Source organism: Muscardinus avellanarius (assembly GCF_963383645.1).
Source record: "Muscardinus avellanarius genome assembly, chromosome: 6".
In the NCBI taxonomy this organism is placed as follows: Eukaryota; Metazoa; Chordata; class Mammalia; order Rodentia; family Gliridae; genus Muscardinus; species Muscardinus avellanarius.
The window spans coordinates 30,071,587-30,143,675 of record NC_137791.1 but is presented as its reverse complement, the minus strand read 5'-3'; the positions used below and the strand labels follow the sequence as shown (position 1 = coordinate 30,143,675).

Sequence of the window (72,089 nt, the reverse complement as noted above, 5' to 3'; positions counted from 1 at the left end):
CTATTAATTTTGTTCACAGATTAATACATAGACACCTGGCCATGTAAAATGCCATTTTAATCATATCACATTATGAAATAATTTAAAAAATCATTTTGGAAAGTGTGTGGAGAATCTAATAGGCGTAAAATGTCGTTACAACCTTATAAAGTATTATGGTAAAAGAAAATAATTTAATGTTTATCTTACCTCATGATACAATTATACTTCTAGGAATATGCATCATAAACATATTCACATAAGTGCATAAAATAAATATGCAAAAGTATATTATCTTTTGTATTAATAACAATACATTGCTAACAATCTCTAAGACTGTGTGTATAAGAAATGGAAAGGTTGAGAGAGAGTAAGAGCACTTTAATTTTTTTAGTTTATACTTTTGTTTTTGTTTTTAAGACAACCTTATTTCCTTGATAAACAGACAACAAGGAAATCTAATTTAAAAAAATCACTCTTCAGAGAATTTAGATGCATACCACAAGAAACATTAAAAAATCAGAATCTTGAGTGATAAATTTTCTTTTACTATAGTTTTAAACTCTAACCAATATAACTAGCATTTTCTTTTTTGTTGTTGATGTGTTTCTCTTCCCCATGGGCATGTAAACTGCCTAAAAGTGGGACATTTTGGCTCTGAAAGATTTTTTATAGGCTTTTCTGAAAAGTTTGCCCAAATGAATATTAAGTCAAACAGTTGGGTCTTGTAGAAACCTGGGAAAATCATACAAAAGCTGAAAAAGATTACATTTTCTTCTTTTGATTTGTGACCTTGAGACATCTTTACAAAATGGAGGAATTAGTCTCTTAAAGTAGAGATGCTAAACAATGATTAGGTATTTCCAATTTCTGCTGCAGCCACTGAGAGGAGATACACATTTACATGACAGAGTGCTGTATGTGTGTCTAGAACCTACAGAAGATCCCCTTGTGTGAGTGTCCAATACCAAATTGCTGCCTATCCCCCCCCCCATCCAATACACACAAACCCACTGGAACATATTGTGAGGTTTAGTTTTCCTATTTCATATTTAAGGAATGTGTCACATGCCCATATTAAAGTTGATGATTGTATTGACATACACTGTATGTGTAATATGATTTTGCATTCCTGATATGAGATCTTCAATAAGAAGCCCCAAGACCAAGGTGACAGAAATGAGGGGAAAGGATTCAAAATGATTTTTCCTATATAAATGGAAAAGATTCTGGAAAACATTCCCAGCTCATGACTCGAGCGTTTTATACACATCCAACTTTCCTGTTTCAGTGGAATTTCTATCATGGTGATTTTCCACTAGGCATTTAGAGCTGAAATAAGCACTGGGCTCATTTTCTATCCCATTTATGTCAAACATTTGCTTTTGTCAACGTTTATCACTCTGTACTAAAAAAAAAAAATTGCAGACATGCTGTTTTCAACCCAGTTTGCTAGTGATGGTATAACCCGTAAGAATCCACACCCATTGAACATCCAATTAAAGAGAATGATTGACTTAATAAGACTCTTGGGAAAACATTTCCGCGTCTTGATTGCAAAAAGGTCTTCAACAATAACAGGGCAAAGAGTCCCAGGTCTCTGTGACCTGAAACGTCTAATTAAGCCAAAGAATTATTAGTGTCTCAGAGAAACCTGAGGCCGTTGGGCCTAGAGATTTAGGGTGATGGCTTTGTCACTGGGTCAGAGAATGTGGCTTCTGGGTTAACGCTTATTTGGAAATGCCACTAACATTGGTGGCACTAGAGTGAGAATTCTATGTCCTGAATATTCTAGGGCAAGGACACACTCTCCTGTTCGAGTAACTAAAAAATAGACACACTTTGTGATGTCTTCAACTGCTCAGAAGTTAAATGACAAAGTCTAAATAAAATAAAAGGGTAACAAAATCTCAAGGATTGAAAAGCAGTGTGATCACATTGAGAATTTGATTGATAGTAAATAAAATGTAGGAAAAATGATTTTCTTTTCTAAGTTATATTTTACAAATCCGTAAGTAGTATGGTCATTTAGAGGAGAGATTTAGAAAAGATAAAGAGGAAAGAAGGAAGGGGGAGAGAATTTTGCTTTTAAAAAACAGACTTTTATAACACTATCACAATTAAACTCACACTTCCCTCTGGTGGCCAAATTTGAAAATGTATGTATACAGATGATTCAACCAATGGATTACTTAATAAGCATTTTTTTTTAAATTTTATTTTATTGGTTCACTGTATTCATACATCATAGTGGGATACAAACTTTTGTAGACATACATGCACACATCGCCCAGTCAGCCCCCACCCGATCCCCATCCCATTCTCTCCCCATCCCTCCCTCCCATGCTTGGTTTAGTGGTTGACATCTAGTATTATAGCAATTTATCCAAAATTAAAAATGATAATCTCACATAACAGTTTCATTTGTCTGATACCAAGCTTTTGATGACTTAAAGATAACATTTCAATATTTCTTTTTGCTTTCTTTCTTACCAGAGAATATTTTTTTCTTTTTTTTAGGTGAAACTATCATATATTTATTTTTCAGAAAAAAATCTATCCTGATATGGAATATGGACTCTAGATACCCAAAACAATCTCGAAGCAAAAACAAAGCTAGAAGATGTATATTTTCTGATTTCAAACCATATAAAGCTACAATAATTGAAACAGTGTAGTACTGTTCTAAAGGCAGATATATAGACCATTGGAGTTAAATACAAGCCTAGAGCTAACTTCTTCCCTATATTGTCAAGTTATTTTTGACAAGGTTTCCACGAAGATTTGGTGGTGGAAATAATAATCTTTTAACTAAATATTGTTGAAAAATAATAATTACATGGAAAAGAATAAAATTGGACCCTTACCTAATCCCACATACAAGTATTAACTCAAACTAGATAAAAGACCTAAATATAAATCTTAAGACTATAAACTTTTAGGAGAAAATCTGGGTCATAAAACCTCACAACATTGAAATTTGCAGTGATTTCTTGGATATGATTTCAATGGCACAGGCAACAGAAGAATATACAAACTCCCTAAAAAATAAAAGAAAATATTGTATATCCAAAGACAATGTAAACAGAGTTAAAAGTTACTAATAGAATTGGATAAAATATTTCCAAATGCTATATCTGAAGGTATATTAATATTCCAACTAGAAATCCTAAAAATTAACAACAATAAAGGCAAACAATACAATTTAGAGATAGGTAAAAGACTAACATAAATAATGAATCTCCACAGATAACCAATCTTAGTTGTCTGTTGGATGGAAACTCTTGTTTCTCTGGTTCTGGTGAGTGTTACCTATTTCTTCTTTGTAGTTAATCTCTTTGAGTATTTTCTCTAGCGCTGGTTTTGAAGACATAAATTCCTTCAGTTTCTGTTTGTCATGGAAGCTTCTTATTTCTCCATCTAATTTGATAGAAAGTTTTGCTGGATAGGAAATTTTTGGCTGGAAGTTGTTTTCTTTCAGAGTTTGGAATATGTTAGTCCAAGCCCTTCTGGCTCTCATGACTTGGTTTGGGAAGTCTGGAGTGATTCTAATTGGTTTGCCTCTGAATGTCACTTGGCCCTTTGTTTTTGTTGCCTTTAAGATTCTCTGCTTGGCTTCCACATTGGTCATTTTGACAATTATATGGCGTGGGGATCCTCTTCTCGGATCCTGTCTAACGGGAGTTCTATAAGTTTCCTGGATCTGTGTATCAACCTCTTGCTCTATATTTGGAAAATTTTCTGCTATTACTTCCTTGAAGAGATTGTTGATCCCTTTGGTATCACTTTCTTTTCCCTCCTCTATTCCAATTATTCTTAGGTTAGCTCTCTTAAGATGGGCCCATATTTCTTCAATGACAGATTCCTGCTGTTGGATATCTTTTTCTAGATTAGAAACTATGCATTCATTTTTGGATTGCTCATCTTCTAAGAGCGAGATTCTGTTCTCCATGTGGTCTAATCGGTTGTTTGTGCTTTGAATTGAGGCCTTTACTTCATTAATTGCATCCTTTATCTCTTTTTGGCTCTCTCTGAGTTCTTTTCGAAGCACCTCTATTATTTCTACAGTTATTTTCCTGATTTGATCTTCTAGAAATCTCTGATTTTCTGTTTTATCAGGTTCTGATGTTGTGGGGTTGTGCACATTCATTACTTCAGTGTTATTCCTCTTTCCCATGATTTCGGAGGTTTGTGCCTTTTCTGGGTTCTTCCCTTGGGTCACTATGGCTTCACTTAAGGTGCTCTGGATCTCGAGTCTGTATTATCTCAGACCCTACTACTCCTTTACTGGGTTGTATCACAGAGTCTCCGACCCAGGGAGTCGATAGAGGCTGCTTTAAACTATGGGGGGTGCCAGGTTGCACGCTCTCCTATGGTGTGATATCTCTGCCACCACCACTCCCTCACTGGGTCAAGTCCCAGGAGGCACAATACTGGGATTTCTCCTCTGTGGCCCGCAATTTGACTCACTGTTCTTGAGTACGCAGATGTAGCTGTACTGGACTCGGTGAATTCACTGCTGCTGCCGCCGCCGGTGGCAATATGGCGCCTCTGCCACGCCCTCGGCCATGAGGCTGGCGTATTTTTTCTTCTCTGGTTTTGATTTCCACGCTGAATCCCTGCAGCGTGTGCTGAGCTCAGCCACTGGGAGCTTTAAATGCTGTCTGCGCCGAAAGATCCCGTCTGGCTGTTCCGCATCGGCTCACCTCGGCTTGCTGTAGCCGTCCGCTGAGTTCGCCGCTGCCGCCGGCAGTATGGCGCTGCTGCCGCGTCCTCGGGCTCGTGTGTCTCCTCTGTGGCCCTGAGCTCTGTTCTCAGTTCACTTTCTCTCTGGAGCCTGGTGGTTTTTTTGTTTTTCTGGTGATGGTGTTTTCTGGCTATGAAAGGCGCTCTTTTTGTGGTAATGGAGATTGGTTGTTAGCGGGACTCTTAAGCCCCGCTTTTCTCGGTCGCCATCTTCCCGGAAGTCCTCCTTAATAAGCATTTATAACTGAATGTAACGCAACCAGATACTTCATTTTGTGTGAATATGTCACTATAACCAACTCATCTGACTATATATCCCCTAGTAATAAAATTAAACAATCTTTCTTGGAGAGGTTTCAATCTTATGAACTTTATGACCTATGGCAGGGACTATAAGCAACGAGTTGTATTAAAGGATACTATTTATGTAATTTGGACCTGGATATTCATCTATGTTACAGTTTGTAGAAAATTAATAAGAAAATATTTTCCTGGGTGTCTCAGACTATTTAAATTTTAAGTAGGCTATTAATTATTTAATTCCATATTTTTGTCATGCATATTAAAAAGGAAAGTTTTAGGAAAACAGAGACACACCTTATTACCAGAATGGTAAGATTTAGAAGCATAACCAAGAAACCAAGGTTAGTGTTTTTTTATGGTTACTGTGTACAATATTAGACACATCTTACAGTATTTATCCTTCATTCCCCCCTTATGTGTCTTACAGACTCAAGAGATTTTATATTTTATGGTAAGTTTCTTGGAATCTTAATATTTTTGTATCTGGAGAAAATTAAAACATGCATTTGAGCATGTTTTTCTTGGCTCCTAAGTTTTAACATCATCTTTGACAATTTTATATGAGAACCAGTAGAATTAATTTTTACAAATGTACTCCTTATGCCGCAAGGAGTAAACAAAGAAAAATGTCTAAATAACTTTATTTGGCTACTCTCTTTTTCTTTTTTTTTTTTTGTGTGTGAGGGTCTGGGGGTGGAACCCAGGGGCATTTGACCTCTGAGCTACATCCCCTGCCCTATTTTGTATTTTTATTTTGAAACAGGGTCTCACTAGGTTGCAGAGGGCCTCACTAAGTAGCTGAGGTTGTCCAAGAACCTCCATCCTCTGGTCTCAGCCTCCCTCCGGAATGCTGGGATTACAAGCGTGCACCACTATGCCCAGCTATACTTACTTTAATCATGAAATATTCATTTAACTAAGGAATATTTTTATTCTAATCATAAAACATTCTTTTAACTAAAGAAGATAGAATAGTAAATAATACATTTTTACTTTTGTTCTACGTGATAGCAAAACAGTTTATCATTATACTTCATATATGTTATACATGGTGCTTATTGGATGGGAGCTATTTTGGAAAGCACTACACGGTGAAATTGTAAATTGCCTTGAATTTTAATGTTTTAATTTTTTCCTCAAGTTATTTCTTCTGATGTAAAACTTAAGCATGGGATACAAGATTATTTTAGCATCAAATACATCAAATGAGGCCTGTGGGATTTAGGGGATTTTAATTCACTCATTAAATATTTACTGCACACCTGTTTTACTGAAGCATCATATTGGCTACAGTGAGGGGAAATTGAAAAGGTGAATCAGACATGTACTGTGAGAGGGAGATGCTTGTGGCTTTGAAGAGGGGTAAGAAGGGCTTAAAGATGCTGAAGGTGGGAAAGGGAGGGGAAAGAAATGCACCGTATTGTAGGAAAAACTTTAGAAGGGAAGTGGAGGAGCTTAATACAGAAAATGACACTGAAGTGGACTGAGATGTAAGCTGACCTTTTGAGGGCGAGGATGATGTGTTTCTAGGTCCCTCTTCTATGCATGAGCCATCACACATGGTTGGCATCTACTGAGAATTGAATGACTGGGTAGAAAACCTTGACTTGGCCAGGCCAGGTGTGGTGGCGAACGCTTGTAATCCCTGCGCTTGGGAGATGGAGACAGGAGGATCGCGCAGGTTTGAAGCCAGCTGCGCTGGCTTAAGAGTCCCTGTTTGCAAATAAAAAATATAAAAATAGGTCTGGGAGTGTAACCCGGAGGTAGAAGGGTTTCCAGGAACCCCAGTACCACAAGAAAAAAACCCCAAAAGTGTAACCCGGAGGTAGAAGGGTTTCCAGGAACCCCAGTACCACAAGAAAAAAACCCCAAAAAACCTTGACTTAAAGCCATAATATTCTCTTGTGCTCACAGCGTGGTCAAGGGAAAAGCACTCCTGTTTTCTGTGCCTCAGTTCCCTAATCCATTAAGATAGTGTAGACTGAAAGATGGACATTAGGTGCATTTATGTATGTGTGAAACAGGGAGCGAGTAGAATTGAGGGAGTGCACTGAGCACAGGGCCTGTGTGGAGCGTGGGTTCAGTCCTGTGTGGGGAATTCATCGTGAGCACAGGTACAAGCACAGCAAAGTGTGGGTCTATTTTCGGTGGTGCATGTGCTAAGATGAGATTTTTTTCTATTTTTTTTTTAATCAGTGTTGGGGTCTCAGAGAATTGTGAGTGTCCATACTTTAGAACTTAAGAAAAAGAGGACCAGAATAATTACAGATTATAAAAAAGTGACTCCATGAAACCCTAGCCCATCATTCATGTCAGGAGCATGTAAAAGCATGTAAAATGAAGACAGAAGCCATCTGGTATACCACGAAATTATCCAATCAGGATATGCTCATTGTCCATAGATCTAAGCTCTAAGATCTTTGTTTTGGGAATGGAACTCAGGGGCCTTATACCTTCTAACTCTGAGCTACATAACCAGCCAATTTAACAGTTTTTTTTTTTTTAAATGGGTCTTGGTAAGTTGTTGGGGTTCTTGCTAAGTTACAGCGAAGGCTGATCTCGAATCTGAGTTCTCCTATTTCAGCCTCCTAAGTCCTGGGATTACAGACATGTGCCACTATGTCTAGCAGATCTAAACTTTATTTTTGCATATGTTTAGAATTTCCTCAGGTAGAAAGTACCCTTTTAGAAATGAGGATGCTGAGAAATAGGTTGAAATTTCTTACGAAGTGATCTGCCACCTGAGGCAACACCAGAGTCACTGAATGGCTTTGGCTTATTACCCTAGCAGATGCTTCTCTATACATTTAAAACCATCCAAGATCTCAATAGGAATGATAAAGCAATTTAAGAAAACAGAAAAGGTTTTTCTTTCCATATGTCTGTAATGAAAGTTATATTCCTTCTAAAGAGCCTGATAGAAGAGGAGAAAGATAGCAATGGGTAAGTAAGTAATATGTAGGGCTTGAATCTTCCTAAGGTTCTGTAAGACTTCAAAGTGCTAAATTTGCATTTAAATTATTAGAAAAACAAAAGTCATGTAACCCTGTATTTTTATTGCTATTGTAATAAACAGTCACAAATTTAATGGCCTGTTACAACACAAATGTATTATCTTACAGTGTAGGCCAGAAGTCTGGTGCAGGCTGACATCAGGGTGTTGGCAGGGCTGTGTCCTTTCTGGCAGGGCTGTGTCTTTTTGGATGCTCTGGGCTTGGTTCTGTTTCCTTGTCTTTTCCAGCTTCTAGATACTGCTCCTACTCCTTGACTTGTGGCTCCCTCTCCATCTTGTGGGTTTACTCCTTGCCCTGCATTGCTCAGGCAGCTCTTCCATTCTCTATCTCCTCAGAATCTTGATCACTTCCACTTTTAAGGATGCTTGCAATTATGTCATGACCACCTGGATAATCCCGGCTACTCTACCCAGCTCAAAGTCCTCAATTATGTGCACCCGTCTTTTTTGTATGTAAAGCAAGACTTCTTTCTCTGTATAAACACTCATATGCGCATATAAACAAACATCCAGGTACCTACAAGATATTATATATGTGCACAACACACATATTTTCACACACACACACACACACACACACACACACACACACACACTTTGTTGCAGGAATGAGGTTACTATTTGTCTCATAGAGTTTCCCTTGTTCAATATTTTGCAGATTTTATTCCTGCGATATTCTTTATCATCTTCTTTTCTGTACTTTGTACATATTGGTAATTAGAGGCTGTTAACCATGCCATTTTAGGATTGGGGCTTGTTTCGGGAATTTTAGGGAGAGCTTGAGGAGCAGAGCTCTGGGGCTGACAGGAAGTGAGGTAAATTAATAGTGGTCAGTACTATGGGGACAGATGAATGATTGTTTTATGGCTCGTTTTTTTCTATGTTTCATGTTTTTTCTATGTTCACTTGTAACTATTGAGTGGCTGTGTTTTTGTCTCAATCCATCCTTGTTATAGAGTGGCCCTGGTTTTTTATATCCTCTGAAGTTATTTACCTTCAACAGAAGGACAACAAGGCTTAGTTTCTGTGTCTGGCTGGCTCCTTGATATCAGGGGCTGCTTTTCTCTTCTTCAATATTCACTCTGAACCCAGTAGTTAAGCTTCTTGGTGTGTGTCTAAGAGGAATGAATGAACATCACCACAAAGAAGTCCTATATGTGGATGCTCATAGTAGTTGAATATTCCATTGAAAATACAATGAAGTTGGGCGTGGTGGCGCATGCTTGTAATCGCAGAATTTGGGAGGCTGAGACCCGAGGTTTGCAGGTTTGCGGACAGCCTCAGCTACTTAGTGAAGCCTTCCACAACTTCCATCCTGTTTCAAAATAAAGAATAAAAAATAGGGCAGGGGGTGTAGCTTGGAGGTTGAATGTCCCTGGTTCCATCCCCAGACCCTCAAAAAAAAAGAAAGAAAATATAATGGAATCTTACTTTTTAATAACAAGGAACAAAGTACTGGTACATGCAACAAAATATCTGAACTTCAAAAACATTACACATGGAGAAAAAATCCAAACACCTACCAAACACATCTTATGAATCCTTCATGTGAACTACAGGAGAGGTGAACAATATTGATAACGGTAAGAACAGTGACTGCCAGGAGCGGTGTGTGTAATGGAAGGAGAAAGGGGACACAGAGATTGGTAGGAAGACTCCTGATCTGTGTTGGTAACAAACACATGATCTGTAAAAATATTCCAAAGAGTTACACTTATTGCATATAAATCGCATGTTCATAGAAAAAATGTGATAGTCAATCAAAACATTTCTGCTTGGTGGAAAATTGCTGTTGTCTCCCCAGTATCCAACCTTTGTTCCCTGTGCAACAGTTTTAAAATGGGAGGAGGCAAGAGGTACACACACCTCTAGCCACAGACCTGATCATTAGGCTTAGGGTTATAACCCTAACTGGAGGCTCATGTCTCCTCTTCTGATAGTTTGGGGTGGTCTAATCAAAGCTGCTTTTGGAAACAGTCTCCTCTTTCCCAGATGTGAATGTAGTGTCAACTCAATTGCATCTAGGGGAACAGGGCTCACTCTGGAACTCTGGCTGACAGCCTCTGTGAGAAAGGAGACAAGGACAGCCCCACACCAACCATGGACAATGGGCTCTCTGCAGGAAAGACAGGCTTTTCAACAAAAAAGGCTTAGCAAAAGAAGAAGGAAGAAATTAAGTGGCTACACTATGCCAGACTTGGGGTGAAGCGGTGGAAGTATGTCCACAAGATACACAGTACAATTCAGTTTTGCTGCCTAAGGATGTATGTATGTATGTATGTATCTGAGTAGAAAAATCCTGGAAGGATCTATGTCAATATATTACAGTTGATCTTAGAAAAGCATTTTTTGAACATTTAAAAATTTTCTAGCTTGAACTTCATTATTTGTTCAGTAATACATTTTTATTTTTTAAAGAAACACAAAGGGTGTGGTGGCACACTCCTTTACTCTTGTAATCCCAGTACTTGGGAAGCTGAGACAAGAGGATAGCAGATTGGAGGCCAGGCTCAGAAACTTAGTGAGACCCTTAGCAACTTAGCAAGGGAGACTCTGTTCAAAATAAAAAATAAAATAGGAAAGGGGGTGTATATCAGAGGCAGAATGCCCCTGTCTAAGATTTTACTGATGGTGGAATGTAGACGTCCTAACTCAGCCCAGTGATTTTTCCTATTGTTTGTTAGTGTGGCACATTAACCATTACCAACACAAACATATTTCCTTCAAAACAGTATGGTCTCAAAGTTGCTATGAAAGCAGTGTCCTTAACATGTCTGCATCTCATGAACACTGAACAGATGTGGTTATTACCACTATTCTCATTCAGCTCTCATAACCACCCTCTAAGTAGATGATATTATGCTTCCTGTTTATAGATAAGAAAGGTGAGGCTAAGAGAGGACTTCCTCATTATGTAGGGGGAAAAAACGGATTTTCCTGACTGCCTTTCCCCCAGCACATTACTGGAGTAATTATCAAAAGATTTCTGCCCCGTTGACCAGCTCCCATATGGAGAAGATGAAGAAACGTCTCTGTGGATAGATGTCTAAGTGCTGGAAAGGAACTAAAAACTAATGGAACTAAAAACGTGCTGGATTGGGCAAGAGGTCTCTGCCTGACTTCCTTCTCCACCTCGCAGAGATTTCTAGGAGTCCTTGCTTAAGAGGTAGAACTTCAATTTACCTACACCAGTGTTCTTTAGTTACCAGGAAAGGATCCTCAGGGTTCCGAGAAAGAAGGGATCTTGACTCAGGACAAGTGAGGTTCTTGTCGTATGTGATGGGAAAGAATTTCAGCATACACTAGAGACAGAGATATAAGGAAGTGTGTCCACAGCCAAGTTTCTTGTGATACACAAGAGATGCAATTTCAGGGAAGAATGGGGTCCATCATAAGAGCAAGAGATGCTTTTGGGATTCTCATGCCTGCTTTTAAAGGACACCTGGTGAGGGTGGGCATGGAGAGGAGCGTGAGGGTGACATCAGCCTGGTCCCTCTCCCAGTCCTTAGGCTGATGCAGTCTTTATTTTTTATCTGATTGGTAGATAACACTGGAAAATTTCATAAATTACAGGTTTCTGAAAAATGTCTTATCTCTCTTTACTTAATCTGTTTACTGGTGGGCTATTAACAGAGTGCAAAGTAATTTTCATACGTGGGTGAATTTATGGTAAATTTAAGATTTATAGAGTCACAGAAGCGTGGGAGTGACCAGCCAGGGAGAGACTGGCCTGGGGTCTGGCAGGCTTGGAGAGGTATGCGGAAACTGGGGTCAAAACTTACTTCCTTGTCCTTCCTTTATGATTCCTTTCTACCTGTTTTAAAATTTCTTCAATCTTATTTCACTATCTGCAAATTTCACAAGTTGCTTATGAGAGTAATCCTCAAAGTTTCTACCAGAGTCTTTTTCTTACTATAGAATTTTTGAACTACATAGGAATACTGTTTCTGAGTATAGTTTTAACATAATTTTCCCCTTAAAATATAAATTTTTATTTTATATCAAAATGAAATATTTTATTTAAAATGTATCAGAAATGAATCATCCACTAGTTTCATCACACTGTCTCCAGTAAAGGACACAAACCCTTTTACTTCTTAATGTTTCAGGAGCTATATGTTCTGTTGCAGTTGAAAAATACATTTTTTTTACACTTGGGGAGAATATAGTTAATTTCTTTTTTCAGAAGGCACACAAATTTCTTAAAAAGTCTAACCATGTTTGTTGTATTGGTGTGCACCCCGGGGGGTTGAACTCAGTTGAGGGCCATGGACAGGCTGAGCTCACAGGACAGTGCTCAATCACGCTCCCTGCATTTTGTCAGGATATTTCATTTTGCACTTCTCTATAGCTTAAATTGCCTTCAAGTAAAATTCGAGTTAATGGCAGGTTAGATATGATTCAGAGAAAAACTTCCCAAGAATTTCAGGTTCTTTCCTGTAGTACAAACATGTTGTTTGTACTACAGTCTCAGACAAAAAAAAAATTGTCCCCAATGAATTATTAGCAAACAGTGTATTCAAAGGATTAAGCTCAAATTATTTTTATGGTTTAAGAAGTAAAGGCCAAGGCTTTTCATGTGAATGTCCACAACCAGGATGATTCAACATTTGTAGTAGAACACAGGAGCGGATACGGGAGAGTCTTCGGAGGAGCTTGCTAACCAGGGGCAATTACAATGGAAATTTTTGGCATTATTTTTAGCAGCTCCCAAGAGGCTAAGTTTATCCCAGCAAAAATGTATATGGAAGAGAAGCAAGTCACAGCACAAGTATTATTGTAAGTATTGTTTTTAACTTTTCACTTGCCTGGGGATCCATAAAAGATAGGAATGTAAATGCTTTTCAAAGAGAGTTTGTCTTCAGTAAGAAAGAAAAAAAAAGGATATTGGCTCCCACATGCAGACTTTAGTGGCTAAAAATACAACTGAGTTCACTTTGAGGTCCTCTGCTAGAAAAATATGATTGTTAATGTTAAGAAAAAACAAACAAAAGTAAAACCCCCAAATCCACAATATTTTTCTTATTTAATTCCAGCTTTTTCTACCCAGAGACATTTGCTTAAAATGTCTTGCACATCGCAGGTCATCTTTTTCTTTCTTTCTTAAAAATAAAAAACAAGCAAACAATCTGCTGGTGTGGGGGCACACGCTTTAATCCCAGCATTTGGGAGGCTGAGACTGGAGGATCTGGGTTCCCAGCTGGCCTCAGCTACTTAGTGAGGCCCTTTGCAACACAGTGAGACCTTGTTTCAAAATAAAGAATAAAAAATAGAGCTGGGGTTTTAGCTAGAGGTAGAATACCCCTGGGTTCCATCCCCAGTAAGCAAAAAACAAAAACAAAAACCAAAAACCATTCGACATATCCCATTTCTTCTACAGAGGAAGAGAACTATGCCCACCCCGTCCTACCTAAAGATGAAATGTCCAATTCTACTGAGGCAGTAAAACCACTGAGACTTTCATGACATTTGGTTTTTCTACTTACTGTCTGTTTGCTCTGGGTATAGCCAACCTCTTTATCTTAGCAATAGTATGGCAGCGTTCAGGTATGGCTGAGCCCATGCACTTGATTCTGTGCAGTGTCTTATATGCTCACAGGATTCTACCTGCCTTTGATAGTGTCTTTAGGGGCACTACAACCAGTTATCACAAATTTGGCAGCTTAAAACAACAGTTATCTTCTCTTATAGTTCTAGAGTCTAGAAGGCAGAAATCAACGTTCTGGCCAGCCTGCCGTCCTATAGAGGCTCGAGGGAGTCTCCTCCCGCTCCACCCACCTGCAGCGCCAGCCTTGGCCTTCCGTGGCTTGTTGCCGCACCAGTCCACTCTCTGCCTCCATCTTGATGTGACTTCTCTGCCTCTCTGAGTATTTCAAATCTCCTTTCTCTGATAAGGACACTTGTCGTTGTTTGTAGGGAGGGTCTGCCCCAAATCCAGGATGAGCTCATTTTAAGATTCTTAATTACATTTGCAGAGACCCTAGTTCCAAATAAGATCACATTCACAGGCACCAGCAGTTAAGACTTGAGTAGACATGCGAAAGGGCATTATTCAACCTATTATAAGGCCTAATTTCTTTTGGTGTTTTTTATGAAAATGTGACAAAAAAAGAAGCAGAGCCTGGCATGGTGACATATGCCTGTAATCCCAATACTTGGGAGGCTGAGACAGGAATATCGCAGGTTCAAGGACAGCCTCAGCAATGTAGTGAGACCCTCAGCAATCTAGTGTGACCCTGTTCAAAACAAACACATAAAAAGGTCTAGGAGTATAGTTCAAAGGTAGAATGTCTCTAGGATCAATCCCCAGTACCACACAAAAAAAATAAAAAACAAACAAACAATAAACAAAACCAAAACAAAAACCCAGCATTTCCCCCTTACCCTTATGGTATACATACTAAGACCCCCAGTGAAAGCCTGAAACTGTGAACAGTACCAATGCATTATATAGTATGTTTCTTCCAGTACATATATACTCATGATAAATTATAATTTATAACAAGAGATTCATAGCAATAACTATGAATAAAAAAGAACAGTTATAATAATATATTATAGTAAGTCACTTGAGCATGGTTTTTCTCTTTTGAAAGCGTCAAGATAGCTGGGTGTGATGGCACATAGCTGTAATCCCAGTACTTGGGAGGCTGAGAGAGGAGCAGAATTTGGAGGCCAGCCTCAGCAACATAGCAAGAATCTCAGTAAATGAGTGAGATTCTTTGTCAAAACAAAGGATAAAATAGGGCAAGGAGTGTAGTTCAGAGGTAGAATGCACCTGGGTTCAGTTCCCAGTGCTACAAACAAACAACAAATGTTAATATTTCTGGACCACAGCTGACTGAGTAACTGAAGTCAAGGAAAGGGAAGGTGTGGATGAGAGGGGAGACTGCAACCCCAGCTCTTCAAAGTCACTGGGTTATCAGGGTTGAAGTCACAAATACAAAGGCAAAGGGCGCAGGTGGTCATTGTAAGGATGCCAGGTGTGGGTCCTGTTGACTCTGCCTGGGGTTTTGAACACACACGCCCGCTTCCCTTCACCCCACCCCAGCGTGACATTCTGTCTCATTCATGATCACAAGAAGCAATTGCTAGTGTTAATATATATATATATTTCCTAATTTTTACATAAATATGTATTTATAAGAAACAGACATTGCTTTGATCGCTAACCATTTACCTAAATGGCACCATGTGAGCTTGACTTCCTCAGTGTGTTTTTCAGCTGTGACAATATTGACATTCTAGATAGAAATATAAATCAATAAAACAGGAATAAAAGAAGGTTTGGTATCTCAAGGGAAATGTGGCCCTCTTAATCCTAGAACATAATAAGATTTTCTGTTCCTAGAGTAGGAAATTCTACTTAGTGTAGTGACATTTCTACACAAGATGGCAGGTGCTCTTTGGTATAAATAAGGATGCCATTTCAGTTAAGCTCAAACGAAAAGCTTGAAAAAGTTAAACATAAGAATCTGGCCATGCTAAAGAAGACAAAATAAAATGTCAAAACCTCAAGAGAGTTAGGCATTAACTTCCGCAGGTGGACAAACAAAGTGGGAATTTTGCAATCACGCATTTGGACTAACTGCTTAACAGTAAGTTGTTTTGGAACCATTTAAAAAAAGAGGTCCCTGATACCACAGGGATGTCTCAGAACAGAAATGTGTATAGCTATGATACTTTATGTTTCTCCTGTAACTGCTTTCGTTCATGTTTAAATTTTTGCATATAAATAGTCAATCTCAGCACAAGAATAATTAAAACTATCGAATATAAAATTCTAAAATATATTTAAAGAAGAAAAATAGGTTTGTAACATGTCAGTTTATTCAAAAGTTATCAACATAATTTAATGTCATTTTAGGTTAAAATTAAAATGGGTATAAGAAGTTACAGGTAAGCTGGGCATGGTAGTGCATGGCTATAGTAATCCTAGTACTTGGGAGACTAAGACAGGAGGATTGTAAATTTGAGGCCAGCTTCAGCAAATTAATAAGAACCTCAACAACTTAGTTAGACCTTGTTTAAAACTAAAATAGAGCTAGAGGTGTAGTTCAGAAGTATAAAACCCTTGGATTAAATCCCTAGTATCACAAAACAAAACAAAGAACCTACAATCAAATATTTATTTGTAATAACAATTTAATAATTAAACAGGTATATCAGTATTACTTTTTCATATGAAGGAACAAAATTACTTGGATGGGAGGATAGTATGGCTCTGACAAAGTATTTTCAATCGATAGGCATTTTCTTCTCCTTCATATAACATATAATAATAATAGCTAACAATTTTATAGCATTTGCCAAGTACCAAAAAACTCACCACCAAATTTAAATATTTTAACTAATTTGAACCTCACAACAGCCATGTGAGGTAGATACTATGATTAACCCCACTTCACAAATAAGAAATGTGATGACAACGGGGCCCAGGAACTTGTCCACAGTCACATAATTAATAAGATAAAGCAGAGATGGGGCTTAAATCCACACCGGTGGTCTTTAGAGTCAAAGCACTGCCTCGAATGGCACTCTGTTTTTCTTGCACAGCAATGCAATATCAGGTATGAATGGGTGAAATTTACATCTGAACAAACATCCTTTATGTTAAGGGTTTGGAAACCATGGTAATGAACATCATACTAGCAGTTCTAGTTTCATTTTCTTAAACAAATAAAATCAGCATGTCTGTCATTTTTTTTTGTGTGTCCTGGAAACTATCAGTTGGAATAGGGACAAAACAGGAAAACCTCCGGTTAAAATTATTTTAGATAAATATATTTCGGAAAAAAATAATATTATACGTTCATGTGAGTGCTGGTCCCTTTAATTGTCCTGGATAAACTGGAGCCTTAATTTAGCAACTCTAGAAACTTCCCCAGATTTGGAACAGTGCACATATATAAACGTGTATACTGACACATGCATGTGCATATGTGTATGTGCTTGTGTATGCACGTATTATATTATGCACATATTACCAATGGTGTAAAACCTTTGTTCTCTGAGGGGAGACTTATTTGGAGATAATCAAAAGCTAATTTTAAGCTGAGTGGGTTGAGCAATGGTAATTTGAAGTAAAAATAAGTTTTGGTTGTCGGGGTGTGGTGGCGCACGCTTGTAATCCCCGCCCTTGGGAGGCTGAGACAGGAGGATTACGCTGGCTTAAGAGACCCTGTTTACAAAAATAAAATAGGTCTAGGAGTGTAGCCCAGAGGTAGAAGGGCTTCCAGGAACCCCAGTACCACCAAAAAAAAAAAAAAAGTTTTGGTTAAAAATCATAAAACAGCCCTTTTAACACTTAATACCAACCGTAACTTTTATTTTCTCTAGTAAAGTGTCCAGATAACTTTGAAATTCAATTTCATCAGTCTTTCTCTCCCCTCACCCTTCCTAATCCCCAAAGATATTTATTTCTGTTCATCTTCATGAATACGTTAGACATTTGGAGGGTAACTTCTTTGTATACGAATTTTATACTGCTTTTTAGATTATTCAATACTAGGTACATATTGTGGCAAAACAGGTACATACTGTGGCAAAACACTCCCCACCCCACCGCAGACATACAAACTGCAATCTCAGATGTTCCAAGAGTTCCAAGAGTGGTAAGAGTTCAGTCATTCCTGAAGTCCTACCTTCATTAACAGTTCATCAGAAGAATTTTCCATTTTTATACTAGGCTGAAACCCAGTCTCTCTCCATTCTCACATGTGTGGGGAAAACATGAGTCACACACCCCAAGAGCGGTGGGGATCCTTTGCTGTGTGGATGGAAACTCTTCCTGGCGGACATAGCCCAGCAGGGCTCGGAGAGAAGTTCTCTTGACCACTGCTGCCACCTGCTGGTCCCGTGATGCTTAGATTTTAGAAAAAGCCGTGCATAATGCTCCAGTCAAGATGGTGCAAAACGCCAGCATCGTTAGCAGGTAGTTCTGTAGGCCCTGAGTAATAGAAAAGATTGCAATGAAAAAGACTCGAAGCAAATGCACAAAGAGAAGATGGGGTAGTGGTGTGTGCCAATAATCCCAGTACTTGGGAGGCTGAGACAGGAGTACTGGAGGTTGTGGCTGAGCCACAGAAACTTGGCGAGGCCCACAGCAACTTAGTGACATCCTGTTTCAAAATAAAAACTGAGCTGGGCATGGTGGTGCACACTTGTAATCCCAGTACTTGGGAGGTTGAGACAGGAGGATCACACAGGTTCAAAGCCAGCCTTAGTGAGGCTCTCAGCACCGTAGTGAGACCCTGTTTCCAAATAAAAATATAAAGTAGGTCTGGGAGTATATCCTGGAGGTAGAAGGCCCCTGGGTTCCATTTCCTGTGCCCCCACCCCCAAAATCAAAATCAAAAATAAAATTGGTCTAGGATGTAGAGGTAGAACACTCCGTGGTTCCATCTTCAGTACTGGGGAGAGGGGGAGCACAAAAAGCAGATTCTCTCATGATTGCTAGGAACCTTACAAGCCACCCACTCTGGGCACCTGCCATGCATATTTGCTGCCCTCTCCCAATAACCGTACATATTTTCTTGAAACTTGCAAGTGTCTCAGGGACCACCCATTTAGTAAATCCACATGGACATCCAGGACATATGCCCTGCTGCAGTTAGTAACTGACTGTGAGAGACAGGGATTAATCAGTAATGACCTAGAAGAACACTGCAAAGAGAGAGGGGTGTCGTGAGCAAACCGCCATGGCTCTGTAAGACTGCTATGGGACTCTTAGTAAAGCTGGACTGACTGGAGGTGGGGATCTGAGCTTCTAACCACAAGCAGGGAAATGGGGCAACAGGTAGAGATTCCAGGAAGAAGGAATTTTACATGCAAAGTCCTATCGTAAGAGAAAGCATGACACTTCCCAGGGAATAAGAGGAGGCCAGTATAACTAGAGCAAGATGATGTTGGGGCTGTGGGCCTGCCTGAGCACTCAGGGGTCTAGCCGGACCTATCATTCTTTGGAATTCTATTTTGCCAAGCAATGGGAAACCATTAAAGGGAAAGGGCAGTTGTGTGTGCTGAAAACATCAGATTTTTTTTTCTCCTTTGATACTGGGGATTGAACTCAGGGGCATTCTATATCTGATATAGAGCCCCTGCCCTTTTCTTTTTATTTTGAATCAGGGTCTCACTACTTTGCTAAGACCGGCCTCAAACCTGTGATCCTCCTGTCTCCGCCTCCCAAGTACTGGGGTTAAAGGTGAGCTTCAGTATGCGAGGCTCAGATTTGCAATTTTAAGGCCTGTGCCTTTTGTAGGATGAGCAACAGATTGCAGGGGCCTGAATGGATGCAAGGAGACTGACCGACAATAAGGAGGCCACTGCATTCAGAGGAAAGATGATAAAGAACAGATGGGAAGACGGATCCAGATTTAAAGGATGAGGAAAAAACACAGAGAAAGTGTGAAGATGTATGGGGGCACTGGTTTTAAAGGTAGGAAGCCAGGAGCACCATGTCCCGATGTGGTCCAGTCCATCTTTGGGTTAGCAAAGATATATCTTCTTGTGGTAAGCAGAAGTATTTCATTTCCTATAAGATCTATCTATAGAGGTATAGATAAATCAATATTAACACCCCTCTCACAAGGTAAGCCCTCAAACATTGAAAAATAACTATCTTATATTTCCAGAGGCATCTGTTTTCCTGCTCAATATTTTATCTCCTTTAACCATTTTTCACACAGAATAGTTTTCTGGCCATTCTCCTCTGAATGGCTACCAGTTGGCAATCTCACCTTGTAGAGAGAGATCCCGAGATTCTACAATGGTTTGAACATCGCAACAGGATTAATGGCTCTCTAGTTTTAGATATATGAGCTTAGATTTATATTCAGGTCTTCTAAGAGTCAAATAATATTATGCTATTACTACTCTATTTTTTTTAAAGGAAAACCAACACTGATTTCGTTATACATCATGTAGAAGACACACAGGTTTCTTGGAGGTGAATGGGGAAGTGTGTGCCCTGCTGCTAAGAAACTGCCTGCTTGAAATGTGCAGACCAAAGGGCTAGTGACTTTCCTCTTGCGATACCTGAGTCACTGGCTCTGCTGGGCTAACGCCTGAAGCTACCCAAATTTGAAGCAAAGCTTTGGGAAAGGCTGTGGGAAGGGTCCTGTGTCTCTGGAGAAAGAGCTGTCTGACTTGTTGTGGGGAGCGGGTTCATAGAAACAGTACCCTGGAGTGAGCAGAGTCACTGAGCCTCAGGGCTAAGCTGGTAAGTGACAGGCTCCAAAAGATGGGTTCCTGCTGCTGGGCCACACAATGTGGAGGTCTACGGAGACCATTTTCCCTTACAAAGATGCAAGGGGTAAGCAAGGTTTCCTGTCTTTACTGCCCTTCAGCCAGGTCTGCTTTGAAGCAAAGCCAGGAAGAGAAGCTCTAACTGGGCTCTCCCAGGCGACAGGGCCAGGGTGTGACAGCCCAGGTGAGCAGCATGGACACAGGGCTGGCTCTCCTGGCTGCACAGGGAACTCTCACCGAAAAGGGTGGCTTCTGTCTGATCTCATTCTGCCTCCTTTCCTCATGCCTCTTAGGGATCTTGGGACTCCAGTTTACTGAGAAAAATGCAGAGATCAGAGGTAAATTTGTCTGACTAACCCAAACAGAGCAGGTAAAAATGGTATCCAGGAAGGGGAGGGATGTAAAACTTCCAAGGAAGGTATTTTTTCATATTAGTAAGACATATGACCCAATTAATATATGACCCCAAACACCTAACATCATGCACACCTCTTCTTTCAACTTATTAAGTGATTGCATAGAGTGGGTTGTGTTCAGTGATCTTCGTTATACTGAGGCTGAGTCACTGTGAATCTCAGTACTATCAGAAGTCAGTCTGTTATGGTTAGATATACAAGACCTTCTGAAAGGCTCACATAATATTCAGAGTTGCTCTCAGTAAGTCACGAGGGCTGTAATCTCATCCCTTGGCTTGTTTTCCCTCTGCTTCCAGCCTCTACTGTTTGAACATGAAGCCTTGACTCTCCCTCTTTCTGCTTCCAGCCGCCATGCCCTGAGCTCTGCAGACGTGGCCTCCCAGGAATGAAACTTTGAAATCTCCAAAACTTGTAAGCAAATAAATATTCCATCCTCTAAATTGAGTGGTCAGTTGTTTTTGGATTATGGCAGTGAGAATGGTGACCAAGACACAGTGTAATCTCCAACTTCTACAAGTGAAAGCAGCATCCCCAAAGACTAGCCAAGTACAAAGCAGCTAACTGAAACACATGCACACACACATGTATATGCATGCGCATACATGCACACACATGCATCATGTGCTAAGGTGTAATTTACATTTCTTAGCCTCTTTTTCATCAGTTTAAAAACTTAAACCTTAATTTAGATATAGTGTTAGTGCACAATAGGCACTCAATAAATATTTGTTCAAAAACAAATTTACTCAGGTGCTTTGCAAATTAACTTTGTCAGAAATGGATGCAATTACTTAAAATTTAAAAAAATGGGGCTTTAATTTTAAGCATTCTACAACCTATGTGAATACTTTGCTAGCTCTACTTCTCATCTGCACAGATAGAAAAATAATGTTTTCAGACAGTCAAATATATTTTTTCATGGTTCTGAATCTATCCAAACTGCCTAGTCTCCTAGAAAAAAAGACTGATTATATTTGAGCAGTAACAATGATTTTTTTTTCTTCAAAATATTAACTCCTAGAAAGAACACACTAACACCTGAGCAAGAAGTTTTTACCTTGGATTTCTGAAGTAGTTACCAAATAATAGGTCATTTCATTCTTCATCTGGTAGTTGCCACTGACCTATAAATTATGGGGATGATTCCCTGCGTTGTTACCACTGCAGACATGCTGACTAAAAGCTTGTATATATCATACAAAAAAAAAAACAAACAAAAAGAAAAACCAAGCATCAGCAGTGCTGATGGCATTAAAATTAAGCCAAATCATTAAACTCTTATGTTGGGACTCTGATCCCAACATAAATTCTGGCAGCTGAAGGTATAGATTTAAATATGCATCTTTGCCAGGCGTGGTGGCGCAAGCTTGTAATCCCTGCGCTTGGGAGGCGGAGACAGGAGGATCGCGCTGGTTTGGAACCAGCCTCACTGGCTTAAGAGACCCTGTTTCCATATAAAGTTAAAAAAAATAGGTCTGGGAGTGTAGCCCATGGGGGTGTAGCCCGGAGGTAGAAGGGCTTCCAGGAACCCCAGTACCACCACAAAAAAAAATAAATAAAAATAAATAAATAAATAAATATGCATCTTTATGGACCACTCCAAGATACACAGATCACAGGATCTAAGCCACAAAGATAAAGGGTTTGCTTTGGTTTTATTTACAGCTTAAACATTTTGTCTTGTTTCTAACAAAAGCACCTTAAAATTACTATGGGAATTTGGCTTAAGTGTTTAGTTGATAAGTCTTTCTAAGCTATCTTGAATGTAAAGTATTTATAACTTTCCTGTAAATATCTGTGGAGAAGCTGTTAGGCATCTGCACTTAATGATAGGTTATCACTGGACATCATTTAATTCATGTATACAAACCTCTGAGGTTATTGTTGTCGTTGTTGTTTTTCACCCTAGAAAGGTCAATAAATTACTCGTTGCTTTTAACTTCACCCTTTTTCTTTTTAATACCCGCAATTTCATTTTAGTATATTTTTATCTAAAAAAGATCAATAAGTCATTTTTATCAGTTAAAAGTTCTTCTTGTATAAGAAAAGAGCCCTGGAAAATCTAAATTGTATAGGTTTAAGAAATCTGGAACATGTGCTATAATGCTTTACATTTTTTTAAATAAATGCAATGGACCAAGCTTTAAAACCTACTCTAGAAATTCAAGAGCGAGCTCTGCTGACCTTTTTTTTTTTTTTTTGGTGGTACTGGGGGTGGAACCCAGGCTTTCTACCTCCAGGCTATACTCCCAGACCCATTTTATATTATATTTGGAAACAGGGTCTCACTAAGTTGCTGAGAACCTCACTAAGTAGCTGAGGCTGGCTTCGAACCTGCGCAATCCTCCTGTCTCAGCCTCCCAAGCGCGGGGATTACAAGCGTGCGCCACCACACCCGGCTCTGCTGGCCTTTTTAAGGAAGCACTCTGATTAGAACTGCAGGGAACTGCCCAGTTATAATGGTGAATGTCCCATCAGGATGATGCAAGTCTCTTCATTTGCTCCGATGGTCTATGTCCTATTGTACATTTTATAGGAAAGTAAAAAGTGTTTTATAAATATGAAACATTTCTTATTATTTTTCTTAGATCTGTGTAATTGTTATAGTTATTAATGGCATTTATTTTTCTCTTTAATTGGTTATTGGTGATATATTGGAAAGCTATTTATGTTTTTCTCTCTCAAATCTTACCAAGTGATCTCATTGGATCTTAAGATTTTTCAGCTCATTCTCTTAATTTTTTTTTAAAAAAGCTAATGTTATCTACAAGTGATACATTTGTCCTTTTCTTTCCTGTATCTATTTCTTTATTTTTATTATTTCCTTATCAAATGGGCTAGATGTACAGAGAATACTGAGTAACAGTGGCAATGGAGAAATCTCTGTCTTCCAACTTATAAAGAGCCCTCATTCGCCTTAGATGTGTATTTGCTGCTGTATGTGGTGCCGAATCAAACCCAGGGCCTGCACATGCTGGGAAGCGTGCCACCACTGACCCATTCCCTGGCCCTCTGCTGTTGTTTCATAAAAACCCTGTACTGACTGAAGATTCTTTCTCTTTCTAGCTCACAAAGAGGTTAATATAATATACATTATCACATCCTTTCCTCTGCTTATTTAGTATTACAGTAAATAACATGAATTAATTTGCCTGTTATGAACTGTTATGATATTCCTGAACTACTTGGTCATGGAATATTAGTCTTAAAAGTTACTTCCTCTAAGATGTCTTTAGCATTGGCACAGGCAACAGTTTTCTGGATATGGTATCAAAAGAACATGAAACCAAAGCAAGAAGCAAATTAAAAAGTTTCTGTAGAGCAAAGAAAACAATCGACAGAGTGAAGAGACAATCTACAGAATAGGAGATAATATTTGTCCCTTATTTATCTGACAGAGGATTAACAATCAGAATATATTAAGTATTAAAAATGTAACATAAAAACCAAATAATGAAATTGAAAATGGGCAAATGTTCTGAACAAACATATTTGTACAAATACAAATGGTCAATGAAAAAATGCTCAGTATATTTACCTATCAGAGAAATGAAAATAAAAATTGGACATGGTGGTACATGATTGTAATCTCAGTACTTAGGAGGCTGAAACAGGAGGAACACAGGTTTGAGGCCAGACCCAGCAACTTAGTGAGACCCTTTTTCAAAATAAAAAAATAAAATAGGGCTGGGAGTGTAGCTCAGAGATAGAATGCTCCTGGGTTCAATCCCCAGTGCTAAAAATAGACATTGCTACTAAAAATGACAAATTATGGCTGGGCATGGTGGCTCATGCTTATAATCCCAGTGCTTGGGAGGCTGAGACAGGAGGATTGCAAAGGTTCAAAGCCAGCCTCAGCTACTTAGTGAGGCTCTCAGCAACTTGGCGAGACCCTGTTTCCAAATAAAATATAAAATAGGTCTGGGAGTATAGCCCTGAGTTAGAAAAGCTCCTGGGTTTCTCCCAGTACCCCCCCCCCCAAAAAAAAAGACAAATTATGCCTAGGATGTAGAAAAGACAGAACTCTTATGCACTACTAGTAGGAATGTAAATTAGTATTATCCTGTGGAAAATTGTTTGGAGGTTCTTCAAAAGAATTAAAAAAGCTATCATATGATCAAGCATCCACTCCTCATTATATATCCAAAGGAAATGAAGTCAACATACAAGAGAAAGCTAAATCTCCGTAATTATTGTGGCACTACTCACATGAGCCAGAGTATGGAATAAGCCTAGGTGTTCATAAGCAGATAAATGGATAGAAACTATAGTATATTTTATTTTTATTTTTAAATTATCATTACATTTCAATCATAGATAGAGATATATGGAGTATTATTCCACCATAAAGAAGAATGAAATCCTGCTATCTGTAGGAAAATGGAGAGACTGGAGGACACTGTGTTAAGTAGAATAAGCCAGTCATAGAAAGACAACTATCTCATGTTTTCTCTCACATGTGGGAACTAAGAAAAAATATGATCCCAGAGAAGAAAAGGAACTATTAAGGACAATGAAGGGGACCAGAGGAGAAGAGAAGAGAAGAAAGAAGGAAATGTTTATAAGGATAGATGGATAGGATTAAGGCATAATATATGCATTATGAAAATACCATAGTGAATCTCATTAATTTATATAATTAAAATGTATTCCCAGTACTTGGGAGGCTGAGACAGGAGGATTGCAGGTTTGAAGCCTGACTTAGCAACTTAGCGAGGCTCTCAGCAACTTAGTGTGAGACCATGATAAAAGAAAAATCTGTCTGGGGCTGTAGCTTAGAGGTAGAACATCCCTGGGTTCAATTCCTCTGAATGTCTTTTAGCATCCTTCTATACGACTCCAAAAAATTAGCATTAGACTTGGTTAGAGCTTCTGTGAAGAAAGTTCTTAAATGTAGTTTATATATGTAGTTTATAAATGTAGCAAACGTAGTTTATATATAATTTATATATACATATATAGTTTATAAACATAATTTATATATGTATTTTTTTCAATGAAGGTTTATTGTAATAGTGGCCAAAATAGTTTTCAAATGCTTTAAAATAAATCTATCCTTCCTTAGTTCTTCTTTTCACCCATAATTGCAAGTAAGTTATGATCACTAACTTGTATGATTTTCTAAGATTTCAACCTCTTATACAGGATAATATCCAAGGTTGAGTAGAGATAAATTATGTTTGTGAGGCAAATGAAATATTTGTAAACAGATTTACAATATATTTTGAGCATAAAGTTATTTTGTAGAAAGGAACTCCAACTATAATAAATGACAACTGTGCACAAACGTAATTTATGGGTCTATAAAAGTTCTAAGGTTTTTGTGTGTGTGTGGTACTGGGGATGGAAACCAGGGGATTCTACTTCCAAGCGACACCCCCAGACCTATTTTTTCTTCTTTATTTTGAAACAAGGTCTCACTGAGTTGCAAAGGACCTCACTAAGTAGCTGAGGCTGGCCATGAACCAGGATTCGCCTATCTCAACCTCCCGAATCCTGGGATTATAAACATGTACCACCATGCCTGGCTAGTTGTTTTTGATTATTAAAAAATAAAAATTCAGTTCATGAACTTTATTTTTATTTTTTATTTTTTGGTGGTACTGGGGTTCCTGGAAACCCTTCTCTGGCCTACACTCCCAGACCTATTTTTTATTTTTATTTGGAAACAGGGTCTCTTAAGCCAGGAGGAGGCTGTCTTCGAAGCAGCAGGATCCTCCTGTCTCTGCCTCCCAAGTGCGGGGATTACAAGCGTGTGCCGCCACCGTGCCCGGCTCAGTTCATGAATTTTAAACATATTATTTCATCTGCGGGGTTTAAGAGGCCCTGTTTCCGAAAATAAAAATAGGTCTGGGAATGTAGCCCGGAGGTAGAAGGGCTTCCAGGAACCCCAGTACCACACACACATAATAATAATAATAATAATAATAATAATAATAACAATAATAATAGACATTATTTCATCGGAGAATCTTAATTTATCAAATTATATTTTTAAGTTAAAAGTTTCTACTATCACTATTTGTTACATTATGATGTAAAACTATTAAGACTATAATGCACCAATACAAGTATTAAAGATAAAAACTATAATTAAAGATTCATTTATTTTTTTTATTTTTTTATTTTATTTTTTTTTAATTAATTTATTTTTTAAATTGGTGCATTGTAGTCATATATCAATCACATTGGAGTACAAGACTTGAGAGGATATACAAGCACACATCATCCAATTAGCCCTCCTCCAGCCCCCGTCCCATTCCCTCCCCCTCCCTCCATCCCACACTTCTTTGGTGATTTACTTTGATACATTTGTTTATGTACCTCCTGCGTTTTAAAGAGGCTCCGTCCTGCAGTATTACATACCCTCTGATTGGTCACATTAGTTGCTTCACTATAGGGCCCTTTCTATAGCTCAACCTCTTCCTGTTGCCCTTTTCCTCCTAGTTATTGCTGATTAAGAGAAGCGTCTGATTTATATTTTCTGCGATATTTCTCTGTGCATGCTGCGTTGCAAGTACCAATCCCACTCTTGATGGTCCCAGTAGTGGCCTGGCTACTCAGTGGACTGATCCAGACCTCGCTGGCTCAAGCAGCGGCCTTGCCTCATGGGAGGACCCAGTTCTGGTCTCGCTGGCCCCTGAACCGGTCAAACCCCTAAGCTGGCTTTGGTCCCGACCTTGGAGGCCCCAACACTGGTACTGTCTCACAGCAGGCTCCGATGACGGCCTCACTGGCCCCAGCACCGGCTTAACCCCTTGGCAGGCTCTTATCCTGGCCTCAGAGGCCCCAGTACCGGCCTTGCCTCAAGGCAGGCTCCGATGCCGGCCTAGCTGGCCCCAGCACCGGCCTAATCCCTCGGCAGGCTCCGATCCCGGCCTCGGAGACCCCAGCACTGGTCATGCCTCAAGGCAGGCTCCGATGCCGGCCTCGCTGGCCCCAGCACCGGCCTAACCCCTAGGCAGGCTCATATCCTGGCCTCGGAGGCCCCAGTACCGGCCTTGCCTCAAGGCAGGCTCCGATGCCGGCCTCACTGGCCCCAGCACTGGCCTAACCCCTCGGCAGGCTCTTATCCTGGCCTAGAGGCCCCAGTACCGGCCTTGCCTCAAGTCAGGCTCCGATGCCGGCCTAGCTGGCCCCAGCACCGGCCTAACCCCTTGGCAGGCTCCGATCCCGGCCTCGGAGGCCCCAGCACTGGTCATGCCTCAAGGCAGGCTCCGATGCCGGCCTCGCTGGCACCAGCACCGGCCTAACCCCTCAGCAGGCTCTTATCCTGGCCTCGGAGGCCCCAGTACCGGCCTTGCCTCACGGCAGGCTCCGATGCCGGCCTCGCTGGCCCCAGCAGCGGCCTAACCCCTCGGCAAGCTCTTATCCTGGCCTTGGCGGCCCCAGTACCGGCCTTGCCTCACGGCAGGCTACAATGCCGGCCTCGCTGGCCCCAGCAGCGGCCTAACCCCTCGGCAGGCTCTTATCCTGGCCTCGAGGCCCCAGTACCGGCCTTGCCTCAAGGCAGGCTCCGATGCCGGCCTCGCTGGCCCCAGCACCGGCCTAACCCCTCGGCAGGCTCCGATCCCGGCCTCAGAGGCCCCAGCACTGGTCATGCCTCAGGCAGGCTCCGATGCCGGCCTCTCTGGCCCCAGCACCGGCCTAACCCCTCGGCAGGCTCTTATCCTGGCCTCGGAGGCCCCAGTACCGGCCTTGCCTCACGGCAGGCTCCGATGCCGGCCTCACTGGCCCCAGCAGCGGCCTAACCCCTCAGCAGGCTCTTATCCTGGCCTCGGAGGCCCCAGTACCGGCCTTGCCTCAAGGCAGGCTCCGATGCCGGCCTAGCTGGCCCCAGCACCGGCCTAATCCCTCGGCAGGCTCCGATCCCGGCCTCGGAGGCCCCAGCACTGGTCATGCCTCACGGCAGGCTCCGCTGCCGGCCTCATTGGCCCCAGCACCGGCCTAACCCCTCGGCAAGCTCTTATCCTGGCCTTGGAGGCCCCAGTACCGGCCTTGCCTCACGGCAGGCTCCGATGCTGGCCTCGCTGGCCCCAGCACCGGCCTAACCCCTCGGCAGGCTCTTATCCTGGCCTCGAGGCCCCAGTACCGGCCTTGCCTCAAGGCAGGCTCCGACGCCGGCCTCACTGGCCCCAGCAGCGGCCTAACCCCTCGGCAGGCTCCGATCCCGGCCTCTGAGGCCCCAGTACCGGCCTTGCCTCAAGGCAGGCTCCGATGCCGGCCTCGCTGGCCCCAGCACCGGCCTAACCCCTCGGCATGCTCCGATCCCGACCTCGGAGGCCCCAGCACTGGTCATGCCTCACGGCAGGCTCCGCTGCCGGCCTCGCTGGCCCCAGCACCGGCCTAACCCCTCGGCAGGCTCTTATCCTGGCCTAGAGGCCCCAGTACCGGCCTTGCCTCAAGTCAGGCTCCGATGCCGGCCTAGCTGGCCCCAGCACCGGCCTAACCCCTTGGCAGGCTCCGATCCCGGCCTCGGAGGCCCCAGCACTGGTCATGCCTCAAGGCAGGCTCCGATGCCGGCCTCGCTGGCACCAGCACCGGCCTAACCCCTCAGCAGGCTCTTATCCTGGCCTCGGAGGCCCCAGTACCGGCCTTGCCTCACGGCAGGCTCCGATGCCGGCCTCGCTGGCCCCAGCAGCGGCCTAACCCCTCGGCAAGCTCTTATCCTGGCCTTGGCGGCCCCAGTACCGGCCTTGCCTCACGGCAGGCTACAATGCCGGCCTCGCTGGCCCCAGCAGCGGCCTAACCCCTCGGCAGGCTCTTATCCTGGCCTCGAGTCCCCAGTACCGGCCTTGCCTCAAGGCAGGCTCCGATGCCGGCCTCGCTGGCCCCAGCACCGGCCTAACCCCTCGGCAGGCTCCGATCCCGGCCTCAGAGGCCCCAGCACTGGTCATGCCTCAGGCAGGCTCCGATGCCGGCCTCTCTGGCCCCAGCACCGGCCTAACCCCTCGGCAGGCTCTTATCCTGGCCTCGGAGGCCCCAGTACCGGCCTTGCCTCACGGCAGGCTCCGATGCCGGCCTCACTGGCCCCAGCAGCGACCTAACCCCTCAGCAGGCTCTTATCCTGGCCTCGGAGGCCCCAGTACCGGCCTTGCCTCACAGCAGGCTCCGATGCCAGCCTCACTGGCCCCAGCACCGGCCTAACCCCTCGGCATGCTCCGATCCCGGCCTCGGAGGCCCCAGCACTGGTCATGCCTCACGGCAGGCTCCGCTGCCGGCCTCATTGGCCCCAGCACCGGCCTAACCCCTCGGCAAGCTCTTATCCTGGCCTTGGAGGCCCCAGTACCGGCCTTGCCTCACGGCAGGCTCCGATGATGGCCTCGCTGGCCCAGCACCGGCCTAACCCCTCGGCAGGCTCTTATCCTGGCCTCAAGGCCCCAGTACCGGCCTTGCCTCAAGGCAGGCTCCGACGCCGGCCTCACTGGCCCCAGCAGCGGCCTAACCCCTCGGCAGGCTCCGATCCCGGCCTCTGAGGCCCCAGTACCGGCCTTGCCTCAAGGCAGGCTCCGATGCCGGCCTCGCTGGCCCCAGCACCGGCCTAACCCCTCGGCAGGCTCCGATCCCGGCCTTGGAGGCCCCAGCACTGGTCATGCCTCAAGGCAGGCTCCAATGCCGGCCTCGCTGGCCCCAGCACCGGCCTAACCCCTCAGCAGGCTCTTATCCTGGCCTCGGAGGCCCCAGTACCGGCCTTGCCTCACGGCAGGCTCCGATCCTGGCCTCGGAGGCCCCAGCACTGGTCATGCCTCACGGCAGGCTCCGCTGCCGGCCTCGTTGGCCCCAGCACCGGCCTAACCCCTCGGCAAGCTCTTATCCTGGCCTTGGAGGCCCCAGTACCGGCCTTGCCTCACGGCAGGCTCCGATGCCGGCCTCGCTGGCCCCAGCACCGGCCTAACCCCTCGGCAGGCTCTTATCCTGGCCTCGAGGCCCTAGTACCGGCCTTGCCTCAAGGCAGGCTCCGATGCCGGCCTCGCTGGCCCCAGCACCGGCCTAACCCCTCGGCAGGCTCTTATCCTGGCCTCGGAGGCCCCAGTACCGGCCTTGCCTCACGGCAGGCTCCGATGCCGGCCTCACTGGCCCCAGCAGCGGCCTAACCCCTCGGCAGGCTCCGATCCCGGCCTCAGAGGCCCCAGTACGGCCTTGCCTCAAGGCAGGCTCCGATGCCGGCCTCGCTGGTCCCAGCACCGGCCTAACCCCTCAGCAGGCTCCGATCCCGGATTTGGAGGCCCCAGCACTGGCTTTGCATCAAGGCAGGCTCCGATGCCGGCCTCGCTGGCCCCAGCACCGGCCTAACCCCTCAGCAGGCTCTTATCCTGGCCTCGGAGGCCCCAGTACCGGCCTTGCCTCACGGCAGGCTCCGATGCCGGCCTCGCTGGCCCCAGCACCAGCCTAACCCCTCGGCATGCTCTGATCCCGGCCTCGGAGGCCCCAGCACTGGTCATGCCTCACGGCAGACTCCGCTGCCGGCCTCGTTGGCCCCAGCACCGGCCTAACCCCTTGGCAAGCTCTTATCCTGGCCTTGGAGGCCCCAGCACCGGCCTAACCCCTCGGCAGGCTCTTATCCTGGCCTCGAGGCCCCAGTACCGGCCTTGCCTCAAGGCAGGCTCCGACGCCGGCCTCACTGGCCCCAGCAGCGGCCTAACCCCTCGGCAGGCTCCGATCCCGGCCTCTGAGGCCCCAGTACCGGCCTTGCCTCAAGGCAGGCTCCGATGCCGGCCTCGCTGGCCCCAGCACCGGCCTAACCCCTCGGCAGGCTCCGATCCCGGCCTCGGAGGCCCCAGCACTGGTCATGCCTCAAGGCAGGCTCCGATGCCGGCCTCGCTGGCCCCAGAACCGGCCTAACCCCTCAGCAGGCTCTTATCCTGGCCTCGGAGGCCCCAGTACCGGCCTTGCCTCACGGCAGGCTCCGATGCCGGCCTCGCTGGCCCCAGCAGCGGCCTAACCCCTCGGCAGGCTCTTATCCTGGCCTCGAGGCCCCAGTACCGGCCTTGCCTCAAGGCAGGCTCCGATGCCGGCCTCGCTGGCCCCAGCACCGGCCTAACCCCTCAGCAGGCTCTTATCCTGGCCTCGGAGGCCCCAGTACCGGCCTTGCCTCACAGCAGGCTCCGATGCCAGCCTCACTGGCCCCAGCACCGGCCTAACCCCTCGGCATGCTCCGATCCCGGCCTCGGAGGCCCCAGCACTGGTCATGCCTCACGGCAGGCTCCGCTGCCGGCCTCATTGGCCCCAGCACCGGCCTAACCCCTCGGCAAGCTCTTATCCTGGCCTTGGAGGCCCCAGTACCGGCCTTGCCTCACGGCAGGCTCCGATGCCGGCCTCGCTGGCCCCAGCACCGGCCTAACCCCTCGGCAGGCTCTTATCCTGGCCTCAAGGCCCCAGTACCGGCCTTGCCTCAAGGCAGGCTCCGACGCCGGCCTCACTGGCCCCAGCAGTGGCCTAACCCCTCGGCAGGCTCCGATCCCGGCCTCTGAGGCCCCAGTACGGCCTTGCCTCAAGGCAGGCTCCGATGCCGGCCTCGCTGGCCCCAGCACCGGCCTAACCCCTCAGCAGGCTCTTATCCTGGCCTCGGAGGCCCCAGTACCGGCCTTGCCTCACGGCAGGCTCCGATCCTGGCCTCGGAGGCCCCAGCACTGGTCATGCCTCACGGCAGGCTCCGCTGCCGGCCTCGTTGGCCCCAGCACCGGCCTAACCCCTCGGCAAGCTCTTATCCTGGCCTTGGAGGCCCCAGTACCGGCCTTGCCTCACGGCAGGCTCCGATGCCGGCCTCGCTGGCCCCAGCACCGGCCTAACCCCTCGGCAGGCTCTTATCCTGGCCTTGAGGCCCCAGTACCGGCCTTGCCTCAAGGCAGGCTCCGATGCCGGCCTCGCTGGCCCCAGCACCGGCCTAACCCCTCGGCAGGCTCTTATCCTGGCCTCGGAGGCCCCAGTACCGGCCTTGCCTCACGGCAGGCTCCGATGCCGGCCTCACTGGCCCCAGCAGCGGCCTAACCCCTCGGCAGGCTCCGATCCCGGCCTCAGAGGCCCCAGTACGGCCTTGCCTCAAGGCAGGCTCCGATGCCGGCCTCGCTGGTCCCAGCACCGGCCTAACCCCTCAGCAGGCTCCGATCCCGGATTTGGAGGCCCCAGCACTGGCTTTGCATCAAGGCAGGCTCCGATGCCGGCCTCGCTGGCCCCAGCACCGGCCTAACCCCTCAGCAGGCTCTTATCCTGGCCTCGGAGGCCCCAGTACCGGCCTTGCCTCACGGCAGGCTCCGATGCCGGCCTCGCTGGCCCCAGCACCGGCCTAACCCCTCGGCATGCTCTGATCCCGGCCTCGGAGGCCCCAGCACTGGTCATGCCTCACGGCAGGCTCCGCTGCCGGCCTCGTTGGCCCCAGCACCGGCCTAACCCCTTGGCAAGCTCTTATCCTGGCCTTGGAGGCCCCAGCACCGGCCTAACCCCTCGGCAGGCTCTTATCCTGGCCTCGAGGCCCCAGTACCGGCCTTGCCTCAAGGCAGGCTCCGACGCCGGCCTCACTGGCCCCAGCAGCGGCCTAACCCCTCGGCAGGCTCCGATCCCGGCCTCTGAGGCCCCAGTACCGGCCTTGCCTCAAGGCAGGCTCCGATGCCGGCCTCGCTGGCCCCAGCACCGGCCTAACCCCTCGGCAGGCTCCGATCCCGGCCTCGGAGGCCCCAGCACTGGTCATGCCTCAAGGCAGGCTCCGATGCCGGCCTCGCTGGCCCCAGCACCGGCCTAACCCCTCAGCAGGCTCTTATCCTGGCTTCGGAGGCCCCAGTACCGGCCTTGCCTCACGGCAGGCTCCGATGCCGGCCTCGCTGGCCCCAGCAGCGGCCTAACCCCTCGGCAGGCTCTTATCCTGGCCTCGAGGCCCCAGTACCGGCCTTGCCTCAAGGCAGGCTCCGATGCCGGCCTCGCTGGCCCCAGCACCGGCCTAACCCCTCGGCAGGCTCTTATCCTGGCCTCGGAGGCCCCAGTACCGGCCTTGCCTCACGGCAAGCTCCGATGCCAGCCTCACTGGCCCCAGCACCGGCCTAACCCCTCAGCAGGCCTCGATCCCGGCCTCAGAGGCCCCAGTACGGCCTTGCCTCAAGGCAGGCTCCGATGCCGGCCTCGCTGGTCCCAGCACCGGCCTAACCCCTCAGCAGGCTCCGATCCCGGATTTGGAGGCCCCAGCACTGGCTTTGCATCAAGGCAGGCTCCGATGCCGGCCTCGCTGGCCCCAGCACCGGCCTAACCCCTCAGCAGGCTCTTATCCTGGCCTCGGAGGCCCCAGTACCGGCCTTGCCTCACGGCAGACTCAGATGCCGGCCTCGCTGGCCCCAGCACCGGCCTAACCCCTCGGCAGGCTCCGATGCCAGCCTCGCTGGCCCCAGCACCGGCCTAACCCCTCGGCAGGCTGTTATCCCGGCCTCGGAGGTCCCAGTACCGGCCTTGCCTCATGGCAGGCTCCGATGCCGGCCTCGCTAGCCCCAGCACCAGCCTAACCCCTCGGCAGGCTCTTATCCTGGCCTCGGAGGCCCCAGTACCGGCCTTGCCTCAAGGCAGGCTCCGATGCCGGCCTTGGTGGCCCCATCACCGGCCTAACCCTCGGCAGGCTCTTATCCTGGCCTCGGAGGCCCAAGTACCGGCCTTGCCTCATGGCAGGCTCTGATGCCAGCCTCGCTGGCCCCAGCACCGGCCTAACCCCTCAGCAGGCTCCGGTCCCGTCCTCGGGGGCCCCAACACTGGCCTTGCCTCACGGCAGGCTCCGATGCCAGCCTCGCTGACCCCAGCACCGGCCTAACCCCTCAGCAAGTTCCGGACCCGACCTCGGAGGCCCTAGCACAAGCCTTGCATCATGGCAGGCTCCAATGCCGGCCTCGCTGGCCCCAGCATCGGTCTAACCCCTCTGCAGGTTCCAATCCCGGCCACGGAGGCCTCAGTAGTGGCCTTGCCTCACAGCAAGCTCTGATGTCGGCCACTGGCCCCGGCGCCCGCCTAACCCCTCAGCAGGTTCCGATCACTGTCTCTGTGGTTATTATTTCAAAGGTTCCAGTTGTAATGTATCAGATCTCTGCCTCCCCCGAATATTGGCCACTGGCATTGCCACTGCCTCCACCGTTTCAAATCCTTCTCAGGCTCTTTTTCCACTCTGAATGTTGTCCAGTGTTCCGAAGCATGCGTGATGGTAGCATTCGACATTTGGTGTAATTTCTCCAAAAAAATAAAGTTGGTAAGATCCGGTTTCTGCTTCTCCTGAATACAAGTCTCCACCACCATAGCGAAGAACTCTTTCAACATCGCATTTCTCCTTGGTCTCCGCTAAACTCTCTCCTTATATGTGATGTCTGAGATTCTTAACAATATAGAGAAATAGCAGTCCTCTTTCATGGCGAATTTTTCCATAAGTTCCAGTGCATTTAGATAAGTTTTTTCTGCATCTCCAGTTCCTGGCATCCATGACGGCTTTCTTACCACCTCTCCGATGTTTTTCTTTATCTTTTTCTGTTCTGGGCCCGGTTTCTCCAGGGGTCTGACGTGCTACTCGCAGTTCGGCCGGGACCCAGAGTCCCGGGACCCGGGCCCCATCTGGCGTGCCCAGCCCGTGACCCCCGCCCAGAACCCAGCGTCTTACTGGGTCTGGTTTCTCCAGGGGTCTGGCGTGCTACTCGCAGTTCTGCCTGGGGCCCAGAGTCCCGGGACCCGGGCCCCATCTGGCGTGCCCAGCCCGTGACCCCCGCCCAGAACCCAGCGTCTTACTGGGTCTGGTTTCTCCAGGGGTCTGGCGTGCTATGCGCAGTTCGGCCGGAGCCCAGAGTCCCGCGACCCGGGCCCCATCTGGCGTGCCCAGCCCGCGACCCCCGCCCAGAACCCAGCGTCTTACTGGGTCCGGTTTCTCCAGGGGTCTGGCATGCTACGCGCAGTTCGGCCGGGGCCCAGAGTCCCGCGACCCGGGCCCCATCTGGCGTGCCCCGCCCGCGACCCCCGCCCAGAACCCAGCGTCTTACTGGGCCTGGTTTCTCCAGGGGTCTCTTAAAGATTCATTTAGAATGATATATTTTAAATCTAAAACTAAATAATCATTTAAAAGATCAGTTAAGACTGCATTTACCTTATAGATTCCAAAGATGAGCACCACCAGATTTTTAGAAGAAAGAATTATTTGTTATGATAGTATATTTAACAAAAATACTGCCTATGATATCTTGCCAGAGGGTCTTTGGATTTATATTGTCTTTAATAAAATTATTGTGAAATTTTATTAGCATGCACACACATATTCCTCAGTTTAAGATTCTTTCCACAAATAAAGGCAATTGGGAAACTTCTAAATAATTGTAGTAAAGCACTCACACATTTACTAGAATTACTGGATGAGTATCATTTATAATTCCCATTATCACAATTGAAAGATCAATGTTAGTAGCCACCTGTGGACACGTTGTTTTCCTATGAAGTTGTTGGTTTGATTCTGAGACCTTTTTGGTGAGACAGCGGTACTCATAGAAAGATGCATCCCCAAACTCCATTTGTTTCAAGGGAGTATTTTTAATGTTTGGAACTTTAAAAATCTTTCATCTTGTATATCTACCATATTTTACACTCAACAAATTTTTCTCTCTCTCATTTTATTTGGTTACTTAACTATACTCATTTCAGGAAAATTAAAGTCAACTAAAGTATTCTCATTGTAGAAGTAGAGAAAAATCAGATATTTTATAATAATTATAACTTTAGTATTTCCTTTTTCATTTAGGTTTTAGAACTTTTGAACAAATGGTCCATTAAATTCGTTCATGCATTGTCTGCCATGGGGCCTACGGGTCACGTGCAACTTTCAGACAATAACACAAACATAATATTAAATACCTTTCTTACCTGGACATAACCCCAATTTTAAACCTGCCCCTTTTTGTACATACCTGTATTTCTTTAAAAACGAAGACACCCCATAATGCAGCTATGAATCCTGGACCCTTAAATAAAAACAAGAACTTTGATTAAATCGGATATTTCCTTATAACTGTCTTCTATGGAATATATAAAAATATTTCCAGGGAAAATTGCCCATAATATCAACCTTAACTTTACATTAAGCCAAACATCAAGTAACATTAAGTAAAAAATGAAAGCTTTTTTTAACTTCATGCTTTTAATTTTTATTTTTGATGATGCTATATTTTTTGCCATAGGATACTTTTCTTTAATGTGACATATTTATAGTAAACCATTTTGCTAAGCAAATGGCTTCTTATTTTTTCTGTTGTCCTCAAGATATTAAAAATGGGATTAATAGCTGGGCGTGGTGGCACACGCTTGTAATCCCTGCACTTGGGAGGCTGAGACGGGAGGATCGCGCAGGTTCGAAGCCAGCCTCAGCTACTTAGTGAGGCTTCCAGCAACCTAGTGAGACCCTGTTTCCAAATAAAATATATTTAAAAAAAAAAAGGTCTGGGAGTATAGCCCGGAGGTAGAAAGCCTCTGGGTTCCACCCCCAGTACCACCAAAAAAAAAAAAAAAAAAAAATGGGATTAATGCCACTCAGCGCACAACAACTTCTTTCTTCGGCATAAGACTCTCATAAATGGATAAATTTTAGCAGGTTTTTGGGTCTGACAAATAATGTACAAAAACATATATATGGAAGACGCAGGATGTACTTGAAGATGGTAGTGAAATGTTACTTCAGCAGAGACAGAAAGTAGTCTAACATTAAACAAACATGGATGCTACAGAGAGTATACAGGAAGATTTAAAAACAACACGGAAGGAAGGGACCAAAAAGGGGGTTACTGAGAGGAGACAAAGGCAAGAATGAAATGACAGGACAAAGGAAACGAGCTGAAGAAAGGAAATGATTCTGCTATGTGAAAACTTGATTCTATAAGTTTGGTTCAGTTTTCTTTTCTTCTTTTAGTCAGCAAGTCAAAATAAATAAACAAATCAAAAACAAAAGTGGAATTTGTGTTAACCATGGTCTTGTAGAGAAGGTGTGTCGTATCGGGACTTTGAGGATCCCCTTAAGACCCTGCAGGAACGCTGGAAGAGATTCAGTGCATCATTCCAAAATGCTTTTCCCACCTACGTAACTGGGTGAACAAAGTTGAATTCCACCCCTGGTATGCAAGGGGAGAAACAGAAGTACTTTACTCTGTTTGTCAGCACCTGCAAAGCCGACATCACAGGGGCCTGAGAAACAGATCAAAGGAATTGCCTTTCATCAGTGATGTGGAGACCTGAGCCTCCAAACTCAAGTCAAACAAGAAGCATATGGGCCTCTCAGGGAACCCCATGCTGACTTGAGACGGGATGGGAGGAAATAACAGGAGAGGAAATATTATATTAATGTGTGCCAATCACTCAAGAATTTTTATCCTCCTTTTGAAAATTCATTTCCCTTCAGAGAACATGGTAGAAGCCAATAACGCAGCTCCCCTCCCTGTCCTTTGAGGCTTTATTTTGTGGTACTAGGGATGGAACTCAGAGGTACTCTACCTCTGGGCTACACCCCAGACATATTTTATTTATTTGGAAACAAGTTCTCATTAAATTGCAGATGGCCTCAACAGGTAGCTGAGGCTGGCTTTGAACCTGTGATCCTCCTGTCTTAGCTCTCAAGTACTGGGATGGAGCTTTTTTCTGCCTGATGATTTTCCTCCCCCCCCCCCTTTTTTTTTTCTTGGTACCAGAGATTGGAACCAGGGATGTTTTATTTCCAATCTTCACCCTAGCCCTTTTTATTTTTTTTTAACAAAGTCTTAATATGTAGCTGAGGGTCTCACTAAGTTGCTGACCTCAAACCTGTATTCCTCTTGTCTCAGCCTCCCAAGTACTGGCATTACAGGTGTGCTCTGCCCTGATGATTTTCTAAATATAACTTTAGATAAGAACCTGGGAGTTACTGTGAAGAGTAATGTGGTTCTAGGAAGTGGAACACTGATAAAAACAGTAAGAACATAGGTCAACGTATAGACAGACTTTGCTTCTGGAAAAGGACAGCCACATAGCAGGGTGTCTTAAACAAAAAGTCCAACTGTTTTGACAGTTGGAGTTGCTTTTTTTTGTAAATTAATACAAATTACATGTAAATCAGCCTTTGCCAAGAAGGGGGGCTTGATCTTATTTTAAGAAGATGAACCTCTGGATAAGTCGATGCGTCTTTTAAAACTGGAAGTCTTGAAGCAGAGGTACCTTGTCCTTGCCCCTGCTGAGGGTCCTGTCTCCTCCCCCCTTCCTTGTTTCCTTTCTCGTTTCTTCTCCTCCCATCCTCCTTTTCTTCCCTCCTTCTCTAACTCCCTCACTTCTCTTGCCATTTCTGCATTTTTCTTTCTTTACTTGGTACTGGGGCTTTAACCCAGGGGCATTCTACTTCCGAGCTACAGCACCAGCCCTTTTTATTTTTCATTTTGAAGTAGAGTCTTGCTAAATTGCTGAGGCTGGCCTTCAACCTGCGATCCTTCTGTCTCAGCATCCCAAGTACTGAGGTTATGGTATCCCAAGTACTGAGGTTATGGTAGTGAGCCGCCACGCCTGGTTGAGGCTAAGTCTTTCCAGCATGTGCATCAGGCTGCCATTGAACAGTGAGGCAGAAGTGAAACCAAGCAAGTGACCCCAGTGGGGAATGGAAGGAGCAGATGTAGTCCCTCATCTCCGATGAATGCTGTTTTTCTCAGGTAACAACCCTGGAGCACCAGAGGGAGTCTCGCCTGGTGAATGAGCCTCTGCCTACATTACAAGTTTTCAAGACTAATCCCTGATATGGGCAAGTCTCCAAGAGTCATAGTGAGCACTTCTACCAAGGCCTGTCCACACCACACACCTCTGGGATTTATTTACTCCACAGAATTAGGCTTTATCACAGCTCAGGACAAGAAAGGATGGGAGTAAAATCGTTTCTCTCCTATATTATTATTTTTTTTTTTGGTAAAAGATACTGTTTATTTGTTGTTCAATGTCCACTTTATAGGGCCCATCCCATAACTTCTATTAGGAAGAATGAGATTGCTGGGTGTGGTGGAACACGCTTGTAATCCCCACGCTTGGGAGCGGAGACAGGAGGATCGGGCAGGTTCGAAGTTAGCCACGCTGGCTTAAGAGACCCTGTTTCCAAAATAAAAAAGTATAAAATAGGTCTGGGAGTGTAGCCCGGAGGTAGAAGGGCTTCCAGGAAAAAAAAAAAAAAAACAGAATAAGAATAAGATTCTATAGATGAGCAAATAAAGTGACCTGAGGGGATGGGGGGGGGAATTCTGTAATGCACAGGATGTACCTTAATAAGCACATCAAAGTCAATCACTATGCCAAACATGAGAAGGAGGGAATGGGGTGGGAATTGGGCAAGGGCTAACTGGGTGATGTGTGCATGTATGTCTACATCATCTTGTATCCCAGTAAGATGTATGACAACAATGCACCAATAAAAAATTTTAAAAAAGGAAGCTAGTGCTGAAAAACATTGCTTTCTTCTGAGGAAATAATGAGAAACCAGTCAATGAGAATTGGTTATTCCACTGCGTTGCCCTGTGGGAAGTACAGAGCGAAATTCAATGTCTCGTCACAGCAACTGTTGTTCTTGAAACTATTTGCTTCCTTCTTTGTCCTTATCATGTTTTTGATGTTCTATTTATGTTTGTATTTCTATTTGCCTTCTATAACATAACCATAGCTGTACGTTTTACATATTGTGTCAAATGCTTTTTTTGAGAACCCACAGCCTTTTATTTATTTATTTATTTTTGGTACTGAGGGTAGAAACCAGGGGCTTTCAACCTCCGGGCTATACTCCCAGACCTATTTTGTATTTTATTTGGAAACAGGGTCTCACTAAGTTGCTGAGAGCCTCACTAAGTAGCTGAAGCTGGCTTCAAACCTGTGAGATCCTCCTGTCTCAGCCTCCCAAGTGCTGGGATTACAGGTGTGCGCCATCATGTCCGGCCTAACCCACAGCTGTTTAAGAATAGAATATGATTAAAAGGAGAAAAAATCACCATCATAAGGAAGAAAAAAATTTTTAATCTGATGTGAATAGTTACTTAATCTATTTAAATATTACTACTAATATGTAATAGAATTAATACTTTCTAATAACATCTATATCTGTAACTGAGTAATATATTTTATACTTGCCATAATATATATTTTTCTTAAAAATGTGTTTTTATGCTTTATACCATACTGCCTGTTATATTTTCCTGTTACATCATAACATTAAAAATCCTTAAAATGTTAAAAAATCAATTCTTTCTTGAAAAATAATGGGTCCTTTTAAATCATTCCAGTTATGAGGACTTTGGATCTAAAATAATGCCTTATAACATGCTAGATATAAATAACATTTTCCTCAAAGGGGTTAAGAATGTAAAAATGTAGGTTCTTTAAAACTAAAAACAAAACGGCTACTATTTAAATTTAGTTGCATCTGATATCTATTTTATAAATAAAATAGCACTGTCAAAAATACGCTGTGTGAAATTTAAGTTTATTATATTATGTTTTTATGCAACATTTTTTAGACCACCCCCCAAAAAAATCCATTTTCTAGGCTTTCCCAGGTGTGCTATGAAAGTGCCTTAGGCAAAATTTGTTTGTGATGACTTAGGAAGTAGGGAGGATGGGTGAATAACTGGTCATCAATCCAAGATACCTACAGAAGACATAAGAACCAACATTGAAGTAACTCCTGTGGATATATAACTGTCTGAGAACCATATTAGACTGAAACAAGTCTAAATTTTGCATTCCATACCAATAGCAGAAAGAAGCACTGTGTTCTGGAATCTCTGTACTTAGACGTCTCCCAGTTCCACGGGCCGTATGACTTAGCTGATGCTCTTAGCTGCTGCCTCAATTTTCTTCTTATCCTATTGATACTTATCTTGGCTATGTCAAAGAAAGCATTTTTGCTTTTTTGTTACCTAATCGTGTTTCACATAAGTGGCATCTAAAAATTGGACAAAGCAAATTGCATTAAGTAGGCCATAATAAATGGCGGCATCTAAAGATAATTCCTTGCCTTAGTACTTTCTGAAAGTTTTCCTTAAAAACAGCAAAGCACCACATCAAGAGGGGCCTGGAGAACTTTCAGTTTCAAGGTTGTTTTGAGATTCAGGTGTGATAATATACATAAAGCCACTTGTTCTATTTAAGAAATATTACACAAATAGAGATTAATATTGTTATAAATAGCAAATTATGGTATCTCTAAAATGACCTTAGGTGAAAAGATCGAACAGAGCAGGGCAAGCACATTAAAGAGGAAGCACCAGCCAAGCTGTTAAAATGAGGTTGTAAATGTTTCTTAATCAAGGACATGAATATTGGAGAGTGGCCATTTAGCTGCCTGATCTTTACATTTTACTCCTAAAATAATCAAACTCCACATTGGTCTTTATTCACTCAGAGGAGTTTGGAAGAATTAGATTTGTACTGGACAAGAAAACGTTTGGATGAACAATTAGCCTACTCACCGCTGTGATGATGGGAAAGCTGACCACAGCACTGAGAGAGTGGTTAGCGACGAACCAGCAGCAGGTGGCCACCGCCCACAGCACGCCTGACAGGAGCCCTGAAACAAAGACAGCAGCCGGCCCTGGCAGCCGCGCTCTGCTGGCATGAAGAGAGCCGCAGTGCACAGACCAAAGCTTGATAGCATCACTGGTAGTTTATATGGAGTTTTGAGCCCTGTTGTAGGATCATTTTAGAAACCAAATAATTTTCTGCTCTTGTCTGCTATGGGGGTAACGATCAGCCCCCTCCCTCTATTGGTATTAAATAAAGTATTCAAAGTAGTAGTTGAGGTAGAGATGAGGTAGTGGAGAGAGACTAAAGGAAGTACCAGATCTTAACATTTTCTGCAGACACCATTTACAGTAAGCCATAACCATAAAAAGAAGAGAAGTTCAGAATGATGCTGGAGCTAAGAGGAAAAAAAAATAATATTGAAGTAAAAGGACCAGTGAAAAATTCCATAAAATTTTAGATATTCAGTAAATATTCTACCATTTTATAGAAGGTGACATACTTTACCGTAACCAATCAGGCATTCAGAATGAATCTCTAGCTAATGCTGTTTTCATACTTTTTATTTATTTATTCTTAAACATACTTTATTAATGAATTATAGTGTCACATTACAATAGAGTTCACAGTGATAGGGCCATACATGCACAGAGCATTTGGTGAGCTTCCCCCTAGCTTTTATTTTTTTTTTTCATTAGAAAAATTATTTATGTCTGCTCCTTTCACACATCTTATTGTTCAGGAAAATAGTCTTGCATACATATATGAACTATCAAACTACCACACACACTACTTAAAGGCAAAGCTGTTGGTGAGGTGACCACAGTGTGGAGTCAGCTTTGGGATCTTGCTTCCTAATTTTACCTTATTTTATGAAAATCAGAAATATCTCCAAAAAATGTTTAGGGGTTGTAAAAAATAATTACTTTATTAAACATTATAGTTTTAGAAAGTGTGGTATGTTTAAGAAATGAAAAATTAAGAAGAAACACCACTTAGCATTGCCGGTGCAGGAGAATAAGTCAGCAGGAAAAAATACTGTAATACAATTGTCTTTGATACCAGGAAACTCTGGACTAAGCTTTCCATGTTTTCAGTTGATACTTCCTTTACTGCTGCTCTTTATTCTTTTCCTTATTTCATCGTAGAGGATTGGTACAGCCTTTAAAACTTCATTAACAGGGGCAAATCCAGTAACCATTTATTTCTTTTTAAAGGCATTCTAATCCATCAAATAGCCTGGTAGTTTCATTCTCATGAATACTCTAGTCATGAAAAAAGTCAATAAGACACAGATGAATCCAATGAATAGGAAAAGAAATCTATTGAGTTTTGGAATATATGGTGCCTGGGATTGGTCCAGAATTATGAAACCCAAACCTCCCATTGTAAACAGGGAGCTGGATGCAAGTCTTTCCATAATATACTGCCCATTTACTCTGTAGGCCAAGAAAGCTGCTGGCCTCTGACGCCCATGCTCATCAGTCAGAGAGTCAACACTTGGATGTTCAACAATCACATAGATTATTCCTCCAGGGATGAGGAAGTAGACACCACCACCAGCGTGTACACCATCATGGCTGAAGGGCTGTGTGCACACAGGGTGGCTTCTTCAGCTTTTTCAGCTCGGGGCATTCGAACACTAAGAAATGGACTCGGTACAAGGTCTCCATGTTGGTGGCAGCAGGCAGCACTCAGGCCTCAAGCCCCAAGCCATATGCTTTGTTTGTTTTTTAAATCTTTGTGTACCTATATTCCAGACTGAATTACAGTAAACTCTTAAAAGAGATATGTTATTATTATTTTAAGAAAGGGGTTAAGACCAAATAGTATGTGTATTTAACAAACACTTTTTGAACTCTATAATAATCTCTTTGTACTTTTTAGACAAGGACAAACTGCTTTCCCCAGTTACTGCAGATTCCTATGTGTTGATGATTTTTTCAAGAGTTACAGAACTCTGTTAATCTTTAGATTGTGAAATAGAAGACTGATGATAAATACAGAAGATGCTTTGACACAGGCAAAACAAAAAACAAAAAAAACCTTAGAATCATTGTTTAATAAGTTTTAGGTTTTGTACTAGTGGTAAGTACTTCACACTTCCAGTTTCCTGGCTTTTCAATACTTCATATTTGGTGGTGAAGTGGGCCAAAGAAAAAAAAGAACATGTATATATGTGCACGCGCGCGCGCACACACACACACACATACACACACAAGATGGCTTAGTATCTGGAAAATAATTATTCTAGCTAAATGAGTAGAGGACCAATCTTTCACACAGTAATAAGATTTTCTTTAATTAATATTCTTACCTGGTAATACTGCCTCAGGATATAGTTTAGGACTATTTTTCATGATCATGCAATAGGCCAGAAAGTAAATTGTACTTGTAAGAAAGATCCCACTGAAGTGTGCAAAAACATAGTCTAAATCTGAAAATACAGATTATAAAATGCTCAAACATCATTTTAACCACCCCAAGTATACTTAGAGTTCTGAAAATAAAACAAACTCAACAAAACTAACCATAGAAGGAGAGAAATAATTAATTACATTTAATCATCCTATTATTTTACATGTGTCTGCATATATTTCTCAAATTTAAAATTTAGAAATATTAAGTAGTAAATGAGTTACTATAATCAAACCAAAGAGGCTATTTTTTGATGATCATCTTAGAATGCTAGATGAGATCATTATGCGACTGTGATGTTAATGCCTCCCTTTAAGAATGTAGATCTAATTTTACTAGTGACCTTGGCAGTTGTAGCAAATCTTCAGGGCAACGGTAGTGGGAATGTGAATTAAAAAACAATAGCAACATAGCTGGGCGTGGTGGCGCACGCTTGAAATCCCCGCGCTTGGGAGGCTGAGACAGGAGGATCGTGCAGGTTGGAAGCCAGCTTCAGCTACTTAGTGAGACTCTTAGCAACTTACTGAGACCCTGTTTCCAAATGAAATATAAAATAGGTCTGGGAGTATAGCCCGGAGGTAGAAAGCCCCTGGGTTCCACCCCCAGTACCACAAAAAAAAAAAAAAAAATCAATAGCAACAAATTGGGAAGTATCAATTTTGTATGGTCGATTGATCAATCTAGAGATTAGCCTTTCTGTTACAGATGACAGTTACATAGGATATTCAGGAAACTCTTCCAAAGATCTTTATCATTTGTTTACCATAAAGCCATCCACCAGAGGGGAAGGAGTAATAACACATCCTCATGGCCTATGTCAGAGCAAACCTTAATTTTACTGACAGTTTAAGCAGATGGCACTCTGGCCACACAGATGGATGCACTCTGGGTTGTTGGCTGGGAAAGACACATTGGATTTAATGTTTCTGTCACCTAAAATGTTGACAAAGATGAGTGGCTGTGCTGAGGGATTATTTTAAATCTTAAGTCATGCTGCTGGATCATAGAACAATACATCCATATATAGACCATCACAAAAGACAGTAAAACAGCAACAAAAAACATTGACCACCTGGTATAAATATCCATTCCACCACTTAACAAAAATGGACTTGGACCAATCATTTAATGTCTCTGACTCAATTTTTTTCAATTGTAGAGCAAAGATAATAACAGTATCATTTTCTATTAGGGCACGCTGAGTTGATATTTGCAAAATCTTTCCAACGAGCACATAATGCATACATGTCTATTAAGTAAAATAAAAAATGAATCCCTCCCTAGAATTATTTTGAATAAACTAGAATAAAGTGTGTTCTCATGAGTCTATATTTAGAGTTGTTGTAAGAAAGATCTCTAAGAACTCATTGTTCTATTTTGTGAAGAAATCGTTGAGGACATTGTTTGTTATGTTCCAGTACCAAGAACAACTTTGCTCCTGAACAATTAGTTATTTTTATCTTATGTTCACTGAATCATCAGACTGACTTGATTTTCTATGTGGTTATAAGAAATATGATAGTCAAATTTATGGCTCATTTCTAGCAGGTGCAGTTCAGGGGTTTTAGACTCATTCCTGGTTTCTTTTATTTCCTCCCTCTTGTTTGTTCTTCTCTTTATTTATTCTGTGTTATCCTATTTTTATTAGCTTTTATCCTTTAAAATGAAAATAATAGAAATATTAAAAAAGCATTTGTATAAGATCTTAACAAAAGACAGAAGCCAATAAAAGGGCTGAGAACTATACATGGGGCTAAATAAATATTAAAAGGAAAAACATGGCATCCGATTTAAAGTCTAGCCACTCAGCTAAAGCCTAGCTCAAATCTCAACTCCTTCATCAATCTTCCCCTCATGATTTTTGCTCTCCACACATCTCTCTTATTTGAATACACATTCATTTTCTGCACTGTATAATTTAGAATTTCAGTGTATCCAAGATCTCATCCCTTTATCATCTGCTGGGTGTATATAAGCCATGTTTTCATTACAGGTTCATTCCTTTCATTCATTTCAGGTTCATCTCCTTATGAACCTGTTCAAGGCTATTGCATACAGTGTTAGTTTACTCCTGAGAGATTAATTTTACCACTGAAAAGTGAAATATTCAGGGAGCATTAAGCTTCAATGCACCACTCTGTGCTTATAAAATAATATCCAACAAAACAGATGTACTATGCTTTGGCTTTTCTTTTCTTTTTTTTTTTTTTTTTTTTTTGCGGGTCTGGGGATGGAACCCAGGGACATTTGACCTCCGATCTACACCCCCTGCCCTATTTTTTTTTCTTCTTTATTTTGAAACAGGGTCTCATTGAGTTGCAAATGGCCTAAGTAGCTGAGGCTGTCTTCGAACCACGATCCTCCTGTCTCAGCCTCCTGAATGCTGGGATTACAAGTGTCCGCCACCACGCCCGGCTGCTTTGGGCTTTTCTAAAGAAGTATAATACATCTCTTTCCAGAGATCATCTGAATGGAAAACAACTTCCAGATCTTGCTGGAAAGCCAGAACCATGTGCTAAGATCCCAGCAGCTGAAATGAATCTTTACCATACAATTTGTATGGCAAAGAACACATGAAAATACTCATACAGATCCTAATAATTTTAGTCTTTAGGTATTTTTTAAATCAAGTGAAAAAGATCAAATCTACATACCAATATTTACTCTATCACAATTCTTGTATTCATAGAGGAGTAGGTACTAAAGTAGGTACTAATGAGTTTGTTTCTTTTTAGTAATAATGATAACTTTTACTCTCACCATACTGGCTTGCCCCTGCATAGATGCTGTCATTTCTTTTGCTGTGGTCCTTAATATAAATGATAGGCACAAATGTAGACCCATAGAGTATTCCAGAGATCACTGCAAGGCTGCAGCCCCTGAAGAAACAAAATGAATCACTATGAATCTCAGCCTGAAGCAGTATTTCTGACAAACACAGAAATGGAATCATAAGTAAAGCACGCTTCGGAATGGAATCATAAGTAAAGCATGCATCAAAATGCAGATCACAAGCAATTCAGCAGAAACCACCCATCTATCTCAATCTCTGTGATTGGCAGACGTCAAAGAAACAGTCTGCAGAGTTAAGTGACCTGGGCGCCAGGGAAACAGCTGCAGTCCCCCACTGTCTGATTTCGGAAGCACGTTTGCAGAGGTCACAATGGATTATCACTATAAATTGTCATTACGCACCAGAAGATGAGGCTATTGCTACTGTTTTATCGTCTATGTAAATAAACTCGGCTCCCAAATTAAAGAATGAGGTGTTGTTTATGGACTAAGCCAGCATAAAATTGGAGAGCTAAGTACTAAATACATTTTTGTTCAAAATAACGATTGAGATCCACAGAATCACTTGAGTATTCTTCCACTATGGGATAGCCAGGGGAGACATGCTGATTTGATCAAGCGATCTGGATATTTCAGGGAAAGCATTTCTTTTTCTTTTCTTTTCTTTTCTTTTCTTTCTTTTTTTTTTTTTTTTTTTTTTGCGTGTGTAGTATGAAGAGTAAGACCAGGGGCATTCTACCTCCAAGCTATACCTCCAGCCCTATTTTAATTCCTTTATTTTGAATCAGGATCTTACTAAGTTTCGGATGGCCTCACTAGGTTGCCGAGGCTGGCCGTGAACCTGCTTTCCTCCTGTCTCAAACTCCCAAATACTGGGATTACAAGCATGCACCACCATGTCTGGCAAACATTCCCTTTTAATAAGAATAAAATTGTTTCATGTTAAGCACGGGGGTCATGTTGATTCCTTAGACTTGGGCCCTATCTTCAGAGTGATCATTGCTGATGACCTGGGGGCAGATGATTACTATTTTGGAACAATCCATTTAAATGAATACAGAGAGTAATGACATGGAACAGTTTTGAATAAAACTATTTCCTCCTAAGCCTGGAAACAAATTCTTAGCCTATTTGACTACTTTTCATTTAAGGAATCTTGATTTATTGAGTCTCATTGAAGGGTGTGAGACTCTGGGAGGTCTCAGGGCAATGAAGGCAATGTGTTCTCCAGAAATTCCTGAGCTGGGAGAGGACTGGAGTGTCCCAAGCGCAACACATACACCAGGCCTGGCTAGTTGCAAGACAACTAAAATTATTTTGTAACAAATGTCCCTTCAAAGGGAAGATGCTTCATGGAAAAAAAATTGAAAATGTTTGCAGAAGAAATCTTTTGTTGGAAAGATTTGTTTCATTTTGAGCCAAAATAGCAACATCTTATTTTCACAGTTTGCTTATGTGTTCATTCTTTCATTTGTCTCATTTATTCAACTATTTATTGCACTGCTTCTTTTCCCACTGTGAAGAGTACATATACTATCAGAAGAAAAGCTTCAGGCTAAGGATGTAGCTCAGTGGTCAGGCACTTGCCGAGCATGCATGAGGCCCTGGGTTTGATTCCTGGAAACACATACACTCACGAAAAAAAAAAAATGGCTTTATACTCTTGAGTTAGAAAAAAAAAGTGTTACCACCAGGTACAGTGGTAGTACGTGCCTGTAATCCCAGTACTTGGGAGTCTGAGACAGAAGGTCATGGTTTGAGGCCAGCCTCAGGAACTTAGTGAGACCATGTTTCAAAGTAAAGAATAAAGTAGTGCTGGAGGTGGGGCTCTGAGGTAGAATACCCCTGGGTTCAATACTCAGGACCACAGGGGAGGAGGAGGAGATGTCAACAAAACACAAAATAGTCATAAATTGTAAAATACAAGTTGTATATTTTCATATTTTCTTGGCAGTAAAAAACCCAAATGAATCCAAACCAAACCAAACCAAACCAAAAAACACAAATAACCCCCTTCCAAACCCAACACTTAACCAGGTTGATGTTGAGCCTAATTTTTTGAGTCCTCATGATGGAGACAATGGCAGCAGACCCACATGGACATAAACTATTTCATTATATGTGACAGCAAATACCTTGGGCTTTTAAAGTTTCTAACACGTGAGTGTTGGGTGGGCTTCCGGGAAGTGCAATACCAGAGTTGCACACGTTGGACATTGTGCATCTCTTTTACTTTAGGTACAAGTCCCAAAGTCCCAAAGGATGAGGGTGTCTTGGTCATTCGCTTTGAGGTTAGAGATACTATAGGGGCTTAGCATGCCCTGAAGCAGCTGAGCTCAAAAACCACTGTACCAAAAATTAGTGAGAGGACAAAGACAACCTTGTCCTAGGGTGCTAGAAGTCAAGGCCTGCCGTTGTCTTCTTGAACTCAGATGAAAATCGGGTTACTCTACTCACCCCTGCTTTAACCTAATATGAAACAGAAAAAAAGAAGAAAGAAGTCAGCTCTCCTTACAGGATGCGGCGGTACACTGCAGGAACTTTATCCACCCAGGAATTACCAGGACAGGGATCCTGTGCTGTGTTGATTGCCTGCGGAAGACATAGGCACAGGACAGAGAGAACTCTCAGTTCATAATCGCTCCAGGGACAGAGACTTGGTGGGTCTCCTCTCCTCTCTCAAACACGCCTGGAAATGTGAATGCAGCACGCTTGCAGCTGACAGCGTAAAGCCCACTGCTTCTGCATCGGCCCCTTTCATTTACCATGGCTGCGCAGTTCTCCATTTATTTATGTTTTCCACAGGTTCATGCCTTGCTGTAAAAATACCGACTGCTTTCCAGCCTCTCTCAATGAACAAACTGCTTATGAAACCTCCAATAACTGGAAGACACAATCTTCTCATGTGTATGTCATATTCCTGCATCTTCTTTTATCTGAATTTCCAACCCAGTTGTCTCACCTGATGCTCACCTGCTCAGCAATCAGTGGTGTGGTGTCCATGGAACACGTGCTACTTGGTACTTCACTTTTGATGAACAAAAATATGAAGGCGCTGTAAAGAAAATATATTTTAGAGGTATTTACCACACACAGGTTAATATCAAGCTACCTGATTTTTAAGTGAAAACACAACTTAAATCATCAAGTCTGAATGAGATGATGATTATTTCCCGGCTTCCCCTTCAGAAGTCTTGCCATTTCTTCCTCTCATGATTACACAATAAAAGTCTTCTGGTTTTCTAATATAGTAATAGAATGGCAGGTTAGAATATTTGAAGATAGCAGAAATGTCCTTGTTTTTTTTTTCCTAACCAACTATTATGATTTTCTAATAAATGAACTCCTCTGAGCCTTTTTTCACCCAATAAAATATGGGGATAAACTTTCTTTCTAGAACCAGGATAAAAATCCAGTGATGATGTGTACACAGTGATCATCATACCTCTTGAGACATGGTAAAACCTCAAATATGTAAGTAAAGACACAGCCTTAGCTTCCAAATGGATGGGAGAGGGGTTTCTGGGCATGAGAAAGAAAGCAAGACTATCAATGCTAGTCACAAGAACGGGTTAGTTAGAAAGAAGAGTCCTAGCTCAGTAAGGTTGAAGGGGGAAGGTGGCAGTATGGTAAGAGAAATGAGACTTATTTTATACATATGAGCATAAAATCAAATAAATTGTATGGAATTTGGAGTTACCAAGAACTTGGTATAGTGAATCAAACAAAACATTCCATGAGTCTATGAACACTGTCAAAATCATGGAAAACTTAAAAAAAATAATGTTCTACCCAGTGGTACTTCTCTACATCTTCAAGCTGTACAGTTCACCTAGCTTGTAATCCTATATATCATACTTTCAGCAAAACTCCTATGTGTGTGAGAGTATGTGTGTTTACATCTACAGCTGAATTCAGTGAACATTTATTAAACATCTGTATTTGTCAAACAGAATAGTGATGGTGAGAGTGGGAGGGACATACATGGAAAATAATAAATCTTGTCCTTCAGGATCTCACAGATCAAATAAAAGCTGTGCTGGCGAAAGGCCTAAGTTTAAAAGATGGGAGAGGAGGTCATTTTATTTTGGCAGCATCTCCAGTGGTTTTGGCAGCAGTACCAGCTTCAGGTCAGAGGAAAATATTCTAGCAGCACCCACTGAATAGTGGCAGGGTTATGGGCAATGCTGCCCTGCAGTTTTGCTCTATTGGGTCAGCAATACCCCGTATTAAGTCCTCTGCTACTTAAGATACCTAGAGTGGTATTTGATTATACAGATATCATAGAAGGAAATTATAAAGCAGGAATTACCTAACCATTTCTTTAAAGACTACACCGAACATAAGGCCAAACCAGTTATTTTAATTTTAAAAAGAAAAATGTCTTTAAAAAATGCAAATGTAACTACATTCTAAGTTTCTTTTTCCCCCCTTTCTTTTCCTTTTCCTTTTCTTTTTCTTTTTCTTTGTCTTTCTCTTTTTTTTTCTTGTGGTACTTTGGATACAACCCAGGGGCATTCTACCTCTGAGCTATATCTCTGTCTTTTCTATTTTTTATTTTGAAATAGGTTCTCCCTAAGTTGCAGAGGGTCTTGCTAACCAAGTTTCTTACACTGACCATGAAGCTCCAAGCTTATTCAGTGAGTACTCTTCAGAACAAATATTTTTAAGTCAAGTTAAGAAATGACAGATTCCTGAGATTCCTCCCAGTAGATAAACATAGCCAGAGGCCTGATGTCCTGAGGGGCCAAGAGATCACTGTCTTTCCTTGCAGCAGACCCAGCTCCTGTTGGGCAATGACTGTCCAAAGAGGACTCGGGAATCGAACATCAATCGAACTACTGAATGCAATAGTTTGGATCTTAAATGTTCCCCAAAGGCCTGTATGTTAAAGGTTAGGTCCGTAGCGGGTGGTGCCATTTACTATTTGGAGGTGATGGAAGCTACAAGTGGGGCCTAGTTCAGGGAAATCAGGTCATGGGTGCATGCCCTTGATGGGGATTGTGGGCCCTGGCTCTTTCTTCTCTCTGAGCCATGAAATGAGTAGCTTTCCTCCTGCCATGTTCTGTCTTGGGCCCAAATGTAACCAGCCGATCAATCATGGGCTGAAACCTCTAAATCTATCAACCAAAATAAAACTTTCATAAGCTAAGTAACTTAAGTATCTGATGCAGTAACAGGAAGCTGACACAATTATTAATAAAAATAACAAAGTACAATGAAAACTACCTAACATGTAGCCATGACTATGTCTACATGCCTAGCCTTAATCAAGACACAATATATTTTATTTCAGTTAATCCTCAAAATATCTTAGGAGATTGGTTTTGTTATTATCCCCTCCTTATAGATGAAAAAAAAAAAAAAAAAAACAGCTTGGAGAAGTGAAGTGATTTGCCCAAGTCCTACAGGAAGAAGTGGTAGATCAGAAATGACTGATTTGCAATTTTAGAGAATGTACTCTTTTCTAAAGAAAGAAGAAACATTGAGAAAAACTGCTAAATGGACTGTATAAACTTAGCCCTAAATTGCCATTGGGTCAAAACTATGGCATATGTGTCATTACAATTTTTGGGTGTAAAGTAATTGCTTTTGAGAGAGGTATTGAAAGCTGAGATTCTTTGTGAGTTGCAATAAAATACATAAATTGCCTCTAACCAAAAAGTGTCAGGAATCTACTATTTTAGAATAATCTACGTTCTTTCTTTTATAACTATTCTCTAAGGCAACATTTCAATGACAAAGGGATTGCTCCTGAATGTGGCTGGGGAAAAGCCATCATCGCTCTTAGAAGGGAAATGTACTGTTCTTTTCCTGAAGAATAAAATGGTACTAAAACCTGTCTAGGCAGTGCTATTCATTATGTGAAGCACTGATGGGGAGTACAAATGAAGTCTGGAGAGGACAGGAAACCGAATTTAAGGTGACCTAGTTCCTGTTAGAGTTTTATTGACCAAACACCACCATGTAGAGATTCAGTCATTTTCATCCTCATTCATATAGTGCATACGACTGGACATAGGTACACCGCAAAACAAGCATACAAAAGAGGAGGTGTTTTGAGGGAGGGAGAGAGAGAAAGAGAGAGAGAGAAATTGCTCGATTATCTGTCGTGGTTAAGAAGAATGAGTGAGAAGTCATGGAAGTAGAAACTAGAAACAGAGTGATTAGAGTTGTCCCTTCTTATCAGAGGTTTCACTTGCCATGGTTTCACTTAAGTCTGGTTAACTCTAGTTTAAAAACATTAAATGGGAAGTTCCAAAAATAAATAATTTATAAGCTTTAAACTGTACGCTATTCTGAGTAGCATGCTGAAACCTCACGCTGGCCCACTGTGCTGCGCCTGGGGTGTGAGCCGCCCATCATCTGGTGTCTTCCTGTAGAATGTGCTCCCCGCCTATTAGTCACTCGGTTGTTTTCTTAGTTACCAAATGGACTGCCAGGCCTCAGCAGTGCTGCATTTAAGTAGCTCTTATTTCACTTAGTAATGGTCCTGAAGCATAAGAGTAGTTGGCAAATTGGATACACCAAAGAGAAGCTTTAAACTGCTTCCTTTAAGCAACAAGGCTATCTCACCTTTGAAGGGAAAGCCAAACAATTGTGTGCTTAAGCTGCTAAGATTATGGTAGAAACAAATCTTTAATCTGTGAAACTGTCTAGAAGAAAACAGCAACTCATGCTCATTTTGATATCAAACCTCAAATTGCAAAAGTAAGTCCACAGTGGTGGTAAATTCTTAGTTAAGCTGGAAAAGACATTAAATTTCAGTTTCAGGCATCTGCAGGGGAATTTGTAAACGTGTGTCCCTTGAATAAGGAAGGAGACTATAATGAACAGAAAAGGGGTCAATGAGCATTCCAGGGGCATCAGAAGTCAGCACAGCACTTATCTGTATTTGCCTGAGTTTGCCAAACACTTGACTACACAGTGATTCTAATTAATAAGCCATGCATTAGGATTTTCTATGTATTATAGATAGTGGAACTGAGCGTCAATGTAGTTAAATGATGTTCCCAGTGTCGCCGAGACTTTGACAGCTAGAGCCGAGGTTCCTGACCCCAGATCTGGTTACTTTTGTTCCCTAAAACAGATTTGTCATTGCAAATTAAGAATCTGGGAGAAAATCATATAGATTTTATAAAATGAAGGTTTTACAAAATGTGATCACATCAGGATCTTTAAGTAGCACTTTAAATATTTGGAAGGATACATAAATATTGGAAACGGCCGTGTACCTTACGACGGAGAGCCCGGCGCCTGTGTAATTTAGCAGTGGTCTGGATACTTCTTCTGCATCCATCCCAAACCAGCCAAACCTGGAAATTCAGTCACATAAATTAGATGTTGTTGAAAAATTTTACTATTATGTTTAAAGGCATGGGGCCAGATTTCTGGGTTCAAATCCTAGCTTTCATACTTACTAATATTAACTTTGGTCAAATTACTTAAGTGTGCCTCATTTTTCCATGTTAACAATGAGGAAATTATCAAACCTGTCTTATAAATTTGCTATAAACATTAAAATGGATTAGCATATGTTAAAGTAGCTACCTGTGAGTGTCTCTTTTCTATTAAGACTAAAAAAAGAGGAGGAAGAAAGCGTTCAGATGGATAACTGAATACTAGTGAACTAGCTGCAGTTTTGTATATTTTTGGTTTTTATGTTTTGGTGCTGGGGATTGAAACAAGAACCTCATGCATGCTAGGCAAGTGCTCCACCACTGAGCTACACTCCCAATCCTGCATAATATTTGAAACAATTAAAAAATAACATCTTGGTTAAAAGGTGAGAGGAACTCTACATTCTACTCATTTCCCCAAACTTGAGCTTTTTTCTTTTCTTTTCTTTTCTTTTCTTTTTTTTTAGGATCTGGGGATGGAACCCAGGGGTATTCGACCTCAAAGCTACACCCCTTTCCCTATTTTTTATTCTTTATTTTGAAACAGGGTCTCACTAAGTTGTGGAGGGCCTCAATACATAGCTGAGGCTGTCCGCGAACCGCTGTCCTGCAGTCCTCCAGTCTCAGCCTCCCGAATGGAATGCTGGGATTACAATGCACCACCAAGCCCGGCTACTTGAGCTCTTCTTAATGTTCTCTCTCTCTCTCTCTCTCTCTCTCTCTCTCTCTCTCTCTCTCTCTCTCTCTCTCTCTCTCCTCTCTCTCCTCTCTCTCCTCTCTCTCCTCTCTCTCTCTCTCTCTCTCTCTCTCTCTCTCTTTGGTTCTGGAGATGGGACCCTTGGGATTCTACCTGCAAGCTATATCCTTAGCCCTTTTTATTTTTTATTTTGAAACAGACTTGCACTAAGTTGCTGAGGTCCTCCCTCTTTTGCTGAGGCTGTCCTCAAACCTGCGATCCTCCAGCCTCCCAAGTGCTGGGATTACAGGTGCGCACTGCCATGCCGGCCGGGCAGGACTGTTCTACGTGTGTACTGTAGGACAGGGTATCTGCCAGCCCTATGTGGTGTCTGAGTGCTTGAAATGTGATGAGTACAAACTGAGGATCTTAATGTTTAGTTTTATCCATTTTCAACTTGCTTACATTTTAATATGAACAGCATGTGGCTTGTGGCTACTCCATTGCACAAGATAACTCTGTAGCTGAGACTGACATGTTTTCTCTTAAAGGGCCAGAGAATAAGTATTCCAGGCTTGGTGGACTTGCTATTCTCTTGGAACTCCTCTGTCATGCAGTGACCAGCAGCCACAGATAGCTCTTGGATGGATGGGCATGGATGGGCATGGCTGTATATCAATAAAAGTTTACAAAAATGTTTGGGACACTGGACCACAGATTACTGATCCAGCTGGAGAGGAAGGAAATGTACTTTAGAACTGGGATGACTGGACAGAATCCTGGCCCACTAGCTGTGACCTCAGTGACTGAACCTCCTTGAGTCTATGCTCTCTTAATTGCACTTACCTTGCATAATTGTGGAAAGGAGAATGAGGACGACATATTAACACTCCCAGCAAGTTGTCATGTAAGAGGAAGGGAAGAGAAACATCAGTTCCCCTTCTCTCTCCTACTTATTTCTTAGATGTATGTCTTTATAATATTTTAATTTTGTTTTGATTTTTTGCTGTATCTTGATCAAGTGTCTTGATCATTTATTAAGATTTTAAGACAAATAGTAAGTGTGGCATTTTATTTTATTGTATTTTACTTTATTGTGGGTGATGGTACTAGGTTTCTGGAAATCCTTCTACCTTCGGGCTACACTCCCAGACCTGTTTTTTTATACCTTTTATTTTGGAAACAGGGTCTCTTAAGCCAGCGCGGCTGGCTTCAAACCTCCTGTCTACCTCCCAAGTGCGGGGATTATAAGCGTGCACCACCACGCCTGGCTAAATGTTGCATTTAAAAATTTTCTTCATATTTTCTGTCTGTTTTGCCAGCTATACTCTTGACCAGAGTAAGAATCATGTTATTCCCCTTGGCAAGCCCTTAGACCTTGTCTTACATTGAGTATAGATGCGGGGAATGTTAGTTGAACTAGTTTAACGTGTGTTACCTTGAGCTTGCCCAGCCAGTTAAAGCGTTAAATGATCCCCAGATTAGGATTCCAAGGCCTAAACCAATGGTTTTGATAATTGGGACAACAGCAATGTTCCCTGTAGATGCAATGTGCAGAAGAAATGTGTTATTTCCAATACAGAAAATACATTTATAAATTGAAAATGTGTTTATTCTAATATTAACTTGAGTTCATGGGGTCTGGATAACTTAGTACAGTTTCTAATTTTTAAAATAAAATAACTTTTTACCATTAAATTTATGATAATGGCTAAAAAAATAACTTGAGTTAGAAAAAAAATCCCACAAAGAAAGATGCTGAATTAGCTTGTTGTCCAACTGTACAGATGGTCTTGATCCTTAACACAGGAATATTTAATAGCTCTTTGTAGAATGAATAGTACCCATCTGCTTGGGTTCAAATTGGAGCCAACCACTGGAGAGACAAGTCTTTGACCCCAATGTAGCCCCAGAGTTTCTTTCACTCTTATCAATTTGGTTTCTAGATATTCATATTCATTGACTTGTGCTTTTGAGGGTCGCCCAGGACCAAATCCATTATCATCTCTTGACAGTTCTTAACCCCTCATCAGCCTGGCCTCAGTCCTGCAGACTCCTCTTAAAAGGCTTCCTTGGAATTTCCAAGATGTCTTCATCTATCTCCTGATTCTTTTTCTAACTCTCTCTTTAACTCTTTCTCTGGCTATTCTTTCTCATAATACTCCTGGATCTTCATGCCTCCTAAAGATTTCTCCTTGAATACACTCCTCCTCTTCCTATATTCATCCCTGGGTCCCTGACCTAATTTCATAATTTCAGTTGTCAACCAGAGGCTCCCAGCACTATTGCTCTAGCTTGGACCTACTTGAGATGAACCCATCATTTTCCCTTTCAAACATGTTCTGCCCCACATTTCTTCATGTGTCACACCACCACTACCTCCTAATCACCCACAGTAAAGTGCCTGGACCATCAGTTCCCCCCTTTCCTGTGCTCCAAATCCATCAGATGCTTTGACCTATAGAATCCACATCTACAGCATTTCTCAAACCAGCCCTTCCCTTGCTGACTCCCAGTAGAACTTGGCTAACACTGCCATAATTATAAAGATCTGCAGAATGGAAAGATGCTTGTTCTGCTCTTCTCTCCCCATTACAGACATAGTAAACAATCCCACGAAGGAGGCATAGTAATGTAAATTCTAGCAGAAATTTAAAGGTTAACTCTTTTGTCTCCAACTCACAAACTTCACTAAGTCATTCCATCCCTCAAAATTTCAAATTTAGTGGGTAACCAATATGTTTTTACCATTTTAAAATTTATTTGTGTGTAACAAAACTATATCTCTAAAGATCCTTGATACTTGAAATGCTCATTGTTCAAAAGAAACAGCGCACCAGTGGTGATATTATTTTGAGAAGAGAATGATTCCTGATTGGCCAAGCAAAGGTATTGAATTCTAGCTATATAACTGCAGGTATTGATAAGGTAACAAGGGTTAATTTTTGTGTTACTTTCCTGTCAACCTATACTCTTGAAATGATGACCTGTGTTTGTCTCCTTTTAAGTCCTAAAAAATGAGATTTGTAAAAATTAGTGTTTAATAAATATTCTCTGATAAAAATGCTAAAGAAAGACCAGAGCATATAAGATATGTTATGCCTTAAAATACTATAATAATTTTCTTTCAGAAACTTATGAAGGAATCATAAAAAGGAAAAATTTAGGAAGTACTCCAAAAATATGTACTGAGCATCTGAAAGGATAAAAGTAAATAGCTAATTTTTATTATCTATGCCTAAGGATTATTCAGAATTACTGTTTGTACTATGTTTTCCTATTGTAAATGAGAGTAGTTTTGATCATTATATTAAATGACCCCATAACGTGTTGTATCCTACCTGTTGCCCAAATGCAGCCCCCAAGCATGGCGAAAGGCCAAAACTTAGGGCAATGTAATACCAGGTTTACCACCAAGGCCACCAACCAAATGGCAGCACAAAGAACCCACTGGAGGAACATTCCTGGAAAAAAAGAACTCGGTATTAGTGGTTTGAATTGCCTTGGGTAAACTCTTTCTTGGGAGTACCAATAAGATACTGTTATAGGGGTGGCTGCAACTTAAATGCTTGTACATCAGGCACTTGGCACATTTTATTCTCACAAGCACTCTGCATCATAATTTACCCTAATGCAAGGAGAAAAAGAACCTGAGATGAAACACCTTGTCTAAATAGCTAGTAGTTCATAGAAATTGATTTTAACCTCATGCAATCTGACTCTAAAACCTGTTTATAAGCTGGGCATGGTGGCGCACACTTTTAATCCCAGCGCTGGGGGAGGCTGAGACAGAAGGATCACACAGGTTCGAAGCCAGCCTCAGCTACTTAGTGAGGCTCTCAGCAACTTAGACCCTGTCTCCAAATAAAGTATAAAAATAGGTCTGGGAGTGTAGCCCGGAGGTAGAAAAACCTCTGGGTTCCACCCCCAGTACCACAAAATAAATAAATAAATAAATAAATAAATAAAACCTGTTTACAGTGATTTTGCTTAACATTCTTTTATTTTTTATACCTATTAGAAAAATCAAATTTTTCTTTTCTAAAAACTTTTTAGAAATTGAACTCAGAGACTGCCTCTTAGGTATATGCCCAGCGCTCTTTATTTTATTTTATTTATTTTATTTTATTTTATGATAGGTCTTGCTAAGTCGCCTCCTGCTGGCCTCAAACTTAGGATCCTCCTGCCTCAACCTCCTGAGTCATTGTCCAGACGAGTGCTACTACACACCACTCAAATTAAGAATTCTCAGAGAGTTTTGGCAAGGTCGCATCTATATTTACATTCAGACGCTACACTCAGTGACCTCCCTCATAAAAAAAGGCACCAAGAACCTCAGGACAGCACAGCAGTGATGTATAGCTTTAGGGGCTCTTTATGCCAACTCTGAGATAAAAAATAAAATCATTTATGGTCACAAACTGGCCCCAGATAGAGTTTAATGACACAATGTACTAGAAATTAGAAACCCGAGAACTGGGCTTCTTGGTTGGGGCTACTTTACTCTGTGCTCTAAGTTGCTACTCGCCCGTTACCTGAAATCACCTGAGGACAGTAGGTGCGCCTGCGCTCCCTGAGGCTTCCGCGCCATCGAGGACGGGAGATCAGACAGATGAGGAAGTGGACGTTGAAGGAGGTACTGAGGCCGCTACAGCTCAACCATCACTTTAGACTGAACGTTTCTGCCTTCTACTCACTCACGGTAGAAGAGAGAGAGAGGGAGAGGGAGAGGGAGAGGGAGAGGGAGTGGAGTGGCTGCTAACCTCTAAGACAGCAAAGTGAGAGCACAAAGAGGGAAAGAAACTTCGTTTTACAGTCTTCATTTTATAAGGAAGACACTGAAAACAGAGGAGCTGCAATTTGCCCAGGGCTAGGGAGAGGCTCTGGGTTCAATTTCCAAGCAAAATAAAATAAAAAGTCTTGCCCAGGATCACAAAGGTAATTGTGAAAGACCTAAAAGCCAGGTCCTCAGCCTCTTTTCATTTTTTAAAAATAGTTTCCATTCCTGTTTTAAGTACAAAGGGAAAGAGATAGAAGGCTCTTAAGGAAAAAGATACGCAATCCTACTTGTCCAAGCAGTAAGAAGAGAAAATAAATTAAAGAGCTTAAAAAAAAGGTGACCAGAAAGTTACTCCCATTCATCCTAATATCTCCAGTTCCCTCTTCTGGCTTTTTTTCTAGGACATAAGAGTTGATAGTTTTATTTATGATTTCATAGGTTTTATTTTGTCTGGAACAAAGTATGAAAGTATATTGAGAAAGGAGTGTGTTTAGAGGACTTTTTAATCTGTCACATTTCTTTTTTTGTTTTATTATTTTTTTAATTTTCATGTGGATCATACTGAAAATGGCACACATTCAGACAGTGCTTGAGCGTTTGGTGCCCTTCTCCAACCTGCTCTCCCTCCGCCCCAACAATGAGTGTCCAGGCTGACCACATTAACATTCATACTTTGACACATACTCGAATGCAGCTCCTCCATTAATCAACCTCAGCCTTCTTCCTCTTTTAGCCTTTCTGGCTTTGCTGAGGTTTCCCCTCCATCATCTGGAGTCCCTCTGGTATTCCTAATACTCCCTAGTTTGGGGATATTAGAGAAAACATATGTCCTTTCTCTTTCTGTGCTTGGCTGATCTCACTCAACATAATGTTCTCCAGGTCTTTCCATCTTCTTGCAAAAGACAGCCTTTTCAACAAATGGTGCTGGGAGAACTGGCTATCCATTTGTAGAAAGATGGAACTAAATCCTTACCTCTCACGATGCACAGTAATCAACTCAATGTAGATCAAAGACTTAGAAATTAGACCAGAGACTGTGAAGTTATTAGAGGAGGGCATAGACTCAACACTCCAACATACAGGCACAGGCGGTAACTTTCTCAAAAAGAGCTCCAAATCTCAGGGAATTAAAGGAAGAATTAGCAAGTGGGAAGGCATGAAATTAAAGTTTCTGCTCATCAAAGGAAACCATCAACAACCTAAAGAGAAAGCATACAGAATGGGAGAATATCTTTACCAGCCACCATTCTGAGAGAGGGCTAATATCCAGAATATACAAAGAGCTCAAAAGACTCTACACTAGCAAAACAAACAACCCAATCAAGAAATGGGCAACTGAATTGAATAGACACTTCACAGAAGAAGAGATACAAATGGCCAATAGATACATTAAAAATGTTCAACATCATTAGCCATCAGGGAGATGCAAATCAAAATTACGCTGAGATTCCTGGCTTCGATATGGCGGGCATATAGATAAAAATGTCTCTTGCTTTTCCTTCTTTAAAATTCACATAATCATCAATTTTATGGCAGTAGTGGTGGTATTGGTAGTGTGTATGTGTGTGTGTGTGTGTGTGTGTGTGTGTGTGTGTGTGTTGTACTGGGGATTGAATCCAGGAACATTCTACCTCTGAGCTATATCCCCAGCCCTATTTTATGTTTAGTTTTGAAACAGCATCTCGCTAAGTTACTGTGTTCTGGCCTTGAACCTGCTTTCTTCCTGTCTCAGCCTCCCAAACACTGGGATTACAGGTGCACCACCATGCAGTTTTAATATGATATATGCATTCCTAAGAATCCCTGCAAACTATCCCAAACTATGGAAACTATGCAACAAAACCACTGAGCTCATAGGGAGAACAGGGTCTGGGAAAAGAACACTGAAAAACTTCAACAATATATTAAAAAGGCAGTAACTTAGTAAAAATAATAGTTCAGCTTTTATTGTTATAGTGGTGGTTTGTTTTATACTAGGGATTGAATCTAGGGGCATTCTACCTTTGAGTGACACCCTCAGACTATTTTATTTTTTGAAACAGGGTCCTGTTATGTTGCTGAGGCTGGCCTCAAACCCGTGATCATTGTGTTTCAACCTGAAGTGTAGTTTAAACTAGTTACGTATGTATATGCTGCAAATAAGTATGGCACTTAGTACCAATAGTACAATTTTAACTGGTTAAGTGCATAAGTGCTGCAATAACTATGGCACTTTAATCAGAAAATTTGGGGAAGTTTGATCACAGAAGCAAGCAATGTAAGGGCTGTAGCGCGTGGGCTAGCAGGAAGTTGGTGATGGGGTCCTGACATCAGAGGTGTGCGGGGTGGCGCGCGGCACAGGCGGCACGCTGGGGAAGCTTGCTGGTATTTGAAGGTTGTATGACTGTGTGCACACGTGTGTACACTTTGTGTATTGCTACACGTCTTTATTTATCTAGGTGCAGCTTTCTGTGTTCACCTAGTGTTTTCTCAGGGACAAAAGTTGCATGTGAGCAAGCACAAATTCACGTTATACTCAACATTGCTCTCTGATATATCAGTTGTGTTGGAAATTCGTATTTAAAAAAAACCAATTGATTTTCTTTCATTTAGCCTACAACCAAAGAGCTTTCCTGATAGTACCAACCCAAGCTTTAGTATGAGACAGAATCTTAAGGGTCATCTGATGCTAACTAACAGATAAATTAACGCGGGTATTGTTAAGTGATTAATAAAAGTTTATTTATATAGCTATGCTTTTTTGGAAAAAAAGACACTGAAAAAGACAGATAAAAATAATTTTAGGTAAATAATGAGGGAAAATTATTACCATCACCAGTATCATATTTTTTGAGTGGCACAAAGTTTGAACCATAGAGAAGTATGGCCACGGAGGAGGAGAGGTAACCAATGGGCAAGTCCGTTCCATTACTGCTCATGGTTGCAGTAGGGCCAGCAAGAGGGCTTGTTCACTTAGGCTTGGTGTATGTTTCAAGAGTCTCTGAAATAAAAGAAATCAAAATGAAACAATTGAGAAAGGATGAATCTGTGAACAAATTGTGATTAATACAGCAAATTGTGATTTAATAAATTTAATAAATTAATAAACAAATTGTGATTAATTTTTGATCTGTCGATCAAAAATGCACCAAGAAGCCAGGCATGGTGGTGCATGCCAGTAATCCCAGTGTTTGGGAGTCTGAGACAGGAGGACTGAAGATTTGAGGCCAGCCTCAGCAACTAGCGAGACCCTCTTTCAAAATAAAAAATAAAATAGGGCTGGGGGTGTAGCCTAGAGGAATAAGGCCTCTGGTTTTAATCCCTAGTATAAAAATAATTCATTACTATATGATGTTTGTGTTATTGGTATATTGTTTTTTTGTGTGACACTCAGGATTGAACGCAGGGCCATTCTACCTCTGAACTAAACCTCCAGCCCTATTTAATTTCTTATTTTGAAGTAACGTCTCACTAAGTTGAACAGGCCTTGCTAAGTGGCTGAGGCTGGCTGAAAATTTGTCATCCTCCTGTCTCAGCTTCCTAAGTACTGGGATTATAAAGGGTGTGCCACCAAACCCAGGACACCATATAATATTTGATCAAAAGTACGTTAGGATTCCTTCTTGAAGATGGTTAGGATATTATGCAATTGTATTTTATGGTCACACTCCAAGTTTATTCATTCATTTTTTCATTTTTCTAAGAAATATTTTTATTACTGAAAATTTTAAAATAGCAGCTTATTCTTCAGAGCTTGAAAATCAAACTTCTCCCAAGATCTGGCTCCAATTTTTATTATGTTATAAAACTTCTATGTAGACAAACTAGTATAATGAAAATATATCTGGACCTGGACACTCTTTACTTCAATTGGTTGATGTGAAAATCACATGAGAAAGCACCTGTGAAGACCTTCATGTCTACTGAGAGCTTTGCAGAAAGAATTTGTGTTCTATTTCAGACAAGAGCCTCAGGGCACATTTAGGGTGTGGTGTTCTGCCTTCTTCAGAATCCCATAGAGGGAATGGCATTTTTCCTCTCATTAGTAGTACACTCAGAATAGATATTAGTTTAAATAGTTTATGGATCTCAGTGGAATTATAGCTAAGTAGCGGAGCATGGACTTATCATATGGGAGACTCTGGGTTCAAACCTCAGCACCAAAAATGAATAGTTCATGAATCTTTACATTATTATGAGCTTTAAAAAATGATCAGGTGGAAGCAGAGCGTGGTAGCACACACTTGTAATCCCAGCATTCTGGAGGCTGAGACTGGGGGATCGTGGTTCATGGACAGCCTCAGCTACTTAACGAGGCCTTTTCTGCAACTTAGTGAGACCCTGTTTCAAGATAAAGAATAAAAAATAGGGTAGGGGGTGTAGCTCGGAGGTTGAATGCCCCTGGGTTCCATCCCCAGACCAGAAAAAAAAAAAAAAAAAAAAGATCAGGTAGAAAAAATGCTTCTAGAATCTTGTGAAGTCCAACATCAGCAGTATTGTGGCCCACAGCATTACTGGCCAGCAGGAAAACATGAGGTGACTCCTTATCTACCTGCGTTGTACAATCTGAGGTACTTACTGGCCACACAGACAATTACATTTTCATGAGAATTAATTAAATCAGTGTAAAAGAACCAAATAAAAGTCCAGTCCCTCAGCCATGCTAGCTATACTTCAAGGGCTTTGCAGCAACTTGCGGGCAGTGGCTCCCACACTGGCCCCTGCAGATGATAGAACTTTTCCATCACTGCAGAAAGTTCTATGAGACAATACAGCTTTGCCTAGTAATAAGTTCTGGTTAACCTATGAAAAAGAGAACCCAAAATACAAGTAATCAAAAACCAGACACTTCATAACATTTGGAAAAGGTCACTGAACACAATTCACCTTTTCAGTTACACAGCTACATAAGAAAACACACATACACGCATACACGCACAACTTTACAGTCTTTCCATAATACTATTTTGGATTTGTATTTTGTTTACTGACTCTTTAAAATGACCTTCTGGAATAGAATTCAGGATAATTAAGTCTTTTCCTTCCAGATTTAATGTTACAGTGATAACTCCTTTTGGATATGTGATGAATAGGTGTACACCTTTCCTTGTTATTTTACAATGATAAATATTTGAAGATCCATATATTTATTTTTATTTGACATTATATTTGACATCTTATTTGACATTTTAGACAACTTAACTGAAAACAGGAATACTTTCAAAACAGCGCAATTACGTAAGAAAAACACCTATAAGAAAAACACCTACTAGTTCAGCCACTATGGAGATCTGTGTGGAGATTCCTAAGAAAGGTGGGAATAGATCCACCATATGATCCAGCTATACCACTCCTGGGTATCTTTCCAAAGGGGTTGAATTCAGAGAAATACAGCAACATATGCATACCTATGTTCATAGCAGCACAATTTGTAATAGCCAAAATATGGAACCAACCCAGATCACCATCAACAGATGAATGGATAGCAAAACTGTGGGAAATACACACAATGGAATTCTATTCAGCCATAAAGAAGAACAAAATTATATCATTTGCAAGAAGATGGAAAGCCCTGGAGAACATTATGTTAAGTGAGATCAGCCAAGCACAGAAGGAGAAGGTACATATGTTTCCTCTAATATGCCCAAACTAGGAAACACAGAGGATACCAGTGGGACTCCAGATAATGGAGGGAAAATCAGCAAAGTTTGAATGGAAAGATAGGAGAGGAGGAAGGCTGATCTTGATTAATGAGGGTCTACATCTGAACATGTGTAAAATTATGAATATGACATGGTTAACCTGGACAACCATTAGTGGGAGGGGGGAAGGGAAAACGGGGGCTGGGGGGAGAGGGTACCAAATATAGTTTAAATGTATACTATTTATGTTCAATAAAAAATGTTAAAATAAAAAAATTAAAAAATTAAAAAATTAAAAAATAAAGATTAAAAGCTAATTTAAAAAAAAGAAAAAGAAAAACACCTAGATTGTGTATACTTTCTTAAAAACAAAAACAAATACACACTGCTGGTAAGAAAACATATTCCATGGGGATGTAGCTGGGGAAGAAGCGCGAAAGCACATTTAAACCGACATGGTAACACTATTCAATAAAATTAGTAGTTGCACAGGTCGGCTCTAGGAGTTTAGGACCTACAGTGGCTTGAATGGACTAGCTCAAGGGTCAGCTAGGCAAGGCTCTTATCTCTGATAAGATATCCAGAGAAAGGCCAGGGGCACAAGAGGTATGCTATGCGGAAGAGCTAGCACAGGACTAAATAGGTAGGATTAGATGTTAGCTTACACCATTTGATCCAGCAATACCACTTCTGAGTATCTACCCAAAAGAAAGGAAACAAAACTACCAAACTAATGCAGGTGTATCTATGTTCATAGATGCACAATTCACCATAGCCAAACTATGGAACCAGCCAAGATGTCCATCAACAGATGAATGGATTACAAAACTGTGGGATATGCACACAATGGAATTTTACTTAGCCATTAAAAACAACAACAACAACAACAACAACAACACACAATTGCAGCATTTACAGGGAAGTGGATGGAACTGGAGGACATTATGCTAAGCGAGATCAATCAGTTTACAAAAGTTAGGAATCGGATGTTTTCCCTAATATGTGAAAGCTCAGGTGAAATGGTCACAGGAGGAATTCCAGGTTAAAAAGGAGATCCTATAAAGGAGAAAATAAGGCAACCTAACTGAGGGGAGGGGAGGCCGGGAGAAGGAGACTCTTTAAAGCACACCATGTACGTATTCATATGGTACTCAACCACTAAGCCAAGCATGGGAGGGACTGGGGTGGGCACTGGGTGGGGCCTGGCTGGGTGATGTGTGCATTTATGTCTACACAAGTTTTTTACCCCATTATGATGTATAAATACAATGCACCAATAAAAAATAATATATTAAAGTAAAAAAAATCATGTTTTTCTATTTTAATTAAAATAAGCAAAGCAAATCACAATCTACCTGAGTACATTGACAAGAAAAAAGTGGCTAACCTTGAAAAGTGGCACATTATTATTTAGTGGAAGGCTCCACTGAAGAATACTGACAGTCCTAACCCTCTCATATTGGTGGAGTGGAAGAATAACAAGGGCAGGTCAGAGAATGTGAGCTGTATTTTGACTGCTAAATGACCACTAGTCAGCGATTACCCGGAGATAAATGAAGTTTATTGCAAACAGCTCTGATGCATTCCAAAAAGCAGGTGATCTAACTTCCACGTGTATTGGCAATAACCATCTTTAAGGGATAGTCTCCCTCTTTGAAAGACAATACAATTCTTGTGGAAAGAAAAGCACTATCATAATTTTCTAGCATATTGCTCCCAATTCCTTTTTGGTGAAAACCTGTTACGTATCAAACTACATATTTTTTTAAATAAAAGGTTCCTTATATTTTATTTTTCCTTTTTTCCTAAAAACTTGTATTAAATTTATTTTTACCGGCTACAAAAAGGTAAAAATTATACATATTCATAGGATTGCCCAATATTTTGATATACCAAGGTTTAAATCAGGTAAACGTACCTAGTTCTTCAAATATTTATCATCGCTTCATGATAAAAAAAAAAAAACTTTGAAGACTCTTATTAAACTTCTTTTAAGTAAAACTAAACATTACTTGAGAATATTTACATTTTTTAAATTTTTTGGAACTGGGGATTGAACCCACAGGCATATTTGCCTCTGAGCTGCTCAATGACCACTTTTTATATTTTAAAGCTGGGTCTCCTTAGGTTGCTGAGGCTGGTCTCAAGCCTGCAGTCGGCCAGCCTGCGCCTCCAGGTGCTGAGACTCCAGGCCTGCGTCCCTGCGTCTGGCTTATAATGTTTACTTTGGAGTGCCTACTGCCATTTTATTAAACTACATTCATGTTTCATTTTCCTATGTTACTACTTTTGCTTCACTTACTCCTAACTCTCTTTTCTCTCCGTTTTCCCTACTAATTGACACTGCAAATCAGGCCCCCTCCTCCTTTTCAAAGGAGTACTTGGTGGGTTCTACTCCACGGATCCGTGTTCAGTTCACATCAGTTTCCTCCACCCTCCCGCCACCTCGGAAGTAGCCTCGCTCGACGTGTTTACACCTGACCTGGAGTCCTCCTTCCACCTGCAAGGCTGGGGAGCACGGCCAGCTGCAGGGTACTCACCGCGTCCCGGGAGCCACCACGCCTGGGCGCCTGCAGCTCGGTGCTTCCCGCCCAGCGGCTCGCTCCCGGGGCGGACTCAGCTCCCAGTACCGCCCCCTGCTCTCGCTGGCCGCGGTTCCGCCTTCTGCGGGAGGCCTGGAGCCGCGGTCAGGTGACTGCGAGTCCTCCGCAGCGAACCCGAAAGGTTTTCAGTTGAAACTGTTCTGAGTGCATTAGACGTTTGTGCTGTTTGTGCATAAAACCAAAGGCTGGCCTACTCCACGCAATTGAGAACGGTTACCCCAATCTGTTTTGCACTTAGTATCAAGAAATTCGTCTAAGCCCCTGAAGTCACAGACATCTCCTGTGACATCATGAACTTTCTTTCACTGGCGCTCACGAATTTTAAGACACGATTCCATTCCTCTGTATATTTATCTTGTAAGTACCTAGTGCCATATGAAAACAGAACCCGGCAGGCTTGTAGTCTGGGCTGGGCGTTACCATGACCCAGCAAGGTCTGATTATCTCCTCCCCCAACCCCCACACCAGAACAACTCAAATAAAAAGAATCTCTAGGGGTGTGGCTCTGGAATCATCCCCCGCCCCTTTAGGTTAAGGTGAAGCCGACCTTCTCCATTAGGTGGATTTTTCTATTCTATTTTGATTATGTTTTTTATACTTTTATTGGTATATTGCAATTATACATCACAGTAAGATTCAAAGTGACCTAAACATAAGCACACAGCGCCTGGTGTATTTCCCTATGGGTCCCATCCCACTCCTGCCACTTAACTAAAAGTTCGTGAGATTTGTAGCGATACTTTCATATATAGACAAAGCATTGTTTATTTACTATGTTTTGGTACTAGGAATTAAGGCCAGGGGCATTCTACCCAGGAGCATTCTACTCCTGAGCCGCACCTCTAGCTCAGTTTGTAATTTTAAATTTTGAAACAAGAGTCTTTCTAGGTCACTGAGTCTCACTACGTTGCTGAGGTTGTCCTGGGACCTGCCAGCCTCCTGTAGAGTCTCTCCAGTACTGGGATTACAGATGTGCTCTGCCACACCTGGCGACATAGCATCATTTATTTTTTAAATTTTTAGATCCTCTTTTTTATCTTTTTATTTTTAAATTGTTTTATTTTGTTTCTTTTATTTTTTACTGGCACGTTCACATCAGGAAGAAGTTCAGTGATGTACATACTATGCCTGCACACAGCACTCCGAGCCTTCCCCCACTTTCCCCTTCCTCACCCTCCCTTTGCATGACTCTGGGATTGGCACTGATAATTTTATGTATGTATATCGTGTCCATGGAAGTGTTTTCCTTTTAAAACTCCCTCCAAGTGACTTCAACTTGGGAGCCAGTTTGGAGGATAGTGTTCTGGATAGATTTTTGTCAAATTTTATTGCTTGTAAGAATCACCAGAAGAATACATTAAAATGCAGGTTCCTGACATCTATTTAAATTTTGAGAAACATTGCTGCCTGTGGTTATTATTTATATTAGAAAAAATAAGTGAAAATTTAAAATGTAAGCTGGGTGTGGTGGTGCATAACTGTAATCCTAGTATTGGGGAGGCAGAAACAGGAGGATTGTGGGTTTGTGGCCAGCCTCAGCAATTTATCCAGGCCTCTTGGATGTAGAATGCCCCTGGGTTCAGTGTTCAATCTCCAGTAACACACACACACACACACACACACACACACACACACACACACACACACACACAGAGTAGTAGTTTGCTTGCACTAGACACTTTCCCACTGCAAATAGCCACATCACATTTGGAGATTACAGGCGTTTCCATAGCTGCCAAAAGCTCTCCTGGAAAGCTTGGTTCTTGACTTGGTCCTGGAAGCACAGCAGTGACAGAGGCAAAGTCCTTCCTCTGTGTAGGCACCAGCAGAGCAAAGAACACTGACAAGCGGAAGTGCTAGACTCCACCCTAGCCTGAGTTTACCAAGGCCTTTTGGAAGAAGTGACATTTAACTGACATCATCTAGTGGTTGGTAAAGGATTGTGGTATTCATAAGGAGATAAATACATCAAGGACTACAAAAAGGTGAAATTTCCTAGAAGTTTTGCTTTTGGTTTTGCCCACACTCATAAACCATTGTGTCAAATAAGCAGATAGGAAGGCAAAGTATCTTTTCATTCAAAGAATTAAAGAAGCTAAGCTCTTCTTTAAGGGAAAGGATTGATTAAGCATTCAGAAGGATTTTAAGATGAGTTCCCTTTGCCACTATACATACTTACATAGGCACATCTCTGTTTAGCATGCTTAACTTTATTGCACATCGTAATGTTATGTTTTTAAAAAACCTGTGTTGAGCAAGTTTGTCAATGATATTTTCCCAAAATGTGCTCACTTTGCATCTCTGCATCACACTGTGGTAATTCTCATAGTATTCCAAGCACTGTACTCATAGTATTTCATTATATCTGTCATGATGTCTGTGATTAGTGAACTTTTGTGTGTGTGTGTGTGTGTGTGTGTGTGTGTGTGTGTGTGTGGTACTGGGGGTGGAACCCAGAGGCTTTCTACCTCCAAGCTATACTCCCAGACCTATTTTATACTTTATTTGGAAACAGGGTCTCACTAAGTTGCTGAGAGCCTAAGTAGCTGAGGCTCCTCCTGTCTCAGCCTCCCAAGCGTTTGGATTTCAAGTGTGCGTAACCACGCCCGGCATGATCAGTGAACTTTGATGCTCCTATTGCAATTGTTTTGCAGTACCATGAACTGAAACCATGGGAGACAAGGAACTTCAAAAATAAGCGTGTGTGTTCCGACTGCTCCACACCCTGGCTGTTCCTATGTCTCTCCTCGGGCCTCTATATTCCCTGGAATACAATGGGATTGACTTTAGGCCAATGAAGGACCCTATGATGGCCTCTTGAAGTTCAAGTGAGAGGAAGAGTCTCATGTCTTTCATTCCTTACCAAGAAATGGAAATAGAGCTGGAGGCCAGTAAGCTTGGTGAGGAAGGTGGGCTGGAAGCTAGCAGGCCGAAAGCTTGGCCTTCTGGGCCCATCAGTGAGGGCTGAATGCCAAGGCCTTAGGAGAATGCTGAGGGAAATTAGGGGAGAAAGTTAAAAGTGCTTCTCCATTTGCATTTCTTTTTTTGAGAAGTGTCTTTTCAAATCAACTGCCTGATTTTTAATCAGATGACTTGTTTTCTTGTTGTGAAGCTTTTTAAGTACTTTATATATTCTGGATTTTAACCTTCTGCTAGATGAAAGGCGGCAAATACTTTCTGCAGGTTTTCTCTGCACACTGTTGTTTCCTTTCTGTACAGAAGCTTTTTCATTTGATGTATCGCCATTTGTCAAATTTTTGCTTTTGTTTTCCGTGCTTTAGGGTCACATCCAGAAAGTCATTGCCTGCACTGTTGTCTTAAAGTGCTCCCCCTGCTTTCTTTTAGGAATTTCAGGTTTTCAGATCTCACATTTGGATTTTGGTCCATAAGTTAATTTTTATGAAAAAAAAAAAAAAAAACTTCCCAAAATCTTTAGCCATCAAGGAAATGCAAATCAAAACTACAAAGAGATTCTACTCAACCCCAGTTAGAATGGCTATTATTAAAAAAAAATACTAGGAAGGATGTAGAGAAAAAAGAACTCTTCTACGCTGTTGGTGAGAATATAAATTAGTGAAAAAGTTTGAAGATTCCCCT

General features: G+C 42.3%; 1 protein-coding gene and 1 pseudogene across 2 annotated transcripts; both read right to left on the bottom strand.

Annotated features, from left to right (window-relative positions):
- Positions 1-17,906: 17,906 nt before the first annotated feature.
- TMEM144 (transmembrane protein 144) lies at positions 17,907-63,186 on the bottom strand (the record flags this gene model as incomplete). Its single annotated transcript, XM_080697512.1, has 11 exons — positions 17,907-17,990; positions 36,606-36,659; positions 42,150-42,247; positions 44,519-44,638; positions 47,380-47,498; positions 49,928-50,004; positions 50,386-50,467; positions 54,648-54,728; positions 56,927-57,026; positions 58,830-58,952; positions 63,078-63,186. 11 exons carry the CDS (start codon positions 63,184-63,186, stop codon positions 17,907-17,909), a joined length of 1,047 nt encoding a protein of 348 aa, XP_080553638.1.
- Positions 43,424-43,874, bottom strand: LOC308264484 (oligosaccharyltransferase complex subunit OSTC-like; annotated as a pseudogene). Its single transcript has one exon. The product of its transcript is annotated as an oligosaccharyltransferase complex subunit OSTC-like (transcript).
- Positions 63,187-72,089: the final 8,903 nt, after the last annotated feature.